The 69,626-nt window shown below is 48.4% G+C and overlaps 5 protein-coding genes across 11 annotated transcripts in view; 2 read left to right on the forward strand and 3 right to left on the reverse strand.

Moving 5' to 3' along the window:
- iqsec2b (IQ motif and Sec7 domain ArfGEF 2b) overlaps positions 1-27,086 on the forward strand; it is a 60,754-nt gene extending 33,668 nt beyond the window's left edge. The window contains 18 exon segments of the mRNA XM_076991529.1: positions 15,578-15,679; positions 15,681-15,861; positions 16,932-17,246; positions 17,389-18,108; positions 18,110-18,438; positions 18,698-18,859; positions 19,452-19,574; positions 19,789-19,955; positions 20,454-20,593; positions 20,815-20,940; positions 21,050-21,149; positions 21,305-21,466; positions 21,689-21,886; positions 22,017-22,066; positions 22,979-23,557; positions 23,559-23,822; positions 23,824-23,991; positions 23,993-27,086. Of these exon segments, the coding sequence (XP_076847644.1) occupies positions 15,578-15,679; positions 15,681-15,861; positions 16,932-17,246; positions 17,389-18,108; positions 18,110-18,438; positions 18,698-18,859; positions 19,452-19,574; positions 19,789-19,955; positions 20,454-20,593; positions 20,815-20,940; positions 21,050-21,149; positions 21,305-21,466; positions 21,689-21,886; positions 22,017-22,066; positions 22,979-23,557; positions 23,559-23,822; positions 23,824-23,991; positions 23,993-24,214 (4,108 nt within the window). The 3' untranslated portion in view covers positions 24,215-27,086.
- Positions 27,087-28,767: 1,681 nt separating this feature from the next.
- On the forward strand, positions 28,768-44,564 carry kdm5c (lysine demethylase 5C). Of its 2 annotated transcripts, XM_076991526.1 has the most exons (28): positions 28,768-29,404; positions 31,658-31,812; positions 32,144-32,221; positions 32,434-32,556; positions 32,894-33,064; positions 33,335-33,469; positions 35,142-35,195; positions 36,096-36,216; positions 36,345-36,598; positions 36,679-36,837; positions 37,044-37,163; positions 37,308-37,466; positions 37,681-37,862; positions 37,946-38,108; positions 38,228-38,347; positions 38,531-38,725; positions 38,878-39,059; positions 39,161-39,285; positions 39,375-39,607; positions 39,797-40,182; positions 40,293-40,431; positions 40,591-40,770; positions 41,635-41,757; positions 41,874-42,626; positions 42,798-42,846; positions 42,934-43,133; positions 43,255-43,413; positions 43,513-44,564. In XM_076991526.1, the coding sequence occupies exons 2-28, from the start codon at positions 31,666-31,668 to the stop codon at positions 43,519-43,521; spliced, it is 4,719 nt and encodes a 1,572-aa protein (XP_076847641.1). In that variant the 5' UTR covers positions 28,768-29,404; positions 31,658-31,665; the 3' UTR covers positions 43,522-44,564. The 2 variants fall into 2 exon arrangements, with proteins under 2 accessions (XP_076847641.1, XP_076847642.1); XM_076991527.1 differs by lacking the exon at positions 35,142-35,195.
- A 150-nt stretch (positions 44,565-44,714) lies between these two features.
- On the reverse strand, positions 44,715-52,751 carry renbp (renin binding protein). 3 transcript variants are annotated; one of them, XM_076991530.1, is made up of 11 exons: positions 52,567-52,751; positions 51,335-51,440; positions 48,917-48,992; positions 48,752-48,827; positions 48,222-48,400; positions 47,809-48,033; positions 47,555-47,636; positions 46,197-46,372; positions 45,985-46,116; positions 45,686-45,773; positions 44,716-45,548 (listed from the first exon to the last, which is right to left on the reverse strand). In XM_076991530.1, the coding sequence occupies exons 2-11, from the start codon at positions 51,430-51,432 to the stop codon at positions 45,472-45,474; spliced, it is 1,209 nt and encodes a 402-aa protein (XP_076847645.1). In that variant the 5' UTR covers positions 51,433-51,440; positions 52,567-52,751; the 3' UTR covers positions 44,716-45,471. The 3 variants fall into 3 exon arrangements, with proteins under 3 accessions (XP_076847646.1, XP_076847645.1, XP_076847647.1); XM_076991532.1 differs by having other exon boundaries at positions 48,917-50,977; XM_076991531.1 differs by having other exon boundaries at positions 44,715-45,548; positions 48,752-50,977.
- Positions 52,752-53,271: 520 nt separating this feature from the next.
- LOC143493239 (protein FAM107B) lies at positions 53,272-58,162 on the reverse strand. 2 transcript variants are annotated; one of them, XM_076991534.1, is made up of 5 exons: positions 58,066-58,162; positions 57,357-57,568; positions 56,931-57,042; positions 54,898-55,039; positions 53,272-54,656 (listed from the first exon to the last, which is right to left on the reverse strand). In XM_076991534.1, exons 2-5 carry the CDS (start codon positions 57,490-57,492, stop codon positions 54,519-54,521), a joined length of 528 nt encoding a protein of 175 aa, XP_076847649.1. In that variant the 5' UTR covers positions 57,493-57,568; positions 58,066-58,162; the 3' UTR covers positions 53,272-54,518. The 2 variants fall into 2 exon arrangements, with proteins under 2 accessions (XP_076847649.1, XP_076847648.1); XM_076991533.1 differs by having other exon boundaries at positions 54,892-55,039.
- A 3,624-nt stretch (positions 58,163-61,786) lies between these two features.
- The window catches only part of LOC143493224 (protein bicaudal D homolog 2), a 17,363-nt gene continuing 9,523 nt past the window's right edge, over positions 61,787-69,626 (reverse strand). For all 3 annotated transcript variants that reach the window (XM_076991499.1, XM_076991497.1, XM_076991500.1), the window contains exons 6-10: positions 68,212-69,093; positions 67,525-67,704; positions 66,370-66,521; positions 65,252-65,591; positions 61,787-63,619 (exon numbers count right to left, since the gene is read on the reverse strand). In XM_076991499.1, coding sequence (XP_076847614.1) covers positions 63,614-63,619; positions 65,252-65,591; positions 66,370-66,521; positions 67,525-67,704; positions 68,212-69,093 — 1,560 coding nt within the window. In that variant the 3' untranslated portion in view covers positions 61,787-63,613. The remainder of the gene's footprint in view (positions 63,620-65,251; positions 65,592-66,369; positions 66,522-67,524; positions 67,705-68,211; positions 69,094-69,626) is intronic.

A 69,626-nucleotide genomic window follows, 5' to 3' on the forward strand; every position in this document is an offset into this window, starting at 1 on the left:
TCTGTCTCTCTCTCTCTGTCTCTTTCTCTCAGACTGTGTTCATTCTCTGGCTGTTCCACTCTCATCCATCTCTCCCCCACCTCCTTCTTCAACATCCATCTGACCACTAATAGCCACCGTCATCATCAGTTCCACTGTCCCTCCAGGCGAAGTAGACCCAAGCCTCCCACCTCTCTCTCCAATATCAAGCCAAGGTAAGGGCCAGCAGACTCTCTAACACCACCTTCTCCACCTCCACCTTCTCCACCTCCACCCCACATCCTTTTCACATCCCTTCAACTCCAAGTGTCCGTAAACCGGATCACTGCTGCCCATGTAACTGTACCTTTGTTTAGGCCTTCGACCCAATAAAAAATTCAGTTACAGGTATAAAACCTAGTTGTCTAGATACGTTTAGCCAGCTTTTCTAATTGAGAATTTCGTTTTTTATGGGTTGTCCTAGTTACACTAGTTTAGTTTCAAGACTAGGATTCTGTTGTGTCTGGAAAGCTGGTCCTAAGTGATGAGGCTTTCGTTGTTGACTGCAGTGCTAGTGGCGCCTTGTCTTGGTTCCTTGTCCTGAAGCTGAGGAGCAATCGCTGGTCCCTCCACACAAGCACACTTGTCCTGAGCCGCTCCACCATTGCCTCTAGCTGCAGGGTTCTCTTCTTCTTCTCTGGTGGTGGTTCTTCTTGCTAACCACTGCATCTCTATCCTCACATCCTCACATCTCCACCCTGCTCCTTCACACAAAAGACTCTGAGTCACTACATCCGATTCTGACTCCACACTCCACTGTAACGCCCCCGCCCTTCACGCCCCCCCCACCCTTCCTGCTGCAGGGTCACAGGTCACGATGGTGTCGAAATCCCCCATCCTGTCCGTGCGCCCGGCCCCACACTGCAAACCCACGCCAGAAAAAGATCGACATGACATGACAGACAGGGAGGATGTAGCTGGGAGGAGGGAGGGAAAGAGATGGAGAGAAAAAGAGAGAGAGAGGGAGAGAGAGAATGCTTCATTGGAGCCAGTCATTTCTGATCGCTACAACTTTTACCTTTCATTTCCTCCCTCTCTACTTCCTCTCTCTCTGTCTCTCTCTCTCACACACACACACAGCTTCTGAGATGGTTAGAAAAGTAACTGACGGCATTCCTGTAGACCTCTCCGGTCCCTCACAGTTTAGATAGCTGCTCTCAAAACAACACACACCAGAATAGAACGCGCATTAGCACAGCTCAGACCTGAGCTTCAGCCAAACCACGGCAGGGTAGACAGTGGAGAGAGAGAGAGAGAGAGAGAGAGAGAGAGAGAGAGAGAGAGGCCCGTCTCATTAACGCTGTAAGCCCAGCCTGTGTCTCTGCGCTGGGCAAAGAGACTGCAGACACAAATAATCGTCATCTTTATTACTCGGGGCTGTTAAAGAGAAATGGACTGCTTCCTAATCCTAATCCTAATCCTAATCCTAATATCCTCCTTAAATAAGTCCTGTCAGTGCTCCACCCAAAGACAATATATTCTAATGTATTAGATATATATTAGAATATATCAGGTGATGTGTCATTCCTTACAATTTTAAATACTACTACTACTACTACTTATAATATTGACATAATTTTCCTATATAAAAATACATTGAATGTGGTCTGGTGTATTTGAGACCAACACTAGATTTGCAGTTTTGTAGTGTTATTGTACCACTAAGGTATATGTAGTATATCTAGGCAACTGAATCCTAATCTCAGACTATTTCAATTTAGCTGTTAATCTATTACTAGTGCAGAATGTGCAAACTGGTGCATTGTGATGTTTCAAGACTGACATCTAGTGGACACTGTCAAATTAAGCAGGTTTTTAGGTACAGCATAATTTTCATGCAGAAATATATGTTCATTTCATTTATTATCTACCCTCTATATTTTTTTATGTCTTTTACTGTGGTATGAATATTTTTCCATCTCTATCTCTCCCTTCCTCTCTCCCTCCCTGTTTCTCTGTCTCTCCCTTTCTCCCTCCCTCTCTCTCTCTCTCTCTCTCTCTCTCTCTCTCTCTCTCACTCACTCACTCACTCATTGTTTCACTCTTCTTGTCCCTTGTTGAACAGAGAGGAGGAGGAGGAAGAGGAGGAGGAAGGGGGAGAGTGATTCTGTGCATCGTTTTTGTTGCACGCGCTCAGTAGCCAGTAGCCTCTTCTCCGCACGCTACCAACATGACTGAAACACGACTGCATGTTTTCCGTTCTAAAAGAATCATTTGCCATTTTGTGAATTAAACCTTGTTTTATGCAGAGTCTGGCGAGCTGACATATTTCTGTTCTGTCTGTGCTATGTACCTGTGCAGAAACAAAGTCTGTCTAGAGAAGAATAGTCATTATTCTGCAGAAAGATCAGATGGACTTCATGATTTTCACCCGCAATTGTCATGTAAGGCGAGTTTTAAGTGTGAGCGGTGTTGCAGTATAGTCTTACATACTGTAAATGGGGTGAGCTTGGAAGAGATCCGAGCTCTTCAAGGCAATAGTGTATTATTTGATTTTTATAAATATAGATCCATTAAAGATGACAATTAATAATCATGACTAAATATGCAGTGATCACCTTTTGTCATTATACTGTAATATCATTGCATCATCATTGTGTCAAATATTGATGACACGATGCACATGTAGCATACAGAAGCCCCAGCACTATATCAATAGTCTGTGAGAGGAGAGAGGTTTATATAGTCTTTTTGAAAATGAGCACCTATATACCTCATATATGTATATACCCCAGGTATATACAACTACCCCGTCTATATACATCTACCCCATCTATGTACACCCAGCCCATCTATATACACCTACCCCATCTATGTACACCCAGCCCATCTATATACACCTACCCCATCTATATACATCTACCCCATCTATGTACACATACCCCATCCATGTACACCTACCCCATCTATATACATCTACCCCATCTATGTACACCTACCCCATCTATATACACCTACCCCATCTATGTACACCTACCCCATCTATATACACATACCCCATCCATGTACACCTACCCCATCTATGTACACCTACTCCATCTATATACACATACCCCATCTATATACACCTACCCCATCTATATACACCTACCCCATCTATGTACACCTACCCCATCTATGTACACCTACCCCATCTATATACACCTACCCCATCTATGTACACCTACCCCATCTATGTACACTTACCCCATCTATATACACCTACCCCATCTATGTACACCTACCCCATCTATGTACACCTACCCCATCTATATACACCTACCCCATCTATGTACACCTACCCCGTCTATATACACCTACCCCATCTATATACACATACCCCATCTATGTACACCTACCCCATCTATGTATACCTACCCCATCTATATACACCTACTCCATCTATGTACACCTACCCCATCTATATACACCTACCCCATCTATGTACACCTACCCCATCTATATACACCTACCCCATCTATATACACCTACCCCATCTATATACACCTACCCCATCTATGTACACATACCCCATCTATGTACACCTACCCCATCTATGTACACCTACCCCATCTATATACACCTACCCCATCTATGTACACCTACCCCATCTATGTACACCTACCCCATCTATATATACCTACCCCATCTATGTACACCTACTCCATCTATATACACATACCCCATCTATGTACACCTACCCCATCTATGTACACCTACCCCATCTATATACACCTACCCCATCTATATACACCTACCCCATCTATGTACACCTACCCCATCTATGTACACCTACCCCATCTATATACACCTACCCCATCTATGTACACCTACTCCATCTATGTACACCTACCCCATCTATGTACACCTACCCCATCTATGTACACCTACCCCATCTATATACACCTACCCCATCTATGTACACCTACCCCATCTATATACACCTACCCCATCTATGTACACCTACCCCATGTCACTGATTACTTCAGTTTAGTACTGTGAAATTAAAAGGGGAAAAAGCATCTTAATGCTACTATTGCTCACTTACAATTAATAACAAGTGCAGCAATAGACAAACACAAAAACACAGAGATGAATAACACGAACAGGCATGTTTCAGCTAATCACAGTTTGCCAACGTAATTACCTGGTCATTAGCACCATCCTGTTTACAGTCTCTCTGATGACTAGTGACGGGGTGGTATAATATCTTTACACTTTGGTAATGAGGGCATGTTTTTCTTGAGGGTCTCAGTCTGAGTAACCAAACCACTGATCTAAATGATAACCATAGCTCGAAATATTGCCAGAATCTTTCCTTACACAATGTCTGTACATCAGTGTGCATTTTGCTTTACTCTAAGCTATCTGGTCATATCTTGATAGCCCGTTTGTTTTGTCGGAAAGGCTGTAGGCTAACAGGTGGCTAACTATTAATCTTTCCTGCTGTGACTCACAGAGTTTGACATGTGGTGCTTACTAATGACATGAGGAAGGGTAAGAAAAAGCTCGTCCCCACCAAAAACCAACGCTTTTACACTCTACCAGAGACAGTTTGTTTACTGCACTAGCTTCTCCGGTTTTCGTTGAAGCTTCGGGGACGCCTGTCTCGCGTCGAGCCGCAGTAGAGACGACTCTGCCCGCATGCGCACACGCCCCTGCTCGCGATCCCGAAACGTTTCAAACCATTGTTTTCAGTTCAGGAACCGTAGGAAGAGCACAGGCCGAAGGAGGTCATCAGAAACTTTAATTTAATCCACTTCTGCTTTTGCGCTGGCGTCTCGCGGTGCCTTGAAATTTGGGGAGGAAAAGACACATAAAAACAACCTTCAATATCCATGTTTAGGCTGGTATACATTATAGTGGACTGTGTGGGCTTAGATGATTTAGATAGACGGATGGGGTTGAGTGAGAGAAGTGAGAGAATTTTTGAATATAATTCCATATGACTCACAGAAACCTATTTTGATTGACTCAACAGGAAAGGGAAGTACATCTGTGGACGTTATAGCTCTCTAGAGATATGAACTTTGCACATCAGTTTTGTCTCAAAATGGATATGCATAAAAGTAATAGTATATCAGCATTAAAGAGCTCCCCAAACCTTGCGTTAGCACTGGGTCCTGTGGATGTCACTGAATCAGATTCTGTCTGTTTGGACATCTGTTTATCATCACTGTATTTCTTTTCTCATCTTGTGCAATTCTTGTGGATTTTTGTGTAAGCCGGTGAATTGTAATCTTCAATATTAGCTTTAAAGAACTATTTCTGATGTTTGAATTGAATCTTGTTCATATAGTAACTGCACATGGACTGAATGGTGATTCGTTTGTGTGTTCAAAGGTATTAAGGACACGAGGGATACATGATGTTCAATTGTTTTGTTGTAAAAGGAACAACCACTGGTGGCTTCCACCTAGATCTGTATCTCTGGAACACAATGTCTAATGCTTTCTGCCTCTTTCACTGTACTCACACACACACACACACACACGCGCGCGCTTAGGTACTCTCGAATGCTATTTTTTAAAATCAAGACTTGGGAGCTCTACCTGGTTCTAACCTAGCTTTCAAGTCAGGTATCTGAAAAGCAAATCAGTTCTTTTTGATTGGCAAACGCCCACCATCCCAGTGTGAACTGGGGAAGAGGAAACCCACCTCTCAGTTTCCCAGTCTCTCTCTCTCTCTCTCTCTCTCTCTCTCTCTCGTCCTGACTCCACCTCTTTTGTAACTCAGCAATGTCAGACACCAAGTGTGCGTCACACTTCCACATTCGGTGCTTCCTCTGGCTATGCCCAAAGACGACTGAGTCACTATTGTCAAAGAAACTGTGAGGAACTGTAGGTGTTCGGCCACGCACCGAGGAAATGGGCGTGTGCGCCCGCGCGTGTGCGCATGTCCGAGGCTTGGGGCATTATCGCACCGGACCGGTCTGAACGGGATCTCTTGGTGTCAGCAAGACGGTAAGTTTACTAAATCTACTCGCCTGGGAACATCTACACACACCTGTGTTAGCTACCTGTGTGTGGCTGACGTGTACCAGGTTTGAGATCTCTTCAACAAAGTCTGCTCGCCGAATAATGGAAGTTGGAGGTACTGTCAGTGAACTGGGTTTTAAATGTGTATCGCCAATATGCTCACGACCAAGGCATTAAATTACATCATGTGACAAGGTGAAGGTGAAGTACGGAGCTTATTGGAGCTTGTTGGGGAAAGATGAGGAAGTGTGGAAAACAACGTGCGATAAGAGTTTATGAGAGAGCTGTGAATGTGTAACTGATGCAGAGAAGAAATGTGATAATGAATGGGTGTAGCACAGGAATGTGTGTGTGTGTGTGTGTGTGTGTGTGTGCTTCATGCACAATGCACCCCCCCGTGCTGACATGTATACAGCACTACAATGCAATCCTACCGAACGGTTGAACCTGTGAGACACCACTACGCTGATGGGAGCGGGGCGTGTTCAGTACAGGTGAACGACAAGACAAAACAAATCAAGTGTTTCCTTTTACAGCAGCAGGCCTCGCCAAGACGCCACGCACACACGCTCAAGAAATCTTTCAGGCACAGGGACACAGGTGGAGGGACACAGGTGGAGGGACACAGGTGGAGGTGCACAGGTGGAGGGACACAGGTGGAGGGACACAGGCACAGGGACACAGGTGGAGGGACACAGGTGGAGGGACACAGGTGGAGGTGCACAGGTGGAGGGACACAGGTGGAGGGACACAGGTGGAGGGACACAGGTGGAGGTGCACAGGTGGAGGGACACAGGTGGAGGGACACAGGTGGAGGGACACAGGTGGAGGGACACAGGTGGAGGGACAGTGAGGGAGGCAGTCTACTTTCATTTTCATTCAGGTGGCATTAACACAGCCAGCTGGTTGAGCTGCCAATCACTTGCAAGTAAACAGTGTCACACGTTAAGGAATGCTGAAACAAAAAACACAATTCCAGCAATAAACGAACCACGCAGTGATGTTAGTAAGGACATAAGGTCTTTAAGTGTCATTCTAGACATCTGCATGGGTGTGTTATGTAGGCATAGTTTGTGTTTGTTTTCTATGGATGTTTCCTCAAAACTCTGGAAAGAAAAGATCAGGATATGAGCAGAAAGCGTGTCATTTCCTTTATTTAAAGAGGATTCGTTCACTAAGGCCTGTCAGGAGACGGGCCCACATGCTGCTACTTCAAACTGACCCGGCAAGCTCCAGGCGGATTCTGTTCACACTGAGAAATGGAACATGTAAGGAGAGGTTAGCTGTGGTCTGTTGTGGTTGGCGTCAGCGGTTGGCGAGGATCGCAGATGAACTCCCCACTCATATTTATCCGTCCTTTGGATATCACGTCTCCTGGCAGCTGGCTGGCATCGAGTGAACCTGGCTGCTGGTGCCCGTCAGCATAGCAACACACTGCACCAGTTCACCTCTCCTGCAGGGCTGAGCTTCGCCTTCACACACACACACACACACACACACACACACACACACTCTTCTCACCTAACTTCGTACTTTATCTTGGTGTTTGGAGAAACATCACAGAGCCCACGTTGCACCATATTCCCGTCGTGTTAAGTACGTGCTAAAAAAGACCCAATTATGGCCACCGTACTTTCTCTTGCGTAACTTGGCAAAGCAAGAAACACCAAACCGGGATGAGACGCCATCCAAACGGATTGCGTGCTGCTCCATTTACCTGTGTGACTTGGCACTACGTGGGGTTTTTTTCTCAGGGGGAGGAGAGGGGGGTGTCCCCCTAAATGTGCTAGCTTGGCTTGGCTTGCTCTTCAGATACGCATTCATATTTCGGGGCGGTTCTTGTCTTTTTGGTTAGGATTTAATGACATCGTGTAGCCTCGTGTAGTCTAGCCAGAGGCGATCCTCAATCATGTCTGACAGCATGTTGGCATGTATTGAAACAGAGCAAAAAGGCTTTTTGTGTTTATGACTCAATTCTGGGGTTATTTTAGTGTGAACAGCTAAATGACTAATTGGGAGGTTTGTCTCATTTTATCATTTTGTAACCATATTGTAAACTGAATTTTCTTTTTCAATCCTGTAAAACCAGGAAATATTATGTACATTTTGCACATTCCTGCAGATAAAGATGCCTGAGTCTTGAAAAACTTTTGATTGTCTTGTATACATTTATATTTGCAGCATTTGGCAGACACCCGTGTCTGGAGTGAGAAGTGCTATATAAAAATCATATCCTCATTCTGCCACGAATAGGCTAGAGAATCATTCTAAAGAGGGGTGGAACACGGGGGAATGTTATTTACATCCTGTTTGTGTTCTTAAATGCATATTTAAGTGTGAAGTGACTCAGTGAAGAAGTGAGTGTGTAGTGTTTGAAGAGGCCAATGTCTCAATCCACCACCTGGATGCCAGGACGGAGAGTCTTGAAGCCTGTCACCTGTTGCTTAAGGCACGCTGACACCAACCAACATTAAAAGCGCTCCATCTAATCTACGGTGCAGCGCTGGTTAATCCGCGTGTGCGGAACTCGTTGAGCGGGTAACTGCGACATTCCGACATTCCGAACACGCGCCGTGTTTTCTCTGCGCCGACGAAAAAGTGAAAGTAAACCTTTACAACTGCGTCTGTGAAAAGTACGAGTGAATGAAACGTGTGTGTGCGCGCCCTGAACCTGAGACCCCCGTGGCTGTAATAGGCCGCTCGGGAGGAATCTGAGTGGTTATGGTTACAGAAGTGCAGCCCCCCCGGTGGGCATTATGGGTAATGGGCCTTGTAGCAAAGGCGTGATGGCCTGCCATGTCTAAGGTCACCCCACTCACTTCTCCACTTGCTTATAGCTTCGCTGCAGTCTTGCTACCCCAGTTCCTCCACTCCTCCACCCTAGGGCAGTCTCTCAGTGCCTCTCCACGTAAGGCATAACGTGGGTTCACAAAAGCGTGAGGTTAGCATCCGTACGGACATGGACAGCAACGTTTCGCTTAATGAACGAGCTTCTGAATGCTATTGCAGGCCAGCCCCTGAATTTGCTTTATTAGGTTGGTCTTTTTATTTTATTGTTTTTATGAAATATGTTTGTTGTCCAGTTACCCCTTCTCTGAAGGATTCGAGGAGAGCGGCTGAAATATTTTCGGAAGGATTCAAGGGGCCTGTCAGCGCGCCTCGGACCAAATGTATACAACGCATACAAAGCGCTGGAGGAATATTGTGAATCTTCACTTGTGTGGTACTGTGTACACTGACTGCCTGCTTCATTCACACCAGCTCCTATAAATCCTCTCCTCTGTATATACCAGTAATGATCATCTTCAGCACACACTGTTTTCAGCGACGGGCTGATGTGTCAATCACATCCCCTTACACCACCGTGTTATTGGATCATTCCTCACAGACCCAACAGCTGTTATTGCTGTTGCTGACTGTATGGCACTACTGCGTTTTGAAACTTCCATATAAGGGCATAAACGTCCATATATGGGCATCCACATCTATATATGGGCATCCACGGCCATATATATAGGCATCCACGTCCATATATGGGCATTCGCCCCCGGATATTCTCCTGCACGTCGGTTTTCATTTGTATAAAGTCGGTTCTGTGATGTAAACTTGTATCAGTCTGTGTTTGTTCTGGTTTTCAACTGGTATTCAACACTGGGAGCTGCTAAGAACATTTCATTGTACCTTTAGATGTCCTAGTTGATTGTGGTCATTCATATTGTGTGTTATCAGGTGCAGTTGTTTTGTGGGGCTTTGTGTGGGGGAAACACAGACCACAGTGTGTCTACTGCAGCATGCCTTGTCCTGCTACCTCGAGTCACATCTTCCCTGTTCAGGCCCCAGGACCCATGTCCACCCGATATCGCTGGAATTGGGGACCGTTCTCAACACAGCAGTCGTGCCGGCGGGTGGTGGGTGATGTGTGACGTGTGGCGGGTGGTGGTTGACGTGTGGAGGGTGATGTGTGGTGGGTGGTGGGTGACGTGTGGAGGGTGATGTGTGGCAGGTGATGTGTGGCGGGTGGTGGGTGACGTGTGGTGGGTGAAGGGTGATGTGTGGTGGGTGAAGGGTGACGTGTGGCGGGTGACGTGTGGCGGGTGGTGGGTGACGTGTGGCAGGTGGTGGGTGACGTGTGGTGGGTGAAGGGTGATGTGTGGTGGCTGACGTGTGGCGGGTCAAGGGTGACGTGTGGTGGGTGACGTGTGGCGGGTGACATGTGGTGGGTAACGTGTAGTGGGTGGTGGGTGACGTGTGGTGGGTGACGTGTGGTGGGTGACGTGTGGTGGGTAACGTGTGGTGGGTGGTGGGTGACGTGTGGTGGGTAACGTGTGGTGTGTGGTGGGTGACGTGTGGTGGGTGGAGGGTGACGTGTGGCGGGTGAAGGGTGATGTGTGGAGGGTGACGTGTGGCAGGTGGTGGGTGACGTGTGGTGGGTGACGTGTGGTGGGTGACGTGTGGTGGGTGACGTGTGGCGGGTGAAGGGTGATGTGTGGAGGGTGACGTGTGGCAGGTGGTGGGTGACGTGTGGTGGGTCAAGGGTGACGTGTGGTGGGTGACGTGTGGTGGGTAACGTGTGGTGTGTGGTGGGTGACGTGTGGTGGGTGAAGGGTGACTTGTGGAGGGTGATGTGTGGAGGGTGACGTGTGGCGGGTGACGTGTGGCGGGTGAAGGGTGACGTGTGAAGGGTGACGTTTGGCGGGTGAAGGGTGATGTGTGGCGGGTGACGTGTGAAGGGTGACGTTTGGCGGGTGAAGGGTGATGTGTGGCGGGTGACGTGTGAAGGGTGACGTTTGGCGGGTGAAGGGTGATGTGTGGCGGGTGAAGGGTGATGTGTGGAGGGTGACGTGTGGCGGGTGAAAGGTGACATGTAGCGGATGGTGGGTGACGTGTGGCGGTTGAAGGGTGATGTGTGGAGGGTGACGTGTGGCGGGTGAAGGGTGTGGCAGGGGTGACGTGTGCTGGCCATGATTTTTCACACGTGTCCCTACTGAGGTGAGCGGGACACTCTAAACAAGTGGTGGCGTGTTTAGACACTGACCGCTGATGAAGAGTTACAGCACCCGATTGGACATAGCCACAAGTAGACTGTAGCCACAAGTAGACTGTAGTCTCTGGTGTTTCTAATAACAAGTAATAAACTAGGTGGCGATTGTCATTTAGAAATAGAAAAAAAGGTTCCTTGTAGCCCTGAGGGTAAATCTAAACCATGTACACCATAAAGCTGTAAAGATGGTCTTACAAGTCTGTGTTGTGGCTATATAATGAGTACACTGAGGTTCCCAGTGTTGGAACGTCTGTTGCCAACATTTCATTAGGGTCACTAACCATCACTCATACCCAGGGACGTCTCAGCTGGGCTGTGCGAGCGTAGACCTAATGTGCTAATGGTCTTCACTGTCCAGGCTCAGGCTGCAAACACGTTGTTTACAATCATAAACGGGGTCAAGCGAATCGTCCACGCAGGTCGTGGAAGGCCGTAACCAGCTCGTGGCGAGCCGCGTTCGTCTCCCCTCCCGTTTGTCCGTCGTCGGTGGAGCGATAGTGGCGGGGGCCCCGTGCTGCGTGAGCGTCGGAGGTTTTCTGGAGCTCCGTCTCGGCCCTGACCCCCCTGATTCTGCAGGAACTGCCGCTCCGCATTCACTCCCCTTATTCACGCTGCTTCAGGGCTCGAGGCTGTGGGTTTAGATGAAGGAGAGTCCCTGAACTTCTCAGCAGTCCAGTCAAAGGAGCAGCGTTGTTTCATCTGAAGCTCTCACTTGGCTCTCAGGGAGTCGGGAGTGGGGTTTGCGGTTTGGAGGAGATAATCCTACAACACACACCAGGCTGCTGCCATCGGCCATCGTCCACTCAGGCTACACAAGGGCTTCATGGTGGAACAGCTACTGTACGTGGTGAACATTTGGTTTTATTGTGGAGCAGCTACTGTACCTGAGGTACATTTGCATGCTAGTGGTCATTACGCAGTGCCGCATCATGCAGATTTGAATGTTTTTGGTTTATTTTGTCTTTACGGCTCAGACCTAGCAGAAATAAACAGCAGTGGCAGGTGTTTGCGTGCGTTTAAAGCTGTACACCATATTTGTAGACCTTGCTCTATGCTCTTGGCAAATGAAATACTCCGAGTTTTCCCAACCCGCAACTTATCCAGCAACACGAACAGACACTGTATTAAACCTCTGTAACCATAGCAACTCCATTTTCTCTCTGTCTCTAAAGGCTGTCTCTCCTCCCACACTGGTTTCATGGCAACTGTCTCCAAGCAACCCTGATTCCTCCTCTCCTGTGTGTGTGTGGGTGGTCAGCAAGTGTGGGAGGAACAGGGAATTGAGCAAGGTAAAAAAGAAGAGCAAGAGAGAACACACACACACACATACTCACACACACACACACACACACATACTCACATACACACACACACACACTCACTCACTCACTCACACACACATGCTCACACACAAACACATGCTCACACACACACACATGCTCACACCACACACCCACAGATACACACACACACACACACACGCGATCAAAAACACACACACATGCTCACACACACACATGCTCACACACACACACACACACACACAAACACATGCTCACACACACACACATGCTCACACACACACCCACAGATACACACACACACACACACACACGCGATCAAAAACACACACACATGCTCACACACACACAAGCTCACACAGCAATATACATACACATACATACATACAAACACACCCACACATACACGCTCACACACCCATGCTCACACACATACACACACACACACACACACACACACGCACACATACATTAGTGCCACTATATAGCCTATATGGTTTTCTCCAGAAAATTCACAGTTTTAATGACTTAATAGTTTGTAATGATAAAGGTGTTACCTGATCAAATACATCACGGTAAATCACTGATGTAACAGCAGTAATAACTTTGTCCTTTGCTACACTTGTCGGAACAGCAGCACATACGTTCGGTGCTCTATAACACACTGACAGTGGGGATGTCAGTCTCCAACCAGATAAAACAACCCACATTAAACACCACCACGGTCTGGTCCAGCCCCAGGAGCTGCGCCCTGGACACGCTGTCCCAGCAGCGCCCCCTCACAAAGGTTCCGTGTGAGGTTCTGTGTGAGGTTCTGTGTGCGGTTCCGTGTGAGGTTCCGTGTGAGGTTCCGTGTGAGGCTCCGTGTGAGGTTCCGTGTGAGATTCCGTGTGAGGCTCCGTGTGAGATTCCGTGTGAGGTTCCGTGTGAGGTTCCGTGTGAGGCTCCGTGTGAGGTTCCGTGTGAGATTCCGTGTGAGGTTCCGTGTGAGGTTCCGTGTGAGGCTCCGTGTGAGATTCCGTGTGAGGTTCCGTGTGAGGTTCCGTGTGAGGCTCCGTGTGAGGTTCCGTGTGAGGCTCCGTGTGAGGTTCCGTGTGAGGTTCCGTGTGCGGAAGGTGCTGACAGACGCCCCCCCCCCCCCCCCCCCCCCCCCCCCCCCCCGGCCAGTGGCCTGACGGACCGTAGACGCCAGTGGGACGCCGGCCCCGGTGCCCAACTGGAAACATCGACTTCCTGCCAGCCTGCGCCGTCCCTCAGCGCCGCACAAACACAGGAAACTATGGACTCAGAAACACGGGAGAGGACTAATAAACGAGCAGGGGGTCAAGAACACAGCGCCACGCTGCCCTGCACTATGTATTTAACGCAGAAGAACAGGTCCAGTTCTTTAACTGGTCGTTACAGTCCTTTTAAAAGGACTCATGCTCAGTAATTTCTGCGCTCTTATTATATTTAAGTTGGCCGTATGAGGCTGAAGCACGTGAGAATGTACTGAGAGCACGACTAGCACTAGCACGACTGGCCTCAGCGTTAGCAGGTCTCACACTCTCTTTCCGCAAGCCCTTGACTTTTGCACACTGCTAAAGTACAGTGTTTGAACATGTGACCAGGCGGTGACGACCTCCTGATGACTGTCGTGTCTCAATAACCAGAACACTAAAAAAAGGCTCAATGTCACAAAGTGGATTGTTAAACTTTTCAGCCTCCATTTAGGTAAACTAAGAGAAAGCATCTGCTCACTCGCTACATCGTTGTGTATGTGTGTGTGTGTGTTTATGAGTGTGTGTGAGTGTGTGTGTTTTTGTGTGTGTGTTTGTATGTGTGTGTGTGTGTGTGTGTGTGTGTGTGTGTGTGTGTGTGTGTGTTTTTATGTGTGTGTGTGTGTTTGTATGTGTATGTGTGTGTGTTTGAGTGTGTGTGTGTGTGTGTGTGTGTGTGTTTATGTGTGTGTGTGTGTGTTTTTGTGTGTGTGTTTTTATGTGTGTGTGTTTGTATGTGTGTGTGTGTGTGTTCATGTGTGTGTTTGTATGTGTGTGTGTGTGTGTGTTCATGTGTGTTTGTATGTGTGTGTGTGTGTGTGTGTGTGTGTGTGTGTGTGTGTGTGTGTGTGTGTGTGTGTGTGCACGCATCTGGAAGTCTACAGTAAGTTCACCTGCCTGCGTATAGTCTCTGTTCTGTCGTGAGTGCTTTGTCGTGTCTCCCTCACGTGAGACAGGAGAGAATAATTCACATTGCTGACATTTAAAGCGTCTCTGTTGTTAATGTGCTGTGGCTTGTGCTTCAGTTTGCTTACATTTGAATGGGAGAAAATGAGAGAGAGGCACTTATCAAACTGCAGCGGGGATCAGGTGTTCAGAGTTGATTAAACTGCACCGCACCGTCAGAAAACAGGAAACGAGCCTCGTTAGCCCCTCGTTACGTTCAGAACGTCTGGATCCGAGAAGTACACACAACCGGTGTTTCCAGAAACGTGTGCCAACGCATGCGAGGCGTGACGAATGCAGGCGAAGAGGGCGTGGCTTCGGGATGATGTAAGGAGTGTGGCCTTGTGGGCCGTGATTTCAACGTGCACTCGACTGCTCTGGAGCTCTGAGAAGTTCGGCGTAGTTACAGTCTTACCTGTTGGGCGTTTTGGCAGGAACTGACGAGACTTACAGGTGGCTGTGTGTGTGTGTGTGTGTGTGTGTGTGTGTGTGTGTGTGTGTGTGTGTGTGTGTGTGTGTGTGTGTGTGTGTGTGTGTGTGTGTGTGTGTGTGTGTGCGTGTTCTAATGCTACCCAGCGGGATAAGAGATGAGCTCCAAGAAGCTCAATTCTATTTCAGAAGCTCAACTGAGTGACTTCAGAGTTAGGAACTAAATGCCATTTACATTTATGACTAGTTTACTTCTAGATCAGCTACCTACAACTAAAGTTGAGCTAACACAGAAAGTAATGGAAGCTTTTTTTTTTTTAAAAGACACTTTTCAGTTTTGCCAATACAGATATTGGCTTGTATGCTGCTTTACCTTGTCTCAGATAACTAATTAGTAAGAATTATTTGTGTATTCCTCATTTTTCCGTCCTAACATAATTATAGCTCTCCACAGTCTTCCACCTCAGAGTCTAGGATTAAAAGTGCAAAGTCGGTGGAAAATGAACAATGGCTCGAGCTGTTGAATTGCCTGAGCTGGTGATTTTTTATCTTGTACTGTCTATATAGAGTGTTGGCTGTTTCAGATTTGACCCCCCCCCCCCCCCCCCCCCCACTTTCCAAATATAGTGTGGAGGCGGAGACTCAGGCTTCAGAGTCGAGCCCCTTCTCAGACAGCGGCAACACCCCTTACTCCCGCCGCTCGGATCGCTACGGTGACGGCAGCTGCGGCCCCCCCCGGCTCCCGGGGGCCGGTGGTGGCCCCTCCGAGCCCCGCCAGCCTGGCCTGGGCCCAGCGGACCCGCAACCAGCCGGCCAGCCTGGCCCTGCGCAAGCAGGAAGAGGAGGATCACAAGCGCTGCAAAGCCCTCTCAGACAGCTATGAGCTCTCCACGGACCTGCAGGACAAGAAGGTACGGACACTCACTCACACACGCTTGTGATATCAGCAGAACGAGACACGCCAGAATGCTCGGAGCCACGCTGCGTTTTCACGCACCACTGCTGTATTTAAATAGCGTCTTTATAGGGGCTGGGAGGGCTGATCTAGAATCAGTTTCCTAGCCTGTACAAGAGTGGCCAGGTATAGCTTGGCTGTGTGTCCCGTGTGTGTTAGTCCTTCTTCATCGGTGATCAGGGCAGTTTGGGCTAATCATTCATCAGTGGAGAAGCACAGACCACACACACTATTTGCTCAGCCGGTGTAGGTGGTGGACTTTTTCACGTCAGCCAGCAATCGTGTGGAAGGTCATAAAATAAAAACCAAAATCAGAACATACAGCCACATTACTATAGCACACTAGTATTAATGGTGTGTTGGTATTTCACCCAAATAATATTTGGTGGCTGGTAGAGTGATCTACAGTATATCATTGTTCTATAACTCGTGTAGTTACAAGGTAGCCATTCGCATTTAAAGCCCTAGAGGTGATCGTCCCCGCAAGGATGTTTGGACACCAGAAACTGATTTTGTGGTGTCTGACTGCCCACAAACTCCGGGCCAGAGACACGTCCCTGTGGCAGGAGGACAAGCTTTTAGCAGCCACAGCTAATAATAGGCATGTCTCTCAATATTAACAAATGCAGTAACAATGATGGATATTAAATGATAAATACGAGTGTGTATGCTAGATTCATTTCAACAAATTAGTAAAGGGATACTGCATCTTGAGCTGAAACAGACTTAACACGTTTACTGATGTCAAAGGCTACTGCTGTCTATCAATCATGGTATCAGGCTGTGGTTGTCAGGACCAACTAGTTGACCACTGGAGGGCTATTTACCATCCATCCATCCATCTATCCATCCATCCATCCAATCCGTATGAATTCTTATTACTCATGCCCCACACAACGTGTGCTAAGTTTGCCGTGTGCTAAGTTTGCCGTGTGCTAAGAGTTGAGGCGTATGGGCTTCTGAATCAAGCGGACCAGAACTGGGCTGATTCGGGTGGTGCTGATAGAGCTCGTGGGCCCGTTGCAGGTGGAGATGCTGGAGAGGAAGTACGGGGGCTACTTCCTGAGTCGGCGGGCGGCGCGCACAATCCAGACGGCCTTCCGCCAGTACCGCATGAACAAGAACTTCGAGCGCCTGCGCAGCTCCGCCTCCGAGAGCCGCATGACACGCCGCATCATCCTGTCCAACATGCGCATGCAGTACTCGTTTGACGACCGGCAGCCCCAGGCTCAGGGCCTCCACAGCCCGGGTATGGGCCCTCCGCACTCCCCGGACCTGGAGCCCGGCTCGCCCGCCCGCCCGGGTGACTACACCCACCTGGAGGACTCCTTCTCCAAACAGGTGAGGCTTTCGGATTACACGTTCGGCTGCTCGGGTTGCAAGCGGCAAGAATCGGGATCTTCCGATATTTCGATTCGGATTGAAAACGGATCCCGATAAATTCTGGCGGACGTAGTGAAGCTTTGTTTGTTTCTTATTTTAGGTGAAATCCCTGGCCGACTCCATTGACGATGCTCTGACGTGCCGGCCGAGCAGGGAGGACTCCCAGGAGGGCATCGGGGACGGCAGCGGTGTGGTGGACGACTTTGGCGAGTGCATCTGGAGCAGCCACAGCCACCCGTCCCTGCGGCGAGGCATGGGCGAGCGGGACCGCAGCAGCACGGGGGGCGGCCTGAGCATGCACGAGGACAGCACGGCCACCTCCTACAGCGACGTCACCCTCTACATGGACGACGGCTTGCCGTCCTCGCCCCTCTCGCTGGACCGAGCCCCGAGCAGCACGGACACGGAGTTCTGGGGCGGACTGGGGTCGGGGGTCGGGGGTCGGGAGGACAGCCGCGACACCGAGGGCGGCGGGAGCAGCAACAGCCGTCGGAGCACGCCGTGCACGGAGTGCCGGGATTACCGCCTCCGGGGGGCGCACTTGCCCCTGCTCACCATCGAGCCGCCCAGCGACAGCTCGGTGGACATGAGCGACCGCTCCGACCGCGGCTCCCTCGGCAGGCAGCTGATGTTCGAGCAGGACTCCTCCGGAGGGTCGCCCCAGGGGACGCTGAAGCACAACCCCAACGCCCGCTCCGCGTCCTCCGGCGCCGCCCAGGGCCAGGCGCGCCCGGCCATCCGCCAGCTGCCCTCGCACATCCCCCACCACATGGCCCACCAGCACCACCACCACCACCATCACCACCATCACCACCAGTACCCCCGACACCCCGTCGTCCTCATCGTCCCCCCAGCAGCCCCCGGCCACGCCGCTCTCCTCCTCCTCTTCCGCACCGCTGCCCCCTGGTGGCCTGGACCAGCAGTGCTGCTCGGATGGCGACAACGACTCGCTGAACTCCACCACGAACTCTAACGAGACCATCAACTGCAGCTCGGGTTCCTCGTCCAGGGACAGTCTGAGGGAGCCGCTGCCCCCGCTGGGCAAGCAGACGTACCAGCGGGAGAGTCGCCACAGCTGGGACTCGCCCGCCTTCAACAACGACGTGGTGCAGAGACGCCAGTACCGCATCGGACTGAACCTCTTCAACAAGTAAGCATAAAATAGACTTTTTACAACAACAATTTGGCAAAAGTGGATCCCCAGAACTATATTTTGCACAACTTGAACTAGAAAATGTTTGCTCTTTAAAATGTATATGCAGAATTCTGGATGCAAGATCTAAACACAGTCGCGCAGAAACACAGAATGTAATTGTTGTCTAATCTGTGCATATCAGTTGTTGTTATTGCTCTTCACGGTACACTGAAGTGACCTGTTTGACTCCTCCCACTGTCACTCTGACCAACAGGAAGCCAGAGAAGGGCATCCAGTACCTGATTGAGCGCGGCTTCGTGTCGGACACGCCCGTCGGCATCGCACGCTTCATCCTGGAGAGGAAGGGCCTGAGCCGACAGATGATTGGAGAGTTTCTGGGAAACAGACAGAAGCAGTTTAACAAGGACGTGCTGGAGTGAGTCGACCTGGGAGGGAGCAGATACACACACACACACACACACACACACACACACACACATACACACACATACACACACACACACACACACACACACATACACACACATACACACACACACACACACACACACACACATACACACACACACACACACACACACACACACACACTCACAAACACACACACACACACTATTGCATGCACACACATACATACACACACACAAACACACACACACATGTACACAAACACACACACAGGTGCATGCACACACATACACAAACACACACATAGATGCATGCACACACACACATACATACACAAACACAGATGCACATATACAGAATCTCACACACACATAATGTGCTGCAAAATTGTTCAAAAGAATGCAGTAGCAGTTATAATGCAGTGGAATGATAGAATACAGAATATTCATGCTGATATTTATACTGTGATATGCAGACAGTAGTCTTTCAAGAATCTGCTTGAAATCTGATTATGCAACTGAAATCCGTCTTAAATGTAATTAGAAATAATTGATATAGCTGAAGGCAGACGTACTGACTCTGTTGTTTGTGCGTGGCAGCTGTGTGGTGGATGAGATGGACTTCTCTGGGATGGATCTAGATGATGCCCTGCGCAAGTTCCAGGCCCAGATCAAGGTGCAGGGAGAAGCCCAAAAAGTGGAACGGCTTATCGAAGCGTTCAGGTGTGTGTGTGTGTGTGTGTGTGTGTGTGTGTGTGTGTGTGTGTGTGTGTGTGTGTGTGTGTGTGTGTGTGTGAGTACCAATGCACACTGCCTATGTAACCATTACAAGATTTCACACAGACGTTTGTAACAGTAGTACTCAATTATAAATATATAGTTGTTGTTCATTATATGTATTTAGCAGCCATTCTCTCTGTCTCTCTCTCTCTTTCAGTCAGAGGTACTGTGTGTGTAACCCAGCGCTAGTGCGGCAGTTTCAGAACCCTGACACTATCTTCATCCTAGCCTTCGCCATCATCCTCCTCAACACAGACATGTATAGCCCTAGTGTCAAACCAGATCGAAAGATGAAGTTGGACGACTTTATCAAAAACCTGCGAGGTGGGATTCCAGTCATGTTTGTGTACACAGACACACACACATATACACACACACACACACACAAAAACAGACATGCCCAGACACACACACACGTACAGACTAATTGTGTCATATCATGTCAGCTTTGATGGAACATTTGAGTAGCGTGTATTACAGACTAAAGGAACCTTCTCCTGATACAGCTATGAATTAAACCCAGTTAGCATCATTTATGTGGCCTCATTTATGAAATGCTAAATCTCTCAATATTAGCATCCTTAGTGTATATCTGTTTATACATCATAGCAGTTTATTATACCTTAAAGGAATTTTCATCCAGTATATCTAACAGTAAATTAACACCATGCAATGCTAATCTGCCCCTAGCAGTCTTCCTTGTTAGCAGTAATAGCATCACGTTATTTATTTAAAGACAAACTGCTGAATAGCAGACAGAACATAGAGAAGATTAATAATAAAAGTGTACAGCCTCAACACTAAAAGTCTTCTGTCCCTCAGGAGTGGACAACGGACAAGACATTCCCCGTGACCTTCTGGTGGGGATCTACCAGCGCATCCAGAAGTGGGAGTTGAGGACCAACGATGACCACGTCTCCCAGGTCCAAGCGGTGGAACGAGTCATCGTTGGCAAGAAACCAGTAAGTATCCATGCCAACGACGAAGCCTTTACACACACTGATGGTCTGATTGGCTGTTGCCATCCATCAAACGTCTTCGCCCGTTCTTCGCCCGTTCTTCGTACGTTCTTCGTACGTTCTTCGTACATTCTTCGTACATTCTTCGTATTTTTCTTCCCATGTTCTGTGTGGCGTTCTTGGTACCTCTGGACTGAGCTGATTGAAGGTGTTATGTTCTGCAGGTCCTGTCTCTTCCCCATCGCAGGCTGGTGTGCTGCTGTCAGCTCTACGAGGTGCCGGAGCCCAACCGGGCCCAGCGTACTGGAGTCCACCAGAGAGAGGTCTTCCTCTTCAACGACCTGCTGGTGGTACGTCCGCCGACCGCTACATGCCGACAAACAGCAGATGCTAGTTTTCCTAGCAGGTGAAGTGTGATTCTTAAGTTGCTCTTCTTCTTGTCTGGGTTTGAACGGCTAGGTGACGAAGATTTTCCAGAAGAAGAAAACGTCCGTGACATACAGTTTCCGACAGTCCTTCCCTCTGGTGGAGATGCAGGTCCACATGTTCCAGAACTCCTGTAAGATATAGACGTTCATTTGCATTAAAAAAAACACGTCACCTTTCGTTATGAAGATCAGAATAATAGTGTCCTCAAAAGTGCCTTAAGTAGAACAGCTGTCAGTGTGACCTGGAGTTTGACCTTCTTAAGTGTTCTCTCTACTTCTCCCTCAGACTACCCTCATGGTATCAGACTGACATCGGCCATCCCGGGTGGCGAGCGGAAGGTCCTGATCGTCTTCAACGCACCGAGCCAGCAGGACCGCACGCGTTTCGTCAGCGACCTGAGGGAGAGCATTGCTGAGGTGCAGGAGATGGAGAAATACAGAGTGGAGTGTGAGTACAGCCCCCTCTGCTGGTCACAGCTGTGAACCACACTTTCCTTGAAAGACATTCACATAGTCCCAGTGTTTTTCAACCCCAGTGCTTTGAAATACTTATGATGGAAACCTAAGGGTAGTTTAATAAACACATTAGCTAATGAATGGTTTGCTGTAATTAAAGAGCGCACCAGCGGTACACTGTAACGTTGGGCCGGTCGGCCGTCTCTCCCTGCAGCCGAGCTGGAGAAGCAGAAAGGGGTGATGCGGCCCAGCCTGCTAAGCAACAACGTGGTGGGCGGGGCAGTGGGCGGGGTCAAAAGCGAGGTGGTGAATGGCACCATGGGAAGACCCAGCCTGGACGACAACTACTCGCCTTCGGAGGGCCTGAAGCGCACTGCTCTCAGCTCCTCACTGAGGGACCTGTCTGATTCAGGTGAGCGTCGCCATCGTAACTCCCGCTAACAGAGTCTGGAGGACGCCACCAGACCGCGCGTTTAAAACGCGCGCGCAGACGCGCGCGTGCCCGACGTCGTTACGCTTGACATGTAACTAACTGCGTGCAGGGAAACGCGGTCGCAGAAACAGCGTTGGGTCCCTTGACAGTACAATGGAAGTAAGTCTGAGTGGAGCAGAGGTCTGTATCTTTAGCTTTCGCCCACAACCCCCTCCATCACCCAAGTGCCCCCCCCCCCCACACCACCTTCCTCGCATGTCTGCCTGAGGACACCCCGCACCCGCCCCCCACCCAAAACACAAAAGACAAACCAACGGGTCTTCCTCGCATGCGTCTCTGCCATCTCCACAGACCCAGTGCCATAACTGTCCGTCTCTGTACCCTATGCCTGTGCACGGTGATCCCCGCTAGTGTGTCGGAATGACGGTGTGACGGCGGTGTATCGTGTCGGAATGACGGTTTGCCGTGCGCGTGCTTGGACGCGGAGGAGAAGCTCAGAGTGACCTGCTGAGTCTTGATGGCTCTTCAGTAACAGATCTGTGGATGGACTTTTTGCAAGTGGCGTGATGGAATTGCACTGTGTGTGTGTGGTCCCATGTGTGTGGTCCCGTGTGCATGGAGGCATCAGCTGTGTTGGGTGCTCCACTGCTCACTGTCACCCGCGATCCGTCATCTGCATCCGTCATGTTGTTTGTGTTTTTACTGTAATTACTGTATGGTGCAGAAATGAAGTTGTTCCGTGACTCTAACCAACTCACCCATTTCTCCTCCCCTGTCCAATGAAACTGTCACACTCTCTATCATACTCTCTACTATACTCTCTACCATACTCTCTATCATACTCTCTATCATACTCTCTGCCTGTTTCCACACTTTGGCTGTCCATTCTTCAATATTCCACTTCTCGCTCCTGTTGGACATACTCGCCCCCACACTTCCCTCTTCCTGGTCATCCTTCCTGCCCCTCCCCTCCCTGCCCCCCTTGCCCCGCCCCCCTGCCCCGCCCCTCTCCCCCCTGCCTCTCTTCCGCCCTCTCCTTCTTCTCCTCTCCCCCCTCTCTCTTTGTCTTAGGGTTCCATCATTAGCAGTCCGCGGCCTCACCAACGCTACCCAGTAGCCACTGTGCTCCCGGGCTGCTATGGAGCCGAAGACTACCGGCCCCACCGCCCCATCCTGAGCCCCGGAGTAGTGGGGGTGGGGGGTGGGCCGGGGCAGCAACATACCACACCTGCGACGCCTGGCACTGGGCCAGCCTCCGCCAGCAGCAGCAGCAGCGAGAGAGGGCCCAGTGGGACCGTCGGCGGGACCAGTGCGGCCGGATCCTTCCTGGGCTCCCTGTTTGGGGGCAAGCGGGCCAAAGCGCCGGGCCCTATCATCCCGCCGGGGCCACCCTACCCCGCCCCTGCGGCCCCTCCGAGCGGCGCCGGGCCCCCGCCCCTCTCCCCTACCTCCCTCTCCTCGGCGGAGGGCCCTTCCAAGATCCAGGCCCTCCACGCCCAGTACTGCCACGTGACGGCCGGCGTTGCGGCTGGGCCGCCCCCGCCCCCCTACTGCCACCCGCACCAGCGGTACCACGTGCAGAGCGCGCCCTCTTGTGGCCAGGCGCACCAGCACCCCACGCTGCAGCGGGTCACGTTACCACGCCGGCCTCTCCCCAACCCCTCCGCCCACAGCCCCTACACGCCGCTCGGCCCCGCCTGCTACGCAGGGTCGCTACGGGAGCTCGGGCAACACGGGCTCGGCGTGCGGGCAGCCTCCCCCCCTTTCTCCTCACTCCCCACTATCCCAGCACCCCCAGTTTGCCCTCTTCCACACGCAGCCCTCACACTCGGCCAGAGGGGGCGCCGGCGTCAAGGCCCCGCTGACGCTCTCGCATTCCCAGCCCCACCCGCTCGCCCACTCCCACGCCCACCCCCCATGCGCCGCACTTCGTCTTCGCCAGCCCGGCCCCGCCCCCTTTCCCCCCGCCCACGCAGCCGGCCCCGCCCCCGCCGGCCCCCGCGCCGGCCGTCAACGCCCCCCACCACGCGCCGCCGGCCGGCCCGTATCTGCCCCAGTATCCTCCGCTGTCCTCCATCCCCCCTCCCCCCCCCCCACTCCCCTTTACCCCCCCCTTCCTGCCCCCTTACCCCTCTTACGCCTCTCTCCCCTCCCCCCCTCCCGCACCCCGCCCCGCCACCGCCGGCCGCGCCCGCACCCCAGCCCCCGGGACCCTCGCCAGGGCAGACTGGAGCCGCACCTGGTGCGACCGGTACGGTCGACCGGGCCAAATCCAAACCTACCAACCGGATCAGCACGGTAGTGTGAGCAGGGGGACGGGAAAGTCGCGGAGCTGGGGTTCGCTCCGAGGCCCCCTGGTGGTCGGAGGCGGGACTGCGGAGAGACTGGAAGACGTGGGGGGCGGCCGGACCAGGGCAGAGAGCGGCACTGGCGGCAAGAAGAAACGCAACCTACTGAGACTCTGCTACTTCCACCTGCGCTTCCCCCAGGTGTAGAGGGACGGGGACGAGAGACGGGGACGAGGTCCAGCGCTCGCGGGAACGTCCAGCACACTAACAGACACGCAGACACAGGTCACTCACCCTAGAGGCGATTACAACATCCAGAACGATCAGCGCCGTCAAGAGACACAACCGCCTTTAATTACAACGCGTTTCTCACCTTTTCCCGCTCCAAATAAATTAGTTATAGATAGGAAAAAAAATGGACGCTAGTATTAGACGCTATGGATCTAGTAAACAGAATGCAGAAAGGTAAACTCTTGGTAAACTCTGGGTGTGCACACGTGCACGCAACCGCTGAATGTGCGCTGAAAGGTTGCACTGCCTATAGCCATAAGAGACGTGTATACACCAGATTCACAAAGAGCTTATATGAACCTCTTAACGTGGGACTAAACATTCGACCTGTAGATCAGGGCGAGTATATGTTGTAGAGGACTGACTGAACACCCCACTGACCACACAGTGTACAACCTTCTCCATTCTAGCGTGACTCCAGAAGTGAAATGTGCTTTACGCATTAGCTGATAGCAGTCGCAAAGCAAAACAAAACAAAAAACAAACAAAAAAGTACGCAATAATCAGTCCACTCGCTATTTGATGTTCTTACTCATGAAAAGCGATGCGTTTCGGTGTTTTTCTGTATAAATGCTGTCTCGTAAGAGAACCGTGGTTAAAGACCTGGAGAACTACATCACCGTGGGCTACTGATAAATGTTTCATCATTTTGAAACAGTTATTCGATGTTATTGAAACATTTTGAAACACTTAGAAATAAAATGCTGAAATTTTATCCATAGACAATCTTAAACTAAAATTCAAGCCATTTGTCAAATGTTTGAATTAGCGCACTTTTAAAAGAAGCATTTAAAACATACCTCAAACTATAATACCATCCTGATTACAATTGAAACTTCATTTCCTATTATTTATACAGTACACTTAAATGAGCCGGTATGCTTGCCATTCAATAGCACTAAAGGGCTTGATATTTTCATGTATGTGGATTTTCATCTACATAATTTTCAATTATAGAACAGCCCCTTATACATAAAAGGACTCATCTGAAATCTTTTTTTTTATTTCAGTAAACATATAAGTTCGTTCATCTCCACTACCTGCTGTCAATTGTCATTAATAATAATGATGATAATAATAATATTACAAAAATGTGCATGCTGCTTAATGAGCTGTATAATAAATTCAAGATATTTTGCGCATCACATGGGCTATAAATTCTAAAAGTGGGATTTTTAAAAATTCTATTTAGCAACAATGAAAGATGTCTCAAATAGTAATTTAAGGGCTGTTTTATCAGGCCTTTAAATTTCAGTGAAGGTCTGTGGGGTTCTTCATTTACTGATTGCAATGTTATGGCTGCAAAAAAAGTCCAGCAAATTAATCCAATCCAGGAACGTATGAGTTCAGAGGGCTAGTCTTAGTCATAGGAAAAACCGTTTCAGGAAAGACTCTTTCTATTGGCCTTTGTGTATTTGAAATGCCTTTGTGTGATATTGCTGACCAAATGCATTCCACAGTGTTGCATTGATATTCATATTTTGCAGGTTGTTATTGTTATTTTTTATGCTGACATATAAATGTTTATTATTATTATTATTATTGCTATTATTAGTTCAATACAGATTATATAAAGACGGCAAAATAATATAAACTGTATATAAATTCTGTCCTGGTTGACATCAGATCATGGTGGAGAGTATTTGAAATGTGACATTACATGAATTTGATATTGGTGGTTTTTATGGACAATCACACTGGTCATTCCAAGTGTTAATGAATGTTGCAGACTTTGTACTGGTATTTATTGAGCCCTTTTACAGATGAGTCATGATCCTGTTATACGGTCTTGGTTCACTTTTTAACATGTACAACTTGAGGCGAATACATGAATATATTCATATATATTGAAAAATATTCAAATTTAATCAGAAATATGAATATAATACCATTTTATTGAATACCATCTTCCTTCCTTTTTTAATAGGAACACAGGGAATGTAGTGTGTAGATTTGTACCAAGAATACATGATACCCTCAAATCATCATTGGCAAGTTGCTTATTGATTCTTTGGGTTTTTTTTTCCTTTTCAAAAAGGCCTCAGTTTGAAAGGTATTATTAATATGCTGTAAGTACACAATATGTGAGACATATTTGTGCAAGTAGATATGAAAGGAAGAGCTCCTTCGCCACCACTGAGATGAAAAGTTCTGGAGAACTAGAGTAAAGCATGAAGTAGGCGGAGCTGTTTCTGGAAGGCTGCGTTGTGATGGAGCCAGTCTGAGGATGTTATTTCTCCTGCACACCCCTCCCTACCCACCATGGGTGTGATTGCATGACTGCAGTAGCTACTGAATGAAGAGTGTTCTATAAACATAATATAATATAATATAATTTAATATTGATCATGAAACAAACAAGACTATTGTTTTGCATATGTGTGAGTGTTACGCGTGTGTGAGTACAACACGATGTAGGTGTATATTGCATATTTATTTTGTAAGCCTATACAAGCGTATATGTCACGATGGAGCTGAATGTTATTTTAGAAATACATGATGTATGAAGTCACCTAATGTGTGTACAGAACGTGTAACTGAATACAGAGAAATGTTAATATTTATTGCTTCTAAACTAATATAAAGTGTCCTTGCAGTGGATAAAACCTGTCTCGTTTGTTTATTATTACGTGACATTTTGCGGAAATGCATTGTCATTTTACACAGAATACTACAGTGGGATGCGAAAGTTTGGGCACCCTTGTTAATTGTCCTGATTTACCTTTATAAATCATTGAATGTTTGGATTAAAAAATTCAGTTAAATATATCATATAGGGGACAAACAGTGATATTTGAGAAGTGAAATTAAGTTTATATGATTTACAGAAAGTGCAATAATTGTCTAAACAAAATATAGGCAGGTGCATAAGTTTGGGCACTGTTGTCATTTTATTGATTTCAAAACCTTTAGAACTAATTATTGGAACTGAAATTTTGTTTGGTAAGTTCAGTGACCCTTGACCTCCATACACATGTGACTACAATTATGAGAAAGGGTAGTTAGCGGTGGCAATTGTATGTTTTCTCCTCTTTGCATCTTCTCTTCTTCTTCTTCTACATGGGAGATTCAAAACAACTTATAAATGACCTGAAAACAAAGATTGTTCACCGTCATGGTTTAGGGGAGGGATACAGAAAGGTATGTCAGAGATTTCAGCTTTCAGTCTCCAGTGTGAGAAACATTGTGAGAAAATGGAAGAAGACAGGTACAGTTCAAGTCAAGGCTTGAAGTGGCAGACCAAGCAAAATCTCGAATAAACAGAAGCGAAGGATGTTGAGAACAGTCAGAGTCAACCCACAGACCAGCACCAAAGACCTACAACATCATCTTGCTACTGATGGAGTCACTGTGCATCGTTCAACTATTCGGCGCACTTTACACAAGGAGATGCTGTATGGAAGAGTGATGCAGAGGAAGCCTTTTCTCCACCCACATCACAAACAGAGCCGCTTGAGGTGCTAAAGCACATTTGGACGAGCCAGCTTCATTTTGGAGTAAGGTGCTGTGGATTGATGAAAACAAAGGAGTTATTTGGCCATAACAAGGGCCGTTATGCATGGAGGAAAAAGAACACATCACTCCAAGAAAAACACCTGCTACCTACAGTAAAATTGGGTTGTCTAAAATGGTCTAAAATACCTTCAGCCACAATCCAGACTCTCATTAGAAACTATAGGAAGCATGTAGAAGCTGTTATTTCTGCGAAAGGATGATCTAATAAATATTAAGTTAAGGGTTTTTTGGGTGCCAAAACTTATGCACCTGCCTGTTTTTGTTTAGACAATTATTGCACACTTACTGTAAATCATATAAACTTCCTTTCACCTCTCAAATATAACTGTGTTTGTCCCCTATATGATATATTTAACTGATTTTTTTATCCAAACATTCAATGATTTATAAAGGTAAATCAGGAAAATTAACAAGGGTGCCCAAACTTTCGCATCCCACTGTATATTAAATGCCCCCATCCCAAACAATTACACTGTATATTGTATACAGTATATCTACATCCTTTTAAAGTGTTTTGCATGAAAATAAATATGTATGTTATGTGAATTGTATGTGCTATATCAAGTAATAGAAAGCGCCACATGCTAGAGGACACACTGACCACAAATGATCACTGGCATTGTCAGCAACTGGGTAATATTATAAACCTTCAGCCACCAGTCGTCGCTGCGCATTTTCTATTCACTGACCATTTGCGCAAATTGCATATGTTGGGACTACTTCTCAAAGAGCGCTGTAAATCCATGCTAGTATTACTCCGCGTCACGTCCGTGAATTTACCTGCAATGCTTGATTAACTTAGCCTACGTGTTATTCGGCGTCGATAATTGTGCACGGTGTTGTTTTCATAAATTTCGGCACGCGCTAATATTGTTCAGAAAAGGAACACGTGCTCAATTCATTCATTATTAACTAAGGGTTAAAGGACTATTTTCTATTTCTGCTCTCCAGTAAAACCTTTCCTGTGATCGACGGATCTCGAGGGTTGTGCTTAGGTCGTGATGAAAACCAAAATGGCGTCTAGCTTAGACAGGATGAACGGTGGATAGCTAACGAAGAAAACTGGTAACTACCACATATTGGTGCTCGTTTATGTACCAGGTCAAACAACGAAAGTGCCAATTTGTTGAGTCCGGTAAAAAAAAAGAATAAGGAAAAAGGAAGTTTCTCACCGAATTTTCTCTTCGGAGACCGAGCCAGCGAGCCCTGGGAGCGCTGGGATGGGCTGAAGGCGGAGGCCGCAGTAGTGCAGCCACCCAGAGTGACCCAGTGCCGAACAATAGACCCCGATCATCCGAGACATCCACACGGCCCGGACGGTTTACCGGTCAACCGGGCCCATATTCACTCCGAAGCAACACCAGAACCTATTTGGAGACGTACACAGACGAAGTGCTGGAATGTAAGATCATGTGGCCCTTAAACAACCTAACCTTAAGTGTGCTGGTTAGCTAGCCGGCTAGCCCATTAACCCTGGTACTGTTTTAACCAGACTGGATCTGTTTAACAAACATCGGTTTCACACGACATGTGTCTGTGGTGTGGTTCACGGGTCCGTGTCTGATAAACGTGCCGTATTGCTTTGACTGTTCGTGCAGTTGGAGGAGAGTGGTTAATGGCTGCCCATCACACCTTGTGTTTTACACTGGGCTCTTCAACTGAGTTACAATGCTGATTGTTAGCTGGCTAGCTAAAGACCTACAGCAGGCTTGATGTTAACTATATAGATAACGACCAATATGAGTTTTAAACATGTACGTTATCTTTCCTAAATATGTATTTCCAATATATGTATTTTGGTTCTCGTGGGTTTGGTTATTTTCATTTATCAGGGAAGCCCAGCCAGACACTGTTGATGTGTTGACATTGTTGTAGGTAGATGTGTGTGGTGGGTTGTGTTTTTACCAGTAGTTGCGCTGTATGTATTTTATCATAACTAGTTGGCTAATTAGTCCGCTTTCCTTCGGCTTAATTAGATCCATAGATGGGTAGGATCGCAGGTAGGAGATGTCAGGAAGACATTCGGCACCACACACCCGACCTGCGTTAGCTGTGATGACTTTAGCTGTGAAGTAGCTACAGTGAGCAACAGCTAGTTAGTGGTGGCGGTGTCAGTGTAACTGTTATTCCTTTAACTGTTACTTCCTTTAACTGTTACTTCCTTTAACTGTTTAAGTAGCTAAATGTACAACGATCAGGATTCATGGACGATATAGCTCTTCAAGATGTAGTACACCTTCACGATGTAGTACACCTTCACGATGTAGTACACCTTCACGATGTAGTACACCTTCACGATGTAGTACACCTTCACAATGTAGTACACCTTCACAATGTAGTACACCTTCGAGATGTAGTACACCTTCGAGATGTAGTACACCTTCGAGATGTAGTACACCTTCAAGATGTAGTACACCTTCACAATGTAGTACACCTTCACAATGTAGTACACCTTCGAGATGTAGTACACCTTCAGGATTTAGCACACCTTCGAGATGTAGTAGCACACCTTCGAGATGTAGTAGCACACCGTATATTGAAGGTGTGCTAGTTAGCTATAGCTATATGTGCTAGATTAGCTAGCTCGCAATGCTAACGTGAACTAAGCTCGCGAGCTCGTTCATATCTCTATTATCGTTACCTAGCGACGTTATAACGGTGTTAACAGGCCGGGGTGTGTGCGTGTACCGAGACCCGGTACATTTAACGGGTTATAAAGCCGGTACATTTAACGGGTATAAAGTGGACTAAATGTGGAGTTCCCTCTTTATTAGCTGCCGTGTGGTGTAGCTAGAAACATTACACAGTTACACAGTGGGGTCGTTTAGCTACTGGGGTACTGGGCTAATACAGTTGGGCGCGTTAGCCTGCACCCGTTACCTCTTTAGTGTCTTGTAGCATATTCACACATTTTCAGACAGCATAATATTTTTTGAAAAGTTTGATCTCCTTTCTGATTCAGATGTTAATAAAAATAGGCATAAGATTAGGACAGTGTGTGTACTAGCTGTTCGTCTAACGTGTTAGGTTGTTTTCATTTGTGGTATTGGGTTGAGCCATGGGGGAGCTTGTAGAAGGGTTTGATTTAAGTGTGTAGTCTTCTGGAAACGATGCCTGCGTGATCATAGTTACATTTGACGTTGTATTGACATTTTGATATCGATACACAAAAGCCCTATATAGACTAACCGCATGAACACGATTCAGAGTAGCTAGCTGACCGGCATCAACACACTTGCACGTGTAAAGAAACGATTATTTGGTTATTATCACAGAAAATTTCTGCTTACACACCCACCACGTGCCTGGAGTCAAGAGTACAGTATAAAAGGAAGTGTGTGTGTGTGTGTGTGTGTGTGTGTGTGTGTGTGTTTGTGTACGTGAATGTGTAAACTATAAATAAGTTTAGTTTACTTTATATACTTTTTTTTCCAGATGAAGAGATATGACCATCTCTATTTGGTTGTGCTGATCAAAATATAATTTTCATGTCTTTATTCATACAAGTACTGGGTAATACAAGCTTTGTCCTGTAGCTGTAAATTTGACTATTTCGAGCACATTTAAGTCTTCTGCATTGTTGTAGATGGAAACACACCTTAATTAAAGAATCTGAGACCTCTCATTTCACCATTTATTTGGTGTACTTTGTCAGTTAGGGCGATGGAGGGAGGAGACGAGTTTGTCCCGCCTCCGGAATGTCCAGTGTTTGAACCGTCACGGGAGGAGTTCGCAGATGCCCTTGGTTACATCGCCAAGATCCGTCCAATCGCAGAGAAGTCTGGAATATGCAAGATTCGGCCTCCACCGGTATGTTTTACGTTTCGGAATATTTTGGTGCAATTTCTGCTAACAGAACATGCTCGACCAGTGATATCTTTAGTGTGGGGTGCTGTCGGCTCTTTGTGTTGTTTCTGCTTTGCCCATAAATGCTTTGCCATGACAAAACAGCCATTTAATGTCAGCCAGTTTGTTTGACAAAATGCCAGTGTTTGCCCCTCAGCCACATGACAGTCAGTGGTGTTCTTCATGATTCCATATTATTATTAAACTATTACCAAGTCCCAAAAGACTGATGTGGTGAAGTAGACTGTGATGTGGTGAAGTAGACTGAATTGTTACTGGTCTTGTTTTCCTGCAGGACTGGCAGCCTCCCTTTGCCGTTGAGGTGGACAACTTCCATTTCACACCCCGTATACAGAGACTTAATGAACTAGAGGTTTGTGTCATCCCCTCTGGTCCTGTCCCATCTGGTCCTGTCCTGTCCCCTCTGGTCCCGTCCCCTGTGCCAGTCAGACCAGGCACCTGCCACATCCAGCTTCATCATTCTCAGTGTATTGATGGTGGTTGTCAGTTATTATTGTCAGTTATTATTGTCAGTTATTATTGCTTTCTAACTTCTGGTTTTCTAAATCCTTTTTGCATTGTCAGGCTGAGACGAGAGTGAAGCTGAATTATCTGGACCGAATCGCCAAATTTTGGGAGTTCCAAGGGTCTTCCCTCAAAATCCCCAACCTAGAGAGACACATTCTAGACCTGTACAGCTTGGCCAAGGTACGTTGATGTATAATAGTTGGTATAAAACATAGTGAAATAAAGAAGGATGATAATCAATTTTTACTGTAAAAGTGGTTCTGCACATGCCCTTCATCCTGTCCTGGTTTTAGGCTTATCTCCGTGTTATTAATAATCAATTATTAAATCTGTTCTGTTATATCACTGCAGGTGCACATATGGTATTGTGTTCGTATAGCTCAGTGGCCTTTTCTTTACAAGCGCCCTAGAAGAAAAGACAGTGTGCCATGTGCCATAGACGGAGAGCCAGTGCATTGCGTGAAGATTTCCTCCAGATGCTCCTGCTAGCCTGAGCTGTAGTGTCACTCCGTTGCAGATCGTTACAGAGGAGGGAGGCTTTGAGGCCGTAAGCAAGGAGAGGAGATGGGCCCGCGTGGCCCAGAAGCTCGGATACCCACCGGGCAAAAACATCGGCTCCCTCCTGAGGTCGCACTACGAGAGGATCGTGTATCCCTTTGAGATGTTCCAGTCTGGTGCCAGCCTGCCGGTACATATAGTCTGCTATTCCATTTGTGTTGTGTGTGTGTGTGTGTTATTGAGCTTTTGAGTACTTTGTGTTTATGTGCACATTACATTTATTTCAAAGCCCTGTTTAGTAACACCACTGTTATGTAATGTTATTGAGCACAAAGCGATACGTGACAGTACACAGATTTGTCTATTATTATGGAGATCATTCCGTGTCACAACCGTAAACTGGGCTAATGTCTTTCTTCAAAGCCTTTTATTTGACGTGGTTGTGTAAATCTGTCTGCAGCCGTGTAAGCCCAGGCCGTACGAGAGCGATGATGTGGATAAGGAGTACAAACCCCATTCGATTCCGCTCCGCCAGTCGGTCCAGCCTTCTAAGATGAGTAGTTATGGGCGGCGAGCCAATCGCCTGCAGCCTGAGGTGAGTGGCGTCTGTAGCAGGCCAATCAATTCGTTAACTACTGTTACATATGCATATTTCAGGATGTGTGAAACATGAGACATGGCACTGCCTTAGCCGCTGGTTCAGAGCCTCTAGAGGCGCTTGATTGTAGGACTAATGTTATAGAGCAGGGGTCTCCAACTTTCTTAAGATACCTCACATGCAGCATGTTAGTAAGTGCTAAAATAAAATCAGCATAGTGACATTATGGTGGGCTCAAACTTCTAGGAAGGGGGTTCTTCATCAGTCTAGACTGCACGCATCTTGAAAATCGTGAATACAAGTAACCAAATCAGTTGCTCCCTTTATGAATCAGTCGTCATTCGTACATTTGACATTAACAAAACCTGCATAACCAGTTATTCATTCAGTTGTTTGTGTTTGCTCATTACAGATAGATCATATACCAATATATATTCTGAAATCTATTTTGGATTATCAAAACTTGTATTCAAATATGTGTATCAACAAAGAACATTCTCCCTAACCTTCTGATGCACCCTCTGCCTAATCCAGTATATAATCAAATAGTTTGTATAGGCTTCTTACAATTAATTTTGCATTAACACCAATATCCCTTAAACATTTTTAGCTTTGAAATGGCATATAAAGGTACATTTTAGGTGTTTGTTGCTACACTTCACCCTCTCCGGTATTTGCTAGGTAGAAGCAGCCTACAGGTCAGTAGCTAATTCACAAGGCCTTTAACTGCATGTTCTACAGAAGTAGGCTATTTAATACCCCAGACGCAATGGATCCATCTGAATGTTTGTAATGTCTACACGTCTCTAGGTTTTCTTTGTGTTTCTGTCAAATCAGCAGTCGGGAGTACGTGTCCCAGCATGCTTTGCACCTTGTGTCCCCATGCTTTCAAAATGCATCTGCACTGCTTTCATTGCTGTCTTGATCCAGTTATTACAACCCTGCTGTTTCCTCCTCTTCTCTCCTGACCTCCCCTCCCCTCCACACCCGAAACATCTGAAGGTTTGATGCTCCTCTGTGTGTCCTCCACCCTCTCTGAGAAATGTATTTCTTGCTGTAATCCCACGATCCTCATCCCATGTAGTTTCATGTCAGCTTCATTTTAGTCCCTGTAAATTACTCCCATTTCACAGGGTGTTTTGTTGCCTCATGGCCTTTTCATTTGCCATTTTATTTGCTTGATCAATGGATTCATAATAAACTGTGTATTAATAAAAACATTTATTTAACTCCATTTAGACATAAACACATTTAAAGAATTCAGTCTGAAGCTCAATCCAGTAAGGAATGCTTTCATATGTCGTTGCCAATTAATGCAGAGCAGAAGAAGAAATAATGTAATAAGGTCTCCGAAACCATGCACTCACAAAATTACTTGTTGTGATTTCATATAACTTTTAGTGTCCACTTTATATCATACGAGATTATCGTTGTATATCAAATGTATTTAAAATGGGTGTTCTGAGGTAAGGGGGTCTAACTCCAGACCTGGAGATCTGTGAACACTGTGGCGGCTGGAAGACTGTTGAGTACCCAAGGAAGAAGCCCACATACACATCTTCAGGTCCATCACCGTCCCTCTCTGGATCCATTTCCCCCTCTTCTTCTTCTTGGTCCCCTCTTTGTCGCTGGAGTCCATTTTTGTTCTGGTTGTTGTCTCCCCATGCAGAGTCCAGAGGATGCGACCCACCACCCTCTTACCACTGGCTCTCAACACATCTCGGTACTGCCTCTCGCCCGCTCTCTCTCTCTCTCTCTCTCTCTCTCTCTCTCTCTCTCTCCCCCCCATCACCTTATTTATACTCACATTAACACCTCCTCTCACACTCCTCTCTTGCTCCCACCAATGTGCAGTGCGTGTGCAGCTCGCACACCTTCCTCTGCTCGACACGCTCCCTCCCCCGCACATCTCCTAATGTGTGTCGCGAGCGAGCTGGACTAACTCTCCTACCCCGTCCTCACGTGCTGCCTCACTCCTCAGCCTCCCATTGTCCTCACCCTCAAAGCCTCACTTTCCTCATCCTGCCTCACAACAACGCTGGCTTGCTTGGGCCTCCGTGGACGGCGGCTCGTCCGGCTCCGCCCCCCTGCCTCTCTCGCGGGGAGCGTCTGCCGCTAGCGCCCCCTGCTGCTGTGTGTTGGGCTCTAACGGTCTTAACTCCCCAGCTTGGCTGCCGCTTTTCTCTTGCGTGCGCTCTCTCTCTCTATCTCTCTCTCTCTATATCTCTATCTCTATCTGAACGTGGTCCTGTCAGGGAAGGTTCTGAAGCACAGCTAGCTAGCTATCTGAAGGTAGAAGACCCCATCCAGGGTTTCATCGCCAAGAGCAGACTTGGGATACATTTTGTGCGTAGGGAGTCATTTGACATTCGTATCACCACAAAAGGGTGATGCGTTCCTGGAGAGGGTTAAAGGTCGGCTGGGTTTTGGGGTTAATTCTGGGAGTAAGATCCGGGGTCATCACAACCCTTCCTGAGGCATTGATGGCATTTCCCAGCTATCAATGCCAAGTTCAGCGTCAAGCTCAGTGTTAGCGGACACACAAACACCAGGTTCCCCAGCTTCAGGGCACGACCAGTGTGGGCCGACCCCGTGCTCAGTCTCTTCGATGCGTGTCTTTCAGCCGGAGCCCACAGAGGAGGACATCGAGAAGAACCCCGAGCTGAAGAAGCTTCAGATCTATGGTGCCGGGCCCAAGATGATGGGTCTGGGCCTGGTCCCGCGCGACAAGGCCAGGAAGAAAGGTACCTCGCTCTGCGTGCAGTCTCAGATAAACACTATACCACTCGTATGCCTTCCGTCGGTATAACTCAACCCAGGCCTTGATGAAGCAGTCAGTAGCGTGCGGTGCTCTGTGTGCGTCTCCTCCCAGACGAGCTCCCCCAGACCGTCATAGTTAGAGACAGCAGCGTTGCCAACACCATCAAAGAAGAAGCTGCCGAGATGCAGATCACGAGGACGGACGGAGACGTCCAGCCGCCGCCCCTGAATCTAGTGGTGAAGGAGGAGGTGAAGATGAAGGAGGAGGATGAGGGCAGTACCGACGACCCAGACGAGCCCGGGAAGGAAGAACCCTGCACCAAGATGACCATGAGACTGAGGCGCAACCTCAGCAATCCTCAGTTTGTGAGTGTGTGCGTCAACGCACCTTAACGTTCAGTGTTCTGCTCATGTGCGCCAGTAAGCCAGGAGTCTCGTCTTCTCAGGTGGACTCGTTTGTCTGCCGAATGTGCGGCCGCGGGGACGACGACGAGAAGCTGCTGCTGTGTGACGGCTGTGACGACAATTACCACACCTTCTGCCTCCTGCCCCCCCTCACGGACGCCCCCAAGGGCAACTGGCGCTGCCCAAAGTGTGTGGCGGAGGTGAGAGAAACGGGCAGCGGGGTGCTGATAAAAGTGGCCGTTGAGTGGAGTTGAGACGCCGTGTGCAGAGAGCAGTAGTTTCACGTTGCGTTCAAAATGGTTCGATACGTCGCTGTCGAAGTGCCTGATTAGCAAGTTTGCCTTGAACGTCCAAACGTTTTAGGTACGACTTGAATCAGTACTGTACTCTGTATGTTTGTAAATAGGAATGCAAAAAACCTGCGGAGGCCTTTGGTTTCGAGCAGGCCACTCGGGAATACACGTTACAGAGCTTTGGCGAAATGGCGGACACGTTTAAGGCCGACTACTTCAACATGCCTGTGCACGTACGTTCTTTCAAAAAAAGATTATTCACTTTTAAAAATGAATGTGTTGAAAGTAAATTTTATTTGTAATTAAAAGTTAAAATGTTTTTAAAAGTGAAATTGTGAGTAAAAGTAAAAATCCAAATGTTTGCGGATGGTCTCCAGATGGTTCCCACTGAGCTGGTGGAGAAGGAGTTCTGGCGGTTGGTTAGCAGTATTGAGGAGGACGTGACGGTAGAATACGGAGCTGACATTCACTCCAAAGAATTTGGGAGTGGCTTCCCTGTCAAAAACGGCAAAAGACATTTATCAGAGGAAGATGAGGTTGGTATTTGCCCCTCCCACACGCCCCACTCTCTCACGAGTTTCTCTTTTAATCTGGCATTCTCCCTCTCGCTTACAAACCCTATTTTAGTCTATTCGCCTTTATAAATCTCCAAAACAAATGCACTCACAACACATCGGCCTCTGGGTTCGCGCGGGAGGGAAACGGCGGTGAGCTTGCAGCCGGCCGTGACGCTCTGCCCTGCTGTTACAGGAGTACGCCCACAGCGGCTGGAACCTCAACGTCATGCCAGTGTTGGACCAGTCAGTGTTGTGCCACATCAATGCGGACATCTCGGGCATGAAGGTGCCGTGGCTGTACGTGGGCATGGTGTTCTCCGCTTTCTGCTGGCACATCGAAGACCACTGGAGTTACTCCATCAACTACTTACACTGGTAAAGTCCTGCGCCCGTCCCGTAGCGTTTCGTGAGCGGGGAAGTGTCCGAGATGGTTGTGTTCAGCGTGTCCTCTCGCCCAGGGGGGAGCCCAAGACGTGGTACGGCGTCCCGGCCGTGGCGGCGGAGAAGCTGGAGGAGGTGATGAAGAAGCTGACCCCCGAGCTCTTCGAGTTCCAGCCAGACCTGCTCCATCAGCTCGTCACCATCATGAACCCCAACATCCTCATGGCCCATGGCGTACCGGTCAGTCACGCCCCTCGCCAGACGCCTTCGCAAACTCCTGCACGTTACTGGCCGAGGTGAAGCGGTCCGTCGCCTGTTCTTGGAGCTCTATTCTTAATTGAGGTTTGTGTGATCGACAGGTTGTGCGTACCAATCAGTGTGCCGGGGAGTTTGTCATTACTTTCCCTCGAGCCTATCACAGCGGCTTCAATCAGGGATATAACTTTGCCGAAGCCGTCAACTTCTGCACCGCAGACTGGGTGAGTGCAGACATCACAGAAATGTTGCTGCAGATTCCTACGATATCGTGTTGTTTCAGACCTTTTCCCATATCCATAGGGAGACGGGTTACAGTGTGTTTGGTTCAGCAATCATATAACGCTGGTGTTGCTGAGGTCTTAAATGGTTGAAGGTCTTGTTCTGTCTTCCTGCCGTTGGGTTAGCTGCCCATGGGACGCTCGTGCATCGAGCACTACCGTCGCCTCCGCCGCTACTGCGTCTTCTCCCACGAGGAGCTCACCTGCAAGATGGCCGCCTGCCCGGAGAAGCTGGACCTGAACCTGGCAGCCGCCACGCACCGCGAGATGTTCATCATCGTGCAGGAGGAGCGCAAACTCCGCAAGGCCCTGCTGGAGAAGGTGAGCGCCGGTGGAGACCCGCACCGCGGGGGGCAGGAGCGTGGTGGCCAGACCCTCCTCTCCGTGCCTGACCCTGGTGTGTGTGTGTGTGTGTGTGTGTGTGTGTGTGTGTGTGTGTGTGTGTGTGTGTGTGCGCGCGCCCACACTCGCAGGGCATAACGGAGGCCGAGCGGGAGGCGTTCGAGCTGTTGCCCGACGACGAACGTCAGTGCGATAAGTGCAAGACCACGTGCTTCCTGTCGGCCCTGGCCTGCACCGGCTGCCCCGAGCGTCTGGTCTGCCTCTACCACACCCAGGACCTCTGCTCCTGCCCCACAGACAAACTCTACCTCAGGTAGGCGCTGCCTCCTCGCAAGGCCAACGCCCCCGAAGCTAGGGGCCGGCGCAGTTACAACCCTGACCTTGTGTTTCCTCTGTGGCGCCCCCCTCTGGCAGGTATCGGTACACTCTGGACGAACTGCTGGCCATGCTGCACAGGCTGAAGGTTCGGGCCGAGTCTTTCGACTCTTGGGCCAACAGAGTGAAGGAGGCTCTCGAGCAGGAGGAGGGCAACAAAATAGGTCGGGACCAGCAACGAGGAGTTGTTCAGAAATCCCGTCCAGACACGTTTGAGTGGGGTGACCCTTTTACTCCTCGTGGCTCCCTCTAGGCATTAAAGACCTGGAGGCCTTGAAGGAGGAGGCGGAAGAGCGGAAGTTTCCGGACAACGAGCTGCTACAGCGTCTCTCGGCTGTGCTGGCTGACTTCGAGCGGTGCCGGACACGGAGTGGCGAGCTTCTAGCGGGCACGTCCGCCAGCCGACCCGGCCTGCAGGACCTGCGTGCGTTGGTGGACACCATGGTCAACCTGCCCTGTGTGATGGAGCAGCTGGAGGAGGTGCAGGTGAGCGCTCCACCCAGACTACACCCAGAGGTCTCCGCCGCCTTCCACGGGTCTCCAGACCGATCCTGCACGGACCAAACGACCGATCGCGTCTCGCATGTCCCGCTTGGGTCCAGGGTCCCGCTTGGGTCCAGGGGTTTGAGTTATTTTCTTCGTTCAGAGAGTCATTGTTGAACGTGTCCTGTCCAGGCGGTGCTCCAGAAGGTGGAGGAGTTTGACGCGCGCGCCCAGGCCTTGATCGGCACCGGCGGGTCCGAGTGGAAGCAGTCGTCTCCGGGCCCCCCGGCCGCCCACGTGCAGGCCCTGCTGGAGGAGGCGGCGCTGCTGCCAGCCTCCGCCCCGGCCGCGGGCCTCCTGGCGGGGCTACAGGAGCAGGGCCGCTGGCTGGAGCAGGTGCGGCGCACCCTGGGGCCCGAGGGCGGGGACGTGACGCTGGCCGTGCTGCGCGGCCTGATGGAGGCCGGCTGCAACGTGCCGCAGAGCGTGAGCGTGGAGACGGCCATGGGCGAGCTGCAGGAGCTGCTCACCATCGCCGAGCGCTGGGAGGAGAAGGCCCAGATCTGTCTGGAGCACAGGTGAGGCGGGGAGGCTCCTCCCCTCGCACCTGGGACCGCTGAGGCTTCTGTGCGCTCCCTCACACACACACACACACTCTGTCCTTTTCTCTCTTCCTGTGGCGGAGCAGGCAGAAGCATCCTCTCTCTACTTTGGAAGCCATAGTGAACGAGGCCCAGCTCATCCCCGTGCAGCTACCCAACATCCAGTCCCTGCAGGAGTGTCTGACCCGGGCCCGGGCCTGGGTCACGGACCTGGAGGAGATACAGGCAAGGGCTGCTCCTCACCGCCTGCCTGCTAAACACACACACACACACACACACACACCTACCTTTAACGCTTAATTAGCTGAGTTCTGACCACTTTCTGAACCTCTAGCTGAAATAGTTCCTAAAGCCAGTGTCCTGTCCCCCTCTGCCCCGGAGCAGAACGGCGAGCACTACCCCTGCCTGGACGATCTGGAGGGCCTGGTGGCGGTGGGGCGAGACCTGCCCGTGCGCATGGAGGAGCTGCGGCAGCTGGAGCTGCAGGTGGCCAGCGCTCACTCCTGGAGGGACAAGGCCAGCAAGACCTTCCTGAAGAAGAGCAGCCAGCACAGCCTGCTGGAGGTGAGGGGGCGGGGGCAACACCGTGTGTCTGGAGGTGAGGGGCGGGGCAACACCGTGTGTCTGGAGGTGAGGGGGCGGGGCAACACCGTGTGTCTGGAGGTGAGGGGGCGGGGGCAACACCGTGTGTCTGGAGGTGAGGGGGCGGGGCAACACCGTGTGTCTGGAGGTGAGGGGGGCGGGGGCAACACCGTGTGTCTGGAGGTGAGGGGCGGGGCAACACCGTGTGTCTGGAGGTGAGGGGCGGGGCAACACCGTGTGTCTGGAGGTGAGGGGGCGGGGGCAACACCGTGTGTCTGGAGGTGAGGGGCGGGGCAACACCGTGTGTCTGGAGGTGAGGGGGCGGGGGCAACACCGTGTGTCTGGAGGTGAGGGGGCGGGGGCAACACCGTGTGTCTGGAGGTGAGGGGGCGGGGCAACACCGTGTGTCTGGAGGTGAGGGGGGCGGGGGCAACACCGTGTGTCTGGAGGTGAGGGGCGGGGCAACACCGTGTGTCTGGAGGTGAGGGGCGGGGCAACACCGTGTGTCTGGAGGTGAGGGGGCGGGGGCAACACCGTGTGTCTGGAGGTGAGGGGCGGGGCAACACCGTGTGTCTGGAGGTGAGGGGGCGGGGGCAACACCGTGTGTCTGGAGGTGAGGGGCGGGGCAACACCGTGTGTCTGGAGGTGAGGGGCGGGGCAACACCGTGTGTCTGGAGGTGAGGGGGCGGGGCAACACTGTGTGTCTGGAGGTGAGGGGGGCGGGGCAACACCGTGTGTCTGGAGATCACCATGAGCAGTGTCCTTGAACGGGACCGGCTTCATGTGGAGTATCCAACAGAAGTACGTACTCTTGTGTGTGTGTCTCTCTCTCTTCCTCCTCTGTAGGTCTTGTGTCCATGTGTGGAGAAGAGGAAGAAAAGAGAGGATGACCCTCAGAGCTCGGAGGCAGACACCGATGTCAACGTGCTGGGCCTCACCGCTCAGGACCTCCGAGACCCAGGAGCCATTGTGAGTCTGAGCGCACACCTGTGTGTGTGTGTGTGTGTGTGTGTGTGTGTGTGTGTGTGTGTGTGTGTGTGTGTGTGTGTGTGTGTGTGATTTGAGACCTGTCGTATCTGGAGCAGGTGATGGCGTTCAAAGAGGGCGAGCGGCAGGAGAAAGAGGCTCTTCTGCGTCTGCAGCAGCTCAACCTGGCCAAGCCCGGCCCCAACACCACCCCCAGGGAACGGAGGCGGAGCCACTCGGCCGACCCGGACGCGCCCCTCCCCTCGGACGACCCGCCGCAGCAGAACGGCGGCTCCTCCCCGCCCGCCGCCTCCGGCCAACCGGTGTGCGTTTGCGGCGGGACGCCCCGCCCCTTTCTCTACCGCTGCCAGTTGTGTAAAGACTCGTTCCACGGAGGCTGCGTGCCCTTCCCCTCCGTGTTGAGCCCCGCTAACCCGCCCCTCGCCAACCCCCTCTGCTGGTGGGACTGGGACACGCGCTTCCTGTGCCCGCGCTGCCAGCGCTCCCGGCGGCCGCGGTTAGAGACCATCCTGGCCCTGCTGGTGGCCCTGCAGAGGCTGCCCGTGCGGCTGCCCGAGGGCGAGGCCCTGCAGTGCCTCACGGAGAGGGCCATCAAGTGGCAGGGGCGGGCCAAGGACGTGCTGGACGCCCCCGAGCTGCAGGGGGCGCAGCAGAGACTGCAGGAACTGAGAGAAACGCAGAGCGGGGAGGAAAAGGGGAGCGCGGAGGAGGAGGAGAAGAAGAAGAAGGGGAACGGGGAGGAGGTGATCGTGCTGTCGGACTCGGACGAGCAGGAGGACGGAGTGATCGACCTGACGCTGGAGGGAGACTCCCAGAAGAAGGGCGGAGAGAAAGCTGCTAACGGGATCCAGGTGAGGGGGGCGGGGCTGGTTGATATGGAAACGACACCCGTCACCGCTGGCAAACGTCCATTTAGCATTTCTACATTTTGTGGGACATACAGATTTTCCTGACAACTATTAATGAAATGTAATCTTGTTCACATGGCAACCTGTTCCTACGGCGACCTTCTCCTGGTGCAGTCTGGTCTTGAAAACGGCATTAAGAAGCCTGACATTCCAGACGTAACAGGTGAGTACAGTGACTTCCTGAACCTTTCATCAACCGTCTTCAAATCTTATAGGCTGCAATCTTTTGTTTTTCTTCTCTGGTTTGAAGGGGTGGAGTCTCTGGGCCCATTACTCCCGTGTCTTAAAGGGCCGGTAATCGAGCTGGTCCCCTCCACCAGAGCGCAGTTAGAGGAACTTCTTCTAGAGGGCGACCTGTTGGAGGTGACGCTCGACCAGATGCACACCATCTACCGCCTCCTGCAGGCTGCCTCGCCGCCCCCCCGCCAGTCCCTACACACGCTCATACAGGTGAGGGGGGGAGCCCCGCCCCTGGGACTACATGTGGGAGGAACGCCGTTTTGTTCATCTAAACTCCTCAGTGCCGTTGGCTGTCTAGGCAGATTTATAAGAGCTGTCTCCCTCCCGCCAGATCGAGCTGCAGGAACAGAAGCGCTCAGGTCGCGCCGGCAAAACGAAGGACTCGAAGAGGAAGAGGAAGAGTCAGAGAGCCGAAGGAGGACCCTCCGATTCTTCAGAGTCCAAGAAAACGCGCCCGGTCGCCCGCACGCCTGTACAGACGCAGCAGGAGGTACTCTGAACACTCTCGTCTCGTAACGCGCTCCGTAGGCGCAAGAGCCGTGCGAGGTCGTGACTGAACTGTTTCTCCGTCTCCTCTCCACCCCTGCAGATCTTGTGATGAATAGTGGTGGGAAAACCTGGAGGGAGAAAAGTCCCACAGATAACTGCTCAGACAGCAGAGGAGACTTTACCCCCAAACACACACACACACACACACACACACACTCACTCACTCACTCACTCACTCACACTCCTCACGACTTGACTGATCCACCTTGTCCATCCTTGTGTTCCCTTCGTGAACACCTCCTCCATTTCACCCTGCTCTCACCGTCCACACTCCCTCCTCCTGCCAGCCCATCTCTGACCCGCTCGTCCACTCACGTCCCCTGTCCTGAACGTCTCGTCATCCATCCTCTGTCCACGCAGGACCGATCTTCACATCGCAGGACTGCCTCCTTCACCCTGTGTACTGCGTTACCATATTATTGGGCTGGACCATGTGACTGTACCAAACACTGCTTCAACACCTCCCCTAACACCAGCTTATTATCCTGCATAATGTGACGGCGTCCACACACACACACACACACACACACACACACACAGAGGTTTGGTGGCATCGGATGTACAAACAGGCGTGTGGCCCAGTTGCCATAACAGTACTTGTATTTTTTATGTATTAAGTCTCGTGTTTTGTTGAGGCTGTCAGGGGAGACACAATTTTTGAATAAACTAATAGAACATTTTAGGACGTGTGGGGGTGGGATGGGGGGGACGAGGGGGGGTAGAAACAAAGAAAAACAAAAAAACTTGCATTGTTTTGGTGCTACTTTCCCAGAATAGGTCACCGTATAATATTCCTTCTCTTCTATATCTATCGACTTAATTTGAAATCATAAGGTTCTTTTCCTTTTCTCTTGATGCTTCTGTTTTGTCCTGTTCTGCTGTCTCTTTGCCCACCAAGGAACTGTACAAAACCCTCACTGTAACTCACTTTATCTGCATTTTTACCTGTCCTTGGGTTCTAATAATTATTATATTATTGGTATTGCATACAAGCAATTGATGTGAGTTTGTGTATAAACATTTTCATTTCAATGTTGCCTTTTTTTTCTTCCCACTCTTGTTAGAGAATAAAGGTTTAGAATTGTTACAGGAGTCTGTGGCGGTGTGGTGTCTCGGAACCGTTCGGTCCAGTAATGAAGACTCACGCCGTAAACCAGCGACCTGAAGCGTAGGGACAGTGTTTTGGAGAACGCCAGAAATGACCCAGACCCTCGTTAATCAAACACAAGCAACATGCTAATGCACCTTTTAATAGTACTTGACAATTATTCCAAAAAGTAAGAAATTGCTTCCAGAAATTGATAATTAGCACATTTTTTAAAGGAAAGGGTTTTAATCCTTTAAATTACTGATAAACACTCAAATAGTTTTACTTTGTAGTTGGTTACTGTAATTTACAAATGCAAAGGACTTGAAGTCAACCAAACACCACATAAAACTAATCACAAAATAGGACAAACACAAGGAATTAAGCATGCAGCTTAAAGACTTGCACATAAAAAAGTAGAATTTAAACTTTCAGAAGATTGCACAAAAATCTCAATTGCTATGTAGTGTAAACTACATAAAGACTAATAATATAGCAATGTAAGGCTTATGCAACGAACAATAGAACATAATCTCAAACGATCAGTGTAGTTATGAATGATCATAAAATGAAATAAAACTGATCCATGACTGGCCTCAATTAATCACAGTTTAACTGGAGGTATACCATGATGGATTAATAACACATTTCTGCGCACAAATAAAAAATGTAAAACAGGCTAGAAAATGTAAACGTGTTGGCTCAGTACTGATTGATTTACCTATGGAAACTAGTTTGTAATGCAGGTTGTGAGGGAGCCGATTGGTGCTGTGTTGTGCAGGGGTGGGTTTCCCGAAACATTCGTAGCGCTAAGTACTTCGTAACCTCATATGAAACGTATGAGGTTAAGAATTACTTAGCGCTAAGAACGTTTCGGGAAACTCACCCCTGTCCAGCAGGTGGATCTCAGATTTAGGACGGCAGGTTTGCAAGCAGATGATCCAGCATCTTCTCACACATATAGAGACACCGAGGAACATGGAAGAACCCTGGAGACAATTATAAGAAAATTTAAAACTCCAATAATTAAAACTGAACTCCAATAATCAATCTATCAGCTTACACAGCAACCAACACCAACGTGGTAATACCACTCCACCTCTCCTCTGTGGAAAGTGCCGCTCACCTTTGAAGGGTCCCCCCTTGAAGTCTAGCACCACGTCACCCTGCTGACTCAGATATCCAAACCACTCTCCGTTCTCCTCATCAGGAAACTTAAGAAAGGCCAAGCGAGAAAAGATCACACACACTGCAGCCTTGTCAACACCACCAACCAGCACACAACAATGTCATCAACCGTCACCCATAAAACTTTATTATATCAGTATCACATACGCTGCTCTGGTTTAAGCTACAAATTAGAAACCTTGGAGCTCTCTGGCTCCGTCAGTCAAATATCCCGAGGGAATACGCTGCTGTACTTACGTGACTGAAGGTGTAGTCATAGACCTGGGTGAATCTTTCCAGCAGGGCAGGTTCTCCGAGGTGACTGTAGGCCATCAGGAACGCAATGAGAGCTTCACAGTGGGCCCACCACAGCTTCATATTCCACTCTAACTATACAAGCAAACAAACAGTGGAGTGGCAGCCATGGGTATTCAGCTGAAGTGTCGATGCCTAGGGGGGTTTACTCGGACCTGGATGGGGCAGTGACCGTCCACGTCTAGGAAGTAGAAGAGACCTCCGTGCTTCTGGTCCCAGCCCCTAAGGAAGGGCACCTCCATGAACTTGGCCACAGCCACTTTCTGCAGCTCTGTGTCACCTCGCGCCTTGGCGTACTGTAGGAGGAACCACCCAGCCTCCAGGGCATGACCTGTGGCAAACAAGCGCTACGGTTCACCTCGCTGTGGGGAAGCATTTCTCTCAACTGCATTCATTTGAAAAATGTAGGGGTATACCTTTACCACCGTGTCCTACATGTCAGGATTACCCAATAAATGTCTCGTGAGCTAATTTGGACTTTATAAAGACAATAAAGCCTTGTCATGAACCTTGGGTTCACTCATTTGAGATAAGGATGTTAAAATTAGGCTTTTTGGAACCTTCTGCTGTCCCGTCATGTGACGGTCACCAGCCATGGAGGGTGTGGCAAGGAAGACGTTTCCTCAGAGTCTCACGAAGCCAAGCGCGTTTGCGTTTGGAGCTACTAGGAGGAAACTGCCCCTATCAGCACTGGCCACTAGCAACTAGTGACCGGCTGGCGTCACTACAACCGGCATCCCTCCATCCCACAAAGCAGGGCCAGTGCCTGCCGCTGTATGTGGGAGAGCTATGGACCACAATGCTACACATTCAGAAGTGAAATTAGAGGTGGCGAGATTTGCGGTGTGACAGAAATTATTGATTAGATCACGTTTAGTTATTATAAGAGATCATTATGAACTTTATGATTTAGGACATGTCCATTCTGACTAAGCAGAAGGACTACAATAATGAAGTAGTGTGATTCAGTGTAACCATGTTTAGTTCATATTATGCATGTGTGCTATACTGTGACCCAGGTCAGGGAGAGTGCTGAAGGTAAGAACACTCTGTTAACTGGTAGTCACTAGGCTACTAGTCTTGGGTTATTTAGCTTTCTCTGTGTTCAACTGATACATCAGTTGCTTCCGCTAACTCTAGGGAAGCTCCATATTAGGAGATACACATATGTGAGACAAAGTAGCCTGTTGGGCGCCTATGTTTTGGAACATGCTGTGCTAAAGATAACCTGCTGTTAGAACTGCTGAATTGTGTTTAAGATTGTATATAAGCAGGGGGACTGTCCCCCTGCCTTCAGAGTTGTCATGCTTGAATGAGACTCTCGTGTCTGTGTCTGTCTTGTGTCTGTCTTTGTCCTATTTATATTTTGTAATAAATTAATCATTGAACCACGGCTCATTCCTCATCCATGTTCAGAAAATGTCCACGACAATTTGGCGTCACGAACAGGATCAGCGAGAAGAAGCCCGGAAAGTCGATGACCTTCGAGCAGTTCCGGGACCGTGGGAACTACCTGGGTTCTGCAGGCGGCCCAGACTACCCGGAAGCTCCTTTCCATCCAGGGAGACATTTTCCAGAACAGCCTCTCCACCTCTCTGATGGGGAACGGGACAGGAGCGAGGCCGGTTATTCGAAGAGCAACTGCGCAGTTCCCATTTTGAAAGGTTAGCATCCGAATTATTCTTTTACATACAGTGTAGTCATGTCCTTCAACAGGTGGCTCACTGGCCGTCGGGGCAGACCGGGGGACGTGCAGTACTCACCCACCTGTACGTGCTGGAGGATCTGGGCGACGCACCACTCTCCCAGCTCTCTGTATTTCCCTGCTTGCTCTGCCCTGCCCTCAGTCAGCTGATCCACAAGGCACAGTAGCATCATGGGAACCGCCATGCTGTTGACCGGCGCATCGCCAGATAACGGAGGTCGACCCAGACCTGACGAGTCGATCCGGACCCAGTGCACCAACAGATCCATCATTCTCTCCGCATCACTCTGCGAAGAACACCATCACTCTGAAGCCACTGCATCAGACAACGGATACATTTTTACTCAACATCTCATTTGTTAGTTGTTAACGAATGTCAGTAGTACATTGTGGAAGTGGTGCACTGGGAACACTGGGAACACTGGGAACACTGGGAACACTGGATCAGGCTACAAACCTTTAAGTTCGGTCTCACCTGCATCCCTTTGTCTCCAGTCACCCTGGCCAGCTCGTCCATGGCCATGACGTAGAAACACTCGCTGAAGATCGTCCTCTGCACCTTGACAGCACGGCCGTCCCGCGTGAGACTGAAGGCGCACTTTCCTGGGCCGTCTGAGGGCTGGACGCGAGCAAATCGCTGCAGGAAAGCCCCGCCTGAACGACGAGCAAAGAAAAGGCTCACGCAGATCTTCCTCTGAGCGGGTTTCAGCTAGTATTCCTGCCTGTTGTCATAATGTGGCGTGATTGTTGAGTGATACTGCAGCTACAACAGGGTTGCAGGATTCGGGTTAAACGTTTCACTGAACCAGAGAGTTTGAACTCTTTGGTTTCTTGGTGAGGATCCAGACTGTGAAACACGCGTGTAAATGCAAATCCTGATCCTTTCTAAGAACTCAATTCACCAGCAAGCATAGCTTATTACAAATGAATAAACTCTTCAAAAAGTCTTTATTAAAGACTATATATATTAAAGGAGAAGCTCTGCGTTATTAAGAGAGAAAACACCTGTTTTGGCAGCCTGGAGGATTTCGGGCCGATGAAACCTCTCTGTGGTGCGGTACAGCCTGCAGTACATCCAGACCTGGGGCAGCAGGGAGAGGGCCGTACAGAAACCACCACGTGGGCGACACTTGTTGGGCCGGAGGAACAGAGGCGGGTGTGTGGTCATACCTGTCTGCCCTGTAGCCACACGTACTTCAGCTCATCATACACCTTACCATCCTTCCCAATACAAGTGAAAAAACCACTAAGGCAGAGAAGACGGAACAGATATTAAATCAGCTGTTAAAACATGCAACAACACTTTTACACAAGCGCCCCTGGAAAAAGTGCTGACACACTTTCGGTTAAAGGGGTCTGATTCCTGCTCGCCCCAGTGCTCAGCAAACACCAGTTAAGTGTGTGAGGCAGTATTTCTAAATGAAAGCAAGTATGGACCACCTTGTCTCCAGAACCAATGATGCACTTTGCAATATACAGTTGTGATCAAATTTATTCAACCCCCACTGAAATAAAGTGTTTTGGCCAGTTTGACATTGATTTTGATCATTTCAGTCATCTTATTTACAATTATATCAAAGAGGCACTTATAAATTAGACAAACATAACATAATATTTATGATGGAATAACCACAAATGTCTTTACTGTGCTCACATCATTATCAGTTTTATTCAACCCCCTAGTGACATTATTTTTTAGTACTTAGTACAACATCCTTTTCCAGTTATGACAGCTTTCAAGCGTGAAGCATAGCTTGACACAAGTGTCTTGCAGCGACCTATGGGTATCTTAGCCCATTCTTCATGGGCAAAAGCCTCCAGTTCAGTCACATTCTTAGGCTTGCGCACTGCAACTGCCTTCTTTAGGTCCCACCAGAGGTTCTCAATTGGATTTAAGTCTGGTGATTGCGATGGCCACTCTAGAATGTTCCAGCCTTTCATGTTCAACCATGCTCTAGTGGACTTGGATGTGTGCTTCGGATCATTGTCCTGTTGGAAGGTCCAACGTCTCCCAAGCCGCAGGTTTGTGACTGACTCCATCACATTTTCCTCCAAGATCTCCTGGTACTGAAGGGAATTCATGGTACCCTGCACACGTTGAAGCTTTCCTGTACCATTAGAAGCAAAACAGCCCCAAAGCATAATTGACCCCCCGCCATGCTTTACAGTAGGCAAGGTGTTCTTTTGTTCATAAGCCTGGTTCTTCCTTCTCCAAACATAGCGCTGGTCCATTGTCCCAAACAGTTCTAATTTAGTTTCCAAAACCTGTTCCAAAACCTTTGTGGCTTGTCCACATGAATTTTGGCATACTGCAGTCGACTTTTCTTGTTCTTTGGAGTCAGCAAGGGGGTGCGTCTGGGCATTCTGGCATGGAGGTCTTCGTTATGCAGTGCGCGCCTTATTGTCTGAGCTGAAACTTCAGTGCCCACATCTGACAGGTCTTTTTTCAGTTCCTTAGCAGTCACGCGGGGATTTTTCTCCACATTACGCTTCAGGTAGCGCACAGCAGTCGCGGTCAGGATCTTCTTTCTGCCACGACCAGGTAACGTTTCCACTGTGCCCTTTAACTTGAACTTGCGAATGATACTTCCGATAGTGTCTCTTGGAATATTTAACAACTTCGCAATCTTTTTATATCCTTTGCCATTCTTGTGAAGAGCAATAACCTCTTCTCTTGTCTTCTGGGACCATTCTCTTGCCTTCACCATGCTTGGAAACACACCAGTAGATGTCTAGAAGGAGCTGAGTATCACAGTCCTTTTAAATCTGCCTAATTGGTGCTTATCATGCTTGACTGCTGCTCGTTGACATCCACAGATGTTTTCAATACCTGATGGAAAACACTGGAATGAACCTCTGTTCTTAGGAGTGGTAGTCGTAAAGGGGTTGAATAATTGTGTCAATGAAGAAATCACAAAAAGGCCATTTAATACTTTATGACAAAAAAAATTGATGCTATCTTAGTTGCATTTAGCTCTTTAACAAGTCCTTGTAAGATTTCATTATGAACACAATTACAAATGTGCACTGAATTTCATAAAACCCTTCGCAGCATTGGGGGTTGAATAAATTTGATCACAACTGTAAACCGACGTGATACGGCATATGAGAAGAAATGAACAACGAACAAACCGCAATTAAAGAAACCTATTTTAAAATAAATAAATCTGAACTTTTCTACCAAATCCGTCATACACCTTCCCAGCCTTCCCAATACAAGTGAAAAAACCACTAATGCAGAGAAGGAGGAACAGATATTAATCAGCTGTTTGTTGAGTAATTGTTAATGAAGTCAAACCAAAGAACTGTACATGGGTTAAAAAAAAGATCACTGCTGCTCAGTGTCATCAGTCTCTACTTGTAGATGCTTTTCTGATTTGTAGAGTTGGTCAGGTGAGTATCATAGCGTGGCGATCATCATTGTGTGTTAGAATAAGCAGTAATGTTATCACCACTGATGATCTTTTAATCAGTAACTTCCACTGGAGAAAACATTCAGATGGTATGAAAACATGAAAGAGTTAACTCCTTCTTGGGTGTTCAAAAGTCAAAGGCCTAACACCAACTAATTCTGATCGATTACTTCACCCGTATTGCTCGTCATGAGAGTATTTCAGCCAGAAGTCCACAGTTCTGTCCAACTCCGTCCGGATCCTGTCCCGATACCGCATCAATAAAGCCTCCATTAGAGCGCCTGCACACGACAGGCCAGGAGAGAGGCATGAATGACCACCAAAATGACATTCAGAAGAATACATTATAAAGCTGTGATGTGCAGTGATCAGTATATCTTAATAAAAGCACTTCCATGGATCAAAGACATATGGTGAGGTACTCAAAGGGGTACTTAAAAAAAATCTTTGTTTTTTTGTCTTTTGTGTGTCTGTTTTTAGTACCACTCTATACATCTTTAAATATTTTTAGTCTGCAGTAGAGCACCAAACATGGGAAAAGTACATAGTCAAATAGTTTCCTTATTGAATCTAACAAGAGAATGGTGTGCGTGCGTGCGCGCGCGCGGAGAGTAGACTGTGTTGTGTGAGTGGACTGTGTTGTGTGAGTGGACTGTGTTGTGTGAGTGGACTGTGTTGTGTGTGACGGGCACTGCCTACATAGGCTTCCTGTCTGAGAGAAACAGATTTCCTGATTTTCATTCTTTATCTGTGTATAAAATTATTCAAAATAATTCCACAAGATTTTTCTTTTTACAAAATGTCTAAAAGCTTTCACAAATATCCTGGAATTATCGTAATTAATGTTAGTAATTACAGAACTTTAGGTTGTTATGCAACAATTTGTTCTTTAGAAAAACAAATTTTCTTTAGCTTATATTACCAGTTTTTTTGCTCGATATATCTGAGTATTTCAACTCATCCTCGGGTCAAATGCTTTTCTGAAAAGTCCTTCAAAATAAGATATTACACTATAGAAGTTTGGCACAGAAGCTGAGAAAAGCACTTTTCATGTTTGTGAAAACCCAAACATACCTTAAAGGCTGTTGGTTATCTCAGGCACACAGACACAACACACTTTTACACAAGCGCCCTGGAAAAAGTGCTGACACACTTTCGGTTAAAAGGGTCTGATTCCTGCTCGCCCCAGTGCTCAGCAAACACCAGTTAAGTGTGTGAGGCAGTATTTCTAAATGAAAGCAAGTATGGACCACCTTGTCTCCAGAACCAATGATGCACTTTGCAATATAAACCGACATGATACGGCATATGAGAAGAAATGAACAAACAAATAAATATGAACTGAACTTTTCTACCAAATCCGTAATTTAGTTTCCTAGAATTACATTTCCAAAACGCCCAACTTACCTGACAGCTGACAATGCAGTAAGCAAATCTTTTCGGAAATAGTTTGTCTAACCTACACGCATAACTTTGACGCTACCGGTTAGCAATCTCGCTCAGCACTGTACATGAAGGGGAAACAGCACTAGCAGTTACACCAAACCTTAATCCACGCTGAAGGGAGGTGGATGAATCATATGACCGAGGCAGGAGGAGACACACTACTGTTGTTCTGCAGTCATTAGTCAGCTGCACGTCGGGGAGAGTTTGGAAACGTCAAATAAGCGCAGAAATTACGCATCTGTGCTGTCTTCGAGCCTAGAAAGCGCATTCAATTTCCCCCTCCACATGACAAACTGCGCTGAATTATTGTGCAATTAACTGTATTTTCAAATTTCGGGTTTTATTCAGCAGTCTTTTTTTTTTCAAAAGCAAACTAAATTAAACACTCACACCCCAAGCAGAATCTGGTTCAGAAAGACAACAGAAGTAAAAATGTATAGAATTTACAAATAATAAAATTTATTATTAAACACAGGGGAGAGAGAGAGAGAGAGAGAGAGAGAGAGAGAGAGAGAAAGAGGGAGAGAGAGAGAGAGAGAGAGAGAGAGAGAGAGAGAGAGAGCGAGCAGGGTGTGAACTTTAATTTTGTTTGCAGTGCTCAGACATTTTATAGTCCAAAGTCAAGCATGGATATTTGGAAGGTCATGACCTACCAGTGGACTAAAATCTCCTGAACAAGAACAACAGTTCAAAATAATAACAGGTCTGAACATCCTCATCTCATAATCCTCATAATGAGCAACACACATTGAATCATTAGATTAAAGCATAGTATTTATACATCAAAATGATTTACATTAAAACAGCAGTTTTATCACCAATATCTTTATTTATTTAGCCTATCTATGATAAAGCAGTAGTTTTTTAAAAAGTTATGAAAAAAATTGCGCCAGTTGCAGCTCAGAAAAAGAAAGAAAGAGACCAATATATAGTCTTAAAATAAACCAATTTATGCGCTATACAGTGGGCCACCCACATGGAGACATCCATGTTTAATAAACAGATATAAAACAGAATCTCTGAAACCACTAGGTGTCAGTATAACGTTTCATAACACAAGACACAACTCTGGCAAAATGACTTTTTGCACCTTTAATCCCCATTCATAAAGTCACCACGGTGATATTTTGCTGTGTCCAATGTGAAAACCAATGCAAACTGAAATGGAGACTGCCAAGAGACCGACTGACCCCCGTCAGATGACTGACCCCTGTCATAAAACCAGGGGTCCACTGCAACTTTGTCAGTTGCATAAAAATGTATCGCATTTGTAACTTGCTGATTTCATCATTTCAGTTCTAATTCTTGGCAGAGCAGCAAAACTGTATGTCTCCTCAGTCTGTCCGTTTAGTTCCTGCCTCTGTCACACCTAACTTTGCATTTCTTATGGCAACAGTTTGTGGCATTCTGAGATCCTGCTCAATCAAGTTGCCTTCCACTTTGTGTACTACTGCAGTTGCAAAGTTTGCCATCATTCTGACCCAGAAGTCCAAAAAGGTGCCTCTTACATTTGACAGTGAGCTAAATGGACATTTAGATATAGTAACACTATATCATGCAACCAGTCAAATGCTGGCCATCCACATTTATGAAAAAGACAACATGCTACAAATAATTTTTTTTTTTCTAAAAATCTGATTAAGGTCCGCACACATTCATTTTTATTATAATAATGTAACCCTGATTAATTCTAACAAAAGGGTGTTGACAGTTGTGATATTAATTAACAACTACCACATGGACAGCAAAGGCACATGTGAGCCACAAACATTCCTAGCCAATCAAGTATAATTGCTGCTAGAATTTGAAAACTTCCCTTTCAGTCGTTGTAACTCTCCTGAAGTTTACTAAGGCTGAGGTGGCCATCACACAAGGGTTCATTTCCCATCTTCTCATGTCAACAACGTTCAGGGTTAAGGTTCAAGGTTCAAGGTTCCGGGATTGGTCTTCTTCTGCAGAGCTGAATGCACTTTTCTTAAATTTTGTCTCACTCTGACAAACTCCAGAAGCTGAATCTCTTCACGTATCTTCTCCTCCTGCTCCTTCTCCCTCTATCAAAACACACAGAACAGCATATTTTCTTGAGGACATGAAGACAATAATCATCATTTCATTAATGCTTGGTTTTTCTTTTTGGACTTTCTGACTACAGTGAAATCATCTTTTGGTCAAACTCCTGAATTCTTTAACCAAACAAAGAAGTGTTTGGTTCATATTGTGAATTGTCACACTGTATCAATATTTGTTCCCTAAAAGTTTGGAACAAGAACTTAAGGTGGTGCTGACCATCACCTCCTGTTGCTTCTGCTGACGCTTGAGAAGGACCTGCTCCAGGGGGCTCCTGTCTTGCTCCCCCTCCTCCCGCTGGGTCTGCTCCCTCTTCCGCCTCTCCAGAACCATCTGGAGCTCCGGCTTAGTGGACACTACCAGCCCCCTGCCCTCCCCAAAGAACCAAGTCACAAAGCAGAGTCAGGTGTGCTGGAAACATGATGGAAAAAGGGGGAACATCAGGGAGGGAAGAACTACCAAAGGCTTCATACAGAACATCACCATCTTCATGTCAATCCCACCCAACCACAAAGAAGCACAAACGTTTACATAATGTCAAACATAGTCATGCTGGACTAATATAAGTTGATGAAGCACAAGGCCTCTTTTGAAGGACCTATCTTCTAGAAAACTCATCCCAGTGCAATACGAATTAATCTGGGTCACAGACCGAACCTCACAGTCCTCAGAGACCACGGTTCCTGGCAACCAGGAAGGAAAAACACGTCCAAACCAGCAATTTTGACCTTTACAAGGAAGAAGACAGAACATTTGTTGACCATGTGCCCCTGCCCTGCCTGCCTGTGCTAGACCCCTTTCTGTTTTTTATCCTCTGTTTCTTGTCCAGTCAAGCGCGATCTTGGCCCACAAATAAGTTCACGGGACCTTCTCTGCCTGGCGTCCCTCCTCCCTCTACATGCCGTATATTCTACCAAAAAAGAGAAGGCTATGATCCATTGTGAAGCCTGAGACCTTAGTATTAAACCTTGTGTTCAAAAGTTACAAAATGCCTGTTGCATCTCTTAATGTCCAAAGCTACATGGTCCATGAAGAAGGCAAACAGTGAAGCAATGTGATTATGAACAATGTTCTGCTGGGATGTCTTGGGTCCCGGTATTCATGTGAATGTTACATTGATATATACCATGTACCCAAACATATCTGCAGACCAAGTACAACCCTTCATGGCAACAGTATTGCCTAATGGCAACAATTGTTCAGGAATGGTTTGAGGAACACAGGAAAAGACTCCAGATAACCTAGCCTCCACATTCCACAGATCTCTGTCTGATCAAGCATCAGTGGACTGGAAAAACAATCCCGATCCATGGAGACACCACCTTACAACTTTTCCAGGCTTCTCTTTGAGCTAGCATCAATACTTCAACTCGTCAACACATTCGTGAGCTACATGAATCTGATAAGTTTAAGCCAGTCAAGAAAACAGGTGCTTGCTACAGGAAGCGAGACGCAAGCTTGCTGCGTACAAAACCCAATGTTCTAAACATGAGTGGGATGTTCAGTATTGAGTGTGAGTTCCTGAGAAAGGCCACAATGCAGAAGAGTTATGAACCATCTCAGATCCATCTTAACTGAACATGTCCAGAATTCTACCGAGGAGCTGGGTCAAATATCATTGAAATGTCATCTAACATAAATGCACTCATCTGATTAGATGGATCATTTTCTTTTAATCCTCCTGTGCAGTAAACATAAAGCTGAAGGTATTATTGCAACCACATTAGCTCTGTAGTCATGAACAATACTACACTTACTGATTCACAATTATCCAATGTAACTTGTCAGTCACTGTCCGAACATCTGTTTTGATGCGACTTTTCTATCATCTGTTCCATCCTTCCTGTCCAGAAGACTAAAGTGAGCACTGCTTTTTTATCTAGTCTAAGGTTTCTCCTGTGTTCTGCTGACAATACGGTGATGTAAAGAAGACCTATCCAGCGAGTCTTGACAGGGCGAATGTCTGTCATTACAGAAGCTGACACAGCGCGGCGCGTAGGCTATCGTTCACATGAGAGGGTGTACGATTGCATCACGTGTGGCCAAGCAGGGCCGTCTGACACAAAAGCAGAGAGAAAGAAAGAGACCGTCATCAATTTTTCACATAGGTCACTTGATTGGCTCAGCGATTTATGAAAAGCAAGCAATCAAACGGACGTTGTGTCTTTTTTTTTCCCCACAGCCATCAGCATTCCCTGCTACACCATTCTGTAAGGAAGTGGAGAAGCCTGAACCGTAGAGGAACAGCGGTCCCTTACTTTCTGTGGGCCAGGAGAAGCTCTCTGTGCAGTTCCTGATGGGTTCTTGAGGCCTTTACAGGGTTGTTTTGGTTCCAGGGACTTTCACCGGCACCGTGTTCATCTGTATTTTCTGAGATAAAAATTTAATATGATGTTTTAATAAACCATCTTCTTTTCCCCCATGATTCTTCAAACACCAGGGGGAAAGTTTGGGGGAAAGTGAATGAAAATGCATTCTGACCGTGTGGATTATTTGATCTCTATTATCAACAATGTATAAAAGTTTACATTTTACAGTTTTACATGTTTGTATTTGCCACTGTAACTACAATGTGCCTGTAGATACTGCAGTAGAAGGTTCTGTACTGACGTTCACTCATCTCAAACATGATGATCAAAGACTCTCTAGGGTTTTGCAGAATAAAATGTCATTAAGGAACTGACCTCCGTCATGGCCCCGTGAGGACACATGACTGTTGGCGGCCGTATTGTTGGACGTCCTGAGCGGAGGTCTCGGAGCGTCTCTCGGGTCCCGTTCGGACGCTCGTACCGGGAGCGCGTGCGAGGCGGCCGCTCTCATCGCACACAGCTGCTGTGAGGGAGGCGCGCGCGAGCGATTTGGCCCTCGGCCACAGCTGCTGTTGCATGCTGGGAACCTGCGGGGGGCCAGGCGCGCGCGAGCGAGCGTGGAGGGGCCGCGAGCGAAAGCGAAGTGAGAGTGAGAGGAGAGATTGAGTTTCACCTGAGTGCAAATCTATAATTCATCTGTAGCTCGCATGCCTGTCAAATACTAATGATTTATATGCTGTCTCAGGACGTGTAAATAAATTACTGCAGCAAATCCGCTAAAAAATACACAGAGTAGTCTATGGATGATACTTATTGTAAAGCCAAAGTCAATAGGCGACGTTTTTCTGCCTTATAACGGAAAAAAAAATGAAGAAGAAACTACATATTTTAGAGCATCGTTTAGGTGCTAGATAAAATTACATTCCTGAAAATCACACAAGTGGCTGGGGGAAAACACTAAATTAATATAAAAATGGTTAACGACAGGAAGGGTGAGCGTTATAATTATAATTGCATAACGAAGGGCCACCGGACTATTCAAACGGTTAACTCAGAGTAAGGAATGATGAAATGTTGTACTCACCCAGAATACGTCACCCCTCCATGCGCTGCGGCCAACAGTGAGTAACGAGTATCTCACTTACTCCACGGAGTGATTCAACACGGGGACACATGAGCGTGGACATTATCTTACTTCTCATCTAAAGTGCGTTTCCCTTTTCTACCACATGAGGGCAGTGTGGCGTGAGAGACAGACAAGCCCGAGACCAGCTGCTCAATGAAATTAATACAAAATGTTGTGAAATTAGAACAAATGTTGTGGAAATCGTGTCTTAAAGTGTGCTTTACTGAAATCACTATCTCGTGATTATCAAGTACATTTAATGTGAGAACGAACCTAAATAGGTTATGTTGTAGTGTCACATCCTTCACTTATCCTGGAGGTCCCCGTAACGTAGTGAACAAGAAATTAGCCAAACAATATGGAGGTATCAACTCGTCAACAGTGGGTGGATCTACTTGGAGAACATAAAAAGCCTTATTACACAGTGATGTTGGGGAAGCAACCTGCTACAGCTACTGAAGCTAAGCCATGCGGGTGAACGTTGGTGAGAAGCAGAGTAGAAGCTGCAAGCCCTTCACTAGTGGCTCCCTGGCAGAGAGAGCAATCAGATTCAGACAGTTAGGTGTCAGTACGTGTGAGGATTTGACATGGTAAGTCACGTTGACAGTAGTGACACGTGCAGAAGATGCTGCAGTCGTGACACTATACACTTGAAATTCTGTAATCGGGAATTATGGGTTGTTATAGTAATAATTACTCAGTAAAACATCACTAATCACCATTTGAAGTGCCTCTAACTCGTTTGGCCATTCCTGTAGCACCTATCTGTTATCCGAATCTTGATCTATCCAAATAAACAAAGGCTCTTTCAGATGTTCCACTATGAAGACGTGATGTACGAGCCTCAGCCCTCAATGAGAGCCTGACCTGACGAGTTCCCAGCAGCCCCTGCGTGAGGTCCAGTGTGTCTCCTGCAGCTAGGGGAGACTCTGGGCATGTTGTTCTGAGTTCACCACATCCAGATCCAGCTCTGGAACAATGTGTCTCCCTGCACCTGCTGTGATGGGCCATCGGGCCCTGTACAGGAGCCGGGCTTCCAATTCCACACGGAGACGAGCGTGGAATAAATATGGAATAAACTCGAGTTTTCAGAATGGTGCATTATAATGCTTCTTGTGTTACAGAATTATCAACAGTGACAGGGAACTGAAAGGTACTTGAAATACACTGTACTCAAAGTCAAAGAGAACTCAAAGTGATCAGTACTTATGTATTCTGGGGGATAAGGTAGACTTCACTGATGAAATGGGCCTGGTCTGGTTGCATGATGACAACATCGTATAAATCTCTCCAGCATCATCACTTAAAATGAGGCAGTATGTCTCACACAGAGAAGAATATAGACAGACAAGTAACTTGAAGTTCTTTAAAGGAGCAATTAGTTGTTTTTATCAGCAAAAGTATAAAACAATGTTTATGCAAGTGGTTATTTTTGTTCTAGTGCAGCTTATTAGATGTTGAATCAAATTGCTTTGTAGTTTCATAATGTGGAGAATGTGAATAAATGTGAAGAATCATTGAAAAATTACTTAGGCTATATGAGAATATATTCATGTGGCTTATTCCCTATATGCAAACCATATATGGTTAATAAGGTTTATAACAAAAACTGCAGTTTTATGGAAGTGAGTTTCAGTTGCCGATTCATAGTGCTTTTTTATATGGATGTGATCGGCATATTGTTATATTTTCAGTTTGGTCTGTTGTACACATCTTTACAGTGTAAACCTGGCCTAGGTCTGCGTGTTAGTCAGATGGTTCATGCCAGAGACCTGTGAGTGAGATGCTTCTGGTCCTGCTCACACCAGAGACCCGTCACCGAGACATTTCTGGTCCTGCTCACATCAGAGACCCGTCACCGAGACATTTCTGGTCCTGCTCACACCAGAGACCTGTCAGCGAGACACTTCTGGTGTCTCCTGCTCCTGCTCACATCAGAGACCTGTGACCGAGACGTTTCTGGTCCTGCTCACACCAGAGACCTGTGACCGAGACGTTTCTGGTCCTGCTCACACCAGAGACCTGTGACCGAGACGTTTCTGGTCCTGCTCACACCAGAGACCTGTGATTGAGACGTTTCTGGTCCTGCTCACACCAGAGACCTGTCAGCGAGACGCTTCTGGTCCTGCTCACATCAGAGACCTGTGACCGAGACGTTTCTGGTCCTGCTCACTTGGCGCTGGAGGGGCTGTTTGTGATGAGTAATAGTTTGTTCCCATGACTGGTCAGCCCGTGGTCCACATACGCCTGTATCCGTAATCCTGTATCAGAACTTACTTTACTGGATAACATGTAACAGAGAGGAAAGACACAGGAAGTGGAAGCGCTGGCCAGATGGTCAAGGTCAGAGCATTTAAAAGCTTTTCCTGACAAATGAACTAATAAAACCAGTCATCCATAAAGCTGAACCACTTGGCAGCTGAACGATCCAACATCTGTATGAGAAGAGCTGGTAACCGGTGCTATAGAGAATTACACAAGCCATGCATGTAGTCTTTAATGTTCACCATGTCAACAGCTTATTGACAAGAAAAATATTCTATTGGCTTTTTTGGCCACTTTATCAGAGCAGAGCTCCGTTTTCAGTTAACTTTTCCCATATATTTAGACCTTGTACAATAAAAATAAATGCCAGATTACACTACGGTTCACTGCTTGATAATTAGTTGTATGACATCCTTCCTCATTTCTAAAACAGAAAATGAGATATGTATCTCAGAGGTGAACTTATAGCTGCGAGTTCACCTTCATAATAGTTGTGAATACTGAAACAAACATCTCTGAACTCATTGTTAACCAGCTTAACTGGAGATCTAGAGACTGCGCACAGTGACATCGGATAGGAGTCCCTGAAATAAAGAGAGGTGAGCCCAGACTATTTCTGCTCTTCTCTGATCACCAACCAGCGTAACCAGAGAACAGGCTGAGCGCAGGGATCTCTTTACCAGCCGACTGTCATGAGGAAAATCCCATGCTTGGAGCGCATCCGCAAAGCGGATCTCCACCGTCTCCTCACCAGACACTCGCACTTAAGGAATGACCTGTGACTGCCTCAACAACATCCCGAATGCAGACACCAGAGCCCTGGTTGTGCAGTAGTAAGTGTTGGGAGGTAATGATCTAGGAAGTGGCCATAGAACTCCCTTGGCAAATACCTCTCGTTAGGACGTATGGAACAAGGTGATGAGATAAGCAAAGGCAAACTGCTATGAAATCGCCTCATCCATACATGCCAGAATTCATCCAGTCAGTGGCAGCGTGTATTCTGAAGAGTACATCAACACATCACCCTGCTCAGACTTGACGCCAGTAATCACCTTACACAATTACTTAATGAGTTAGAAATGAGTACTGAATCACTGTCCCTTCCACCAGCTTTAAAAAACTTACTGGAAGTGTCAGTGTCTGTCAGTATTATGTATATATACTTAAAAAAATACAGTGAACTTAAAACGTCAGTCAAACTGAACCACATACGCATGAGAGTACGCTGTGCGCAATTGGCTGCCGCTTCTCGCCGGTGTGTGATTGGTTGTGTACGAGTTGTATCCATGTTAAAATTGTAAAGCGTCCTTGGGTATATAGAAAGGCGCTATATAAGTTGAACATTCATTCATTCATTCATTCACATACTGAAAGGCACCAATATCAGCACCAATTAACAGAGACAATCACAGAATGACATTCAATAACTTTATTGTTACGCTACACATACTTCACAAAAACGTTTGGGACCAGCGTTTGAAAATTACTTTTTTACGGAGCTCAGTGAAAATCATTAAAACATATCAAAGGAAATCGGTGGTTTTGAAAGGTTACAAAGGGATTTTAAGGGTTTCAACAGGCAAACTTTTTTTTCCTTTTTTAAACTGAGGTAACGGAAGAATCATGAACCTCTATAGCTTTCAAAAGCTTTTTTTCCTTTCACAGAGACCTAGCGCTGCCCTTTGTGAGGAGAAGCATCCGGATTCTAGGAGGGGCACAACACTGTCTTTACATGGTAATAATGTAGACCAACTACAGCCTTTCACACCCACTCAATAACATGCATGGTTAAGACGTATTAGCATGCGGCTGACCAACTTGCGGGGTGGTGAGCTACACACACATACACACACACACACACACACACACACGCACGCACGCACACACACTGCTCTGAGAAGAACAGTGATACATGTGTTACCACAGTCTGTTTTTGCCTCAAATCATGTCAGTCACTGACGAGTGTGGGACCGGAAGATACAATAAAGCTAAAATAACAAGAAAATCCACAACAACAGAAAGAAAATCAATAAAAAAATAACCATCTACACAATTCAATAAACAATAAGTTATTTTACCAAGTACCTACAAACTTCATTTTGCCTAAAAACCTCCTCAGCAAATAATTAAGGCACCATTTCCTGATCCTATTTTTTACACCCATGATGTGTTCCCGTTAATATAAACACTAGTGCCATATTGCTTTGAAAACATCTCCTTCTTACATAAATAATTAAAAGGAACAAACATGGCTTCGTCTCACGTGTAACAGAGTGCCGTTTGATACCAGTGTTGAAGACTGCAGATCTGGCTGGACTGCTGACTGGGCAACACTGACCTGTCTTTCTAGCAGCAAGATCTCCGTACCTCTGCATAGATGGCTTTTAGCTATTGGTTCCTTTGCATTCCTGCCTCTAAATCTGAGGTAAAGAGGAAGTTTGCCTTAAAAGGCAGAGAATCTACTGTTGTCACAGGATTCAAAAGTAAGAGTTTCTGTCGACCAATAAGGGAGCAGGAGGAGGAGGCTCTCGTCTAGCAGCTGGGTGGTACAGAGGTTTGAAGGGCGAACACTTCGAGAGCAGTGCATCATGGGGAACGACATAAGGAATGCTCAAATACTGCAGGACGTGTCAGTCACTCGAGAGTCCGCCATGACAGCTTAAAAACAAAATGACTTCACATCGTACGTCATACTGGTGTCTCTCCCTAAACAGCAGATGAAGACATCAGTGTAGAAGAAGAAAAGTCAGTTTAAAAAACAAAAACATACAAACAAACAAACAAAACCCCCACGATGGCCTCTTTGAGAGGTTTGGGGTGTGGTCTGATGTCCGTGAGGGGCTGAGGGTCAGTGGGGCAGGTAGCTCGCCGCCCCAGCGAAACCCGTTTGTGGAACGAGGCCGGGCACAGGGCGGTGTAGGGGCGGCGGGGAACGGAGGAAGAGGAGAAGGCACAGGGGTAAAAGGGAACGAAGCACCTGACGCAAAGGTAAGAGATAAACGTGGAAGAAAAAAAAAACTGGAACTGGAGTTGGTAAGAGACAGACAGGGAGAGACAGACAGACAGGGAGAGACAGACAGACAGGGAGAGAGAAGAGAGGCCAGGTGCTGTGGTCTGTGAAGGTGATGATGTCGGGTCAGGTCTGGAGGGTTACGGGTGGTTCTGGGCTGAACATGAACACGGTCCACACAGACTGGAGTGCAGGAAGTGGTGGTGGAGGTGGTGGTGGTGGAGGAAGTTTTCACCGCTGCGAAAACAGGCCGAAAGACACAATCAATCACAATGATCTCACTCGTACACTGGAACCATGACTGCAGATAGACGATGACAGTGGTGACATGCGAGACACTCGGAGTGTGAGGAGTGGTGAAGAGGCTCGGATCTAGACCGGGAGAACAAAAAAGATCTAAAACACGAGCAGATGGAGCAGGATTTCCAAAGAACGTAATCGTCAGCTAAACCGTCATTCGTATCTACAGGCATTGGGGTTTCTGAAAACGAAGAGAGTAGAGTCAGTTATTATTTTGGATTAGAATTACAGAATATTAACTGATTTTCTCCCTGCATGCTTTGTTCATCGCCGCCTCGTACAGTGTGTGACTGGCAGAGAACGGAGGATCCCCACGTGAGCCTGCGTGTTGTGTCACAGTTGGTGAAAGAGGCTTTACCGAGGGACGCTTGTTTATCGGACGCGTTTACGCTCGTGGCTGGCGGGACGGTTGTTGGGCTCTGCGCTACGTCTGCCGTGGGGCGATTCGTGTGCTGTGTTGGTGCTGGTTTGTTTCTTTTTGAGCACAGTAGGCTCTCTGCCATTCCTGTGGCTTAGATTAGAAGATGCGTCCTCTGTGCTATTAATGTGCGAGTTTGACTGATTCTCGACCTTAAATGGAGATTTTGCGGTACTAGTCACAGAAGATTTGCACGCCTTGCTAAACTGACTGTTACTAGTGGCTTGGCCACTAGGGGGCGGTACAGTCCAGTCCCTCGGTACTGCTGGGGATCTCGAGGCGTGGGAAGCAGTGGTTACACTAGTGGCCTCCATGGAACGAGATTTGCTGGGCTGCTTTTTAGGGACCTCGCGCTTGATGTTGGTTTCTGGAGAAGATCTCACGTTAACCTCTTCCATTTTTCCTCGTTTTTTTTCTGATCTCACTGCGGCAGGCGGGTGGCATTTAGAGGCGGAGTCTGAGCGCACAGACGAGGGCGTTTCGCTGCTCGACGGTAACGACGTGCGGCGGGTTTTGACGAACGTGCTGTCGCGCTGCGGCGCACACCCCCCCGCAGCCTTGCCCCCCGCCCCCTTCCCCCCCACGGCGTTCCCTCCCGCCCCCTTCCCCCCCACGGCGTTCCCTCCCGCCCCCTTCCCCCCCACGACGTTCCCTCCCGCCCCCTTCCCCCCCACGGCGTTCCCTCCCGCCCCCTTCCCCCCCACGGCGTTCCCTCCCGCCCCCTTCCCCCCCACGACGTTCCCTCCCGCCCCCTTCCCCCCCACGACGTTCCCTCCCGCCCCCTTCCCCCCCACGGCGTTCCCTCCCGCCCCCTTCCCCCCCACGACGTTCCCTCCCGCCCCCTTCCCCCCCACGACGTTCCCTCCCGCCCCCTTCCGCCCCACGACGTTCCCTCCCGCCCCCTTCCCCCCCACGACGTTCCCTCCCGCCCCCTTCCGCCCCACGACGTTCCCTCCCGCCCCCTTCCTCCCCACGCCTACGACTTTCGGCGGAAGCGACGGCGGCACGGAGCGCACGAGCTTTCCATCCAGCGAGCGCGACGACCCCCGACCCCGGACGCGCACGAACGTAGCGTCTCGCGCCACGCCTTCGGCCGGCGGCCCCCGCTCGGAGACGGACGACGGCGAGGAAGAAGAGGAGGCGGTTCTTACGGGGCTGCCGTGGAGACTGCGAGACAGCGCCCTGGCGAGGCCGCCCACGCCCTGCGGGCCCGAGGAGGGCGGCAGCGCGGGGCTGGCCCGAGAGCCGCTCCTCATGGGGCTGCGCGGGGCGCGGCCCGACTTGGCGGCCAGCTGCTTGGCGCGCGAGCGGCGCGGGCTGCTGCCGTTGCTGTGCGAGAGCAGCGGGGCCTCCAGGTCGTCCAGCCGCTGCGTGAGCGCCAGCTTCTGCTGGATGGCCATGCGCAGGAGAGAGTTCAGCGTCTTCTTCTCGTCCTCTGCGGCCGCCAGCTGCCTCTGCATCTCGTCCAGCTGAGTGACGTACTGGTCACACCTGGGAGGGGCGAGAATGAAGGAAAATAAATGGATTTAATGTTAATATTTAAGCAGTCCAGCTGAAAGTGTCTACAGGATGGGTTACGGACAAGAAAAACATACTTGGACATTAACACCAGGTTGGAGGGATTAAAAACTTTTAATCCCAATTCAGGTTCAGTAATTAAATGCTAACTGCTCTGGTTGGCCATATGGCGGTGCCATACACAAAACCTGCACTCTAACATCATGATGGGGTCAAACATTAGGGACGTGTTTCACAAAACAGGGATTTGAGAATATTGGCTGAATATTTCATGCAATATTTCAAAGTATTAAGGATTTAAGAATGGGTTCTACAGGACATGAGTAATAAGCTCTTCTCTGAAGTATTTACTGTCAACAACCAGGCAAGGCCCAGTAAACAAACTACAGGCCACTTTGAAGATGTCTTTGATGCCAGAGACAAATAAGATGGTTACTGTTATATTACATATAACATATGTCATAATCTAATCATCTGCACATTGTAGTCTGTGAATAACACCAGGCACACAGAAAACTCACATAAGCCACTGAATCATTTGGAAATTATACAGATATTATTTCCAGATGATAAATTAAAATTTATAATTGGTCATATATTAGAACCTCATTTGTGTATTTTACACTTACCACACCTATAGCCTTTAATAATTTCCTATAGGACCAACAGCCATGTTGCACAATACACACCTCTTCCATTAAAGGTTACCGTTCAACATGACCCTTTGACCCCTGGACGGCGGGGGGCGTACCTGCTGGCGAACATGACGCGCAGCGAGGAGAAGGTGGCGGCGTCCTCCTTCAGGGCCTTCAGCTCGTTGCGCAGCTTCACCATGGTCTCGGACACCACGCTCTTCTCCGTCTCGTACTTGCTCTTCAGGTTGTTCAGGGCCAGCTCCGCCGTCTGAAAGCGCAGGCAGCACGTTACTGTGGCGAGAGCTTAAGGGCGGGCGATACAATGCGTTATCGTCATAATTGCGATACATCGTCGCGATACGCAGCACATGTAGACGGCATTTTCGGCTGTTCCAGCTCTTCTACCGCATGTTGTATTACAAATTACATACAGAGATGTTAACCTGTTAAATCTGCAAGCGGCTCGATGCATATAAGCTTATTACACCAATGTCATATTGTATTTTATCCAATAACTACCTGTTCGCTGAAGTACCATGTCAGGTACAGGCAAACTGAAATTATATATATATTATTTATGGAATATAGAGCATCGTGCTGTGCAGTGAACTCACTGTACAACACTCCAAAGAAACGTGGGAGTATTTCTCAATATTCACAATATGCTTTGTAAAATAACTCCTGCACTAATTTGCTGGTGCACCGAGTCTACTGTGTTACATATTGTGATGTGCTATTGCCAGATGGGCAGTTTTTCTCAGAGCAACCTTAAATGCATCTAGAGCAACAAAGCTAATTGCTTGAAGCATAAAGCCAATTATGAAAACACTTAGCAATGCTGCAGCCTTCTGGATACACACTGGAACTGGAGCGTAAGGTCATCACACCAATTAAGTCAATTAGCTATTCTGAAGGAGGAAGAATGGAGTGGCAAATGTTAAAGGTTATGTACCTGTATATAACACACACACACACAAACACACACATGTATGCGTGCATGTGTGTGTGTTTGAAAGCTGCTTCAGGTAAAACAGCCATAAAGATCAAGAAAAGATCCATTAAGTCTCTGTGACCTCTAAAACCCGCACAAGAAGCTGCCCCAGCATTGCGAGCTGACTGCGGGGAGCGACTGGGCACCTGCATGGAGAGGCCCGCGTGCTTCGCCGCTCTCCAGAAACAACTGCGCCAAGGAGAAGCGGCATCGGGTTTCAATGACAAACGCACATCCCCACGAACAGGTATGACGAAGGACAGTCCCGCAGTGTGGCTACCTGTTTGTTGGCCTTCAGGACAGTCCTGAGCGTGGCGATCTGTTCTCTCTTCGTGCTCAGAAGAGACTTCAGCTTCAGCACCTCCTCGAGCAGTGCGTCCGCATCGCGGTCAGATTCAGTGCTGCCCCCTACAGACGTGGAGGGCAAAGTGCCTCGCTGCCGGCACAGGTCCACTGCCACCTGCAAAACAATCAATTTATTTACTACGATGATATTATTCTTTTGGATCTTTTAACGTCTGAGGTTCTTCATTACTACTGGCACTACAGTCGGTTCAGAAAGTGAATCAGGACACACATACTCTCAAAGCCAATCTGTGCCATGCCACGTGAAATAAAAACCATGCCCGTGTTCGCAAACCGGGACATTGCACGGAAGAACTGTAGCACATTGGGACGTGATGTCAGCTACAGTCACTCGTTAAAGGGTTTATTTACATGTCCCTGATGTGGGTTCTGACAAACGGGCTGACCATCAAGGTGTTTGTGTTTAACCTTGGTCCCAATTCAAGAGTGAGACAAAATGTCTACAGGGAAACCGAGGTCCACCCTCTACGCTCCAGAGGTCCGATACCTACTCGGTGTCCTCACCTAACCTACTTTATGGCCTCTATTCCCTTTTTAAGTGACGTGAGAAACTTGCGTGTGCTTATTTGCGATTTTTAACCGCTGTAAGCGGGACGCTTACCCGGAGGTGTTTGATCTGGCAGCGGATGACAGCCACCAGGTTGCGCACGTTGGTGGGGTCCCGGAAGTCGAGCGTGGGCGACGCGGGCCCCTTCCCCCAGGGCGGCGAGGAGTCCTCGCCCCCCCCGCCCTCTCCCTCGGGGGAGTATCCCTCCTTGCCCTGCGCCTCCGCCGAGCGCCTCTGCTTGCGGAAGGCGCCGTGGTGGTGGCGGGTGCTGGAGTGGTGGTGGCGTGCGGCGCGCGCCCCGTCCCGGTAGTAGTCCAGCGTGACGCGTCGCGGCGTGAGGTTGTTGCACACGCACACGTGGTGGTAGAGGTTGGCCAGCTCCTCGCTAAAGGCCAGCAGCTCCTCCTGCGTGGCGCTCAGGTGGCTCTCCGAGTCGGTGGCCACGCGGCGGGTGGCTCCGATCTCCCGCTCCAGCTGCCCGATGCGCTCCTGGTCCTGGCGGCTGGCGGCGATGCACTGGCGGATCTTGTCGGCCAGCTCCTGCGCCTCGCCGCGCCAGCGCTCCTTCTCCAGCAGGTGGCGCTCCTCCAGGGCCCTGCAGCTCTCGCCCGCCTCCTTCAGCTCGTCGCGCAGCTGCATGAGCTCGGCGTTGGCCGCCCGCATCCGCCCCTCCAGCACCTCCGCGCTGCGGGCGTCCAGCTCGTACTCGCCCCCGCCGTCGCCCTCCGCCTCCGGGCCACGGCCGGGCGGGGCAGACCCGCCCCCGTCGCCCCAGGGGTGGGACGCGGGAGGGGCGGAGCAGCCCTGTAGCGCCTCCAACCGCTGCGACAGCTGCTCCACTTTCACCTTGTGCTCGTCCAGGATCTCCTGGGACTCGGCCAGCTGTTCCTGCAGCTCCTGGACCGTGCCGGTGAGGGTGGCCTTCTCCCTCTCCACCTGCAGGACGCAACACCAACACAAGTGGCAATATGGCACCTTTTAGTTTAATCTATTAGCTTTAACATTTTACTGCTCTGATGGATGGCACTAATGTATAAAGTTATGCACAAAATACACTTTCCTGGAGCTGCATGGTAGACATAGTGTTCAAGAAACAAGCTTCATAAATTTAGCAACTTGCAATCTGTGGCCAGGAATTCAAGAGCAAAAAAAAAAAAAAAAAAGTACCACTGCTCTCTGGGTGTGAGCGAGGCCATTGCTCCTGAACCCTGTCAATCACAGCTGGTCTAGCCAATCACCGTCATCTGTGCGCTTGCATCAGTTCCCTCAGAGTCTGTGCTAGCTGCCCGGTCCCTCAGCTGGAGACATGGGCTTTGTGTCCGCTCGCCACACCTTCCAAAGTTGGTGGTTGTTGTATGATAAGGGAGAGCTAGCTAGCAGTGAGGTGGGCACTGGCTTAATTACTAAACCTGGGAGATAGATGTGATAATGTTCAAATAAATATAAGAAAACTAGCGAACTATTAAAAG

This window comes from Brachyhypopomus gauderio, unplaced genomic scaffold (assembly GCF_052324685.1).
Source record: "Brachyhypopomus gauderio isolate BG-103 unplaced genomic scaffold, BGAUD_0.2 sc83, whole genome shotgun sequence".
Classification (NCBI taxonomy): Eukaryota; Metazoa; Chordata; class Actinopteri; order Gymnotiformes; family Hypopomidae; genus Brachyhypopomus; species Brachyhypopomus gauderio.

Bases quoted from the DNA above. Each gene is read 5' to 3' on its own strand.
- kdm5c (XM_076991526.1), top strand. From the start codon at position 31,666: ATGGAGGGAGGAGACGAGTTTGTCCCGCCTCCGGAATGTCCAGTGTTT. The intron at 42,627-42,797 runs GTGAGGGGGGCG...CTCCTGGTGCAG, and splicing joins AAGCTGCTAACGGGATCCAG to TCTGGTCTTGAAAACGGCAT. The intron at 43,134-43,254 runs GTGAGGGGGGGA...CCCTCCCGCCAG, and splicing joins CCCTACACACGCTCATACAG to ATCGAGCTGCAGGAACAGAA.
- renbp (XM_076991530.1), bottom strand. From the start codon at position 51,432: ATGGAGGCTTTATTGATGCGGTATCGGGACAGGATCCGGACGGAGTTG. The intron at 48,034-48,221 runs GTGAGACCGAAC...TGTTCTTCGCAG, and splicing joins CTGGAGACAAAGGGATGCAG to AGTGATGCGGAGAGAATGAT. The intron at 46,117-46,196 runs GTCCGAGTAAAC...TTGCTTGTATAG, and splicing joins ACGGTCACTGCCCCATCCAG to TTAGAGTGGAATATGAAGCT.
- LOC143493239 (XM_076991533.1), bottom strand. From the start codon at position 57,492: ATGAGAGCGGCCGCCTCGCACGCGCTCCCGGTACGAGCGTCCGAACGG. The intron at 55,040-56,930 runs GTAAGGGACCGC...TGGGGAGGGCAG, and splicing joins CTTCTCCTGGCCCACAGAAA to GGGGCTGGTAGTGTCCACTA. The intron at 54,657-54,891 runs GTCAGCACCACC...GTGTTTTGATAG, and splicing joins AGAAGCAACAGGAGGTGATG to AGGGAGAAGGAGCAGGAGGA.